The sequence below is a fragment of the Lemur catta genome, chromosome 11, assembly GCF_020740605.2.
Source record: "Lemur catta isolate mLemCat1 chromosome 11, mLemCat1.pri, whole genome shotgun sequence".
Classification (NCBI taxonomy): Eukaryota; Metazoa; Chordata; class Mammalia; order Primates; family Lemuridae; genus Lemur; species Lemur catta.
In genome coordinates, this window is record NC_059138.1 from 28042004 (window position 1) to 28114092 (window position 72089).

At 34.2% G+C, this 72089-nt stretch overlaps 1 long non-coding RNA gene across 4 annotated transcripts; it reads right to left on the minus strand.

Annotated features, from left to right (window-relative positions):
* Positions 1 to 5162: 5162 nt before the first annotated feature.
* On the minus strand, positions 5163 to 44445 carry LOC123647382. Of its 4 annotated transcripts, none has more exons than XR_006738213.1 (6): positions 44398 to 44445; positions 26335 to 26414; positions 23950 to 24078; positions 11418 to 11499; positions 6242 to 6370; positions 5163 to 5780 (listed from the first exon to the last, which is right to left on the minus strand). It is a non-coding gene; the product is annotated as an uncharacterized LOC123647382 (long non-coding RNA). The 4 variants fall into 4 exon arrangements; XR_006738214.1 differs by having other exon boundaries at positions 11418 to 11502; XR_006738215.1 differs by having other exon boundaries at positions 26319 to 26414.
* Between the last annotated feature and the right edge of the window lie 27644 nt (positions 44446 to 72089).

Sequence of the window (72089 nt, forward strand, 5' to 3'; positions counted from 1 at the left end):
TGTTTTCAGAGCCTCACCCCCACCGTCCCCTCGTTTCAGCAGAGATGAGCAGGAAGCTGGTCATAAACTTCTCCTCCCTGCAGAGGCAGGAAGTGGAGCTCTGATTCCCCTGCCCAGTTGTGTCAGAGGGGTTGACCAGGGAGCTAATCTTCCTTTCCACATCTGGTGGAATCACGCAGTGGTATTGCTCCATCAGGATAGTGTCAGCAGGATCCAGTAGGAAGATGAGCCTCCACTGCCACTCAGCATCAAAAGACTGAACAGGGTAGTGAGATCTGAGCTCATCAGTACCACACATCCTGGTTTAACAGGACTCAGTGGGAACCTGAACCTCCACACTCCAAGCAGCAAACCAATTGAATGTGGCTATGAAAGGGAGGCTGGTCAGTTCCCACACTCCCAGCCCAGACAGTGGGCCTACGTGGTGCTGCGCCTCCACTCTCACCTAGAATCAAATAGATGTGAGGTAAACTGGCTGTTACTTTTCTAGCCCAGCCCCCAGTGTCATTGGGACCCTAAAGGGAGGTGGACCTTTACCTCCACCCAGCATCAAGGACATGGGAGGCTTCACTCTCAAAAGTCAACAGTAAACACAACAACAAACAATCCAATTAGAAAATTGGCAAAAGACACCATGACACATTTCACCAAAGAGGAAATAAGATGGCAAATAAGTACATGAAAAGATGTTCAAAATCATCAGTCATATGAAATGAAAATACACACCTGTCAGAAGGGCTAAAATAAAAGTAGCAATAACATCAGATACTGGACAGATTAGCGATTGTCAGTAGTTAGGAAGGTGTGGAAAGGAGGGAGGTGGTTGTACTTATAAAAGGGTAGCAAGAGGGATTCTTGTGATGGAATCATTTGTATAATACCTTGTCTGTGTTTGGTGGTCATGTAAACCCAGAGGTGATAAATTTGCATCAACTAAATATGCCCATACACACATACACACATACTTCAGTGCATGTAAAACTTGCAAAATCTGAATAATGTTGAAGATATGTATCAATGTCAATTTTCTGGTTGTTACATTGTATTATACTATTAATATAATTATGTGAGATGATAACATTGTAGAACTGGTTTAAGGGTACATGGGATCTCTCCATTATTTCTTAAATTGCATGTGAATCTGCAATTATCTCAAAAATGTTTCTGTAAAGTGTGAAATATTAATATTTAAAGCCAAAGCAATTCAGTGAAGAACATTGCTTTGTTTTACTTAGCAGTAACATTCTGTATTTCTGTTAGAGACAGGATTTTCTTCTGAAATATTAAATCATAAGCCATGCCTGAAATTATCCCCTTGGTCCTACAATATGCTTTGAATTCTCTTTTATGAATTCAGAGTCACACTAGCTCACATCAGCCCACCACTGATGAGAGAAGAAATAACTTTTAATAAACACATGTTATTCTTATAATTTAGTAAAAGATCTATTTCCTATATAATCCTTGTGTAGAAGAGAAAAATCCTAAATATATTCATTTCTATAGAAATCTTATGCATATTTACAAAAAAACTCCACATACAGACACAGATAAACACACATACACAGAGTTTAGATTGGAAGCATTTTGACACAACATCACATATTTTAAAAATAAATGTGAGACTTTTACAAAATAGATATTTTAACATTCCATGAAAAAAACATATTCTGAGTAAACAATAAGAAGTGTTTTTCAAAGCATTGGGTAGTCTCCTATGGGCTGCAAATGTGAAAACAAACACTATTGTAAAAAATAAGAAATGACAGTTTATTTATGAAATGTAAAATATACTTTCTGAACACTCAACCTTTTGGGAACTTAAAGCATAGAGAAACATATGACAAAACATATTGTTATTTGCAATGAAAACATTTTTTATCCTTTTGTTTCATTCTCTATCAGGTTTGGGACAAGAAGTACTCAAATAATATTTTAAGGAGTGCGAGTTAAAATAGGGACAGGACAGCATTAGAGAAAATAGTGGCTCCTAAAGTGATGTATAATTGATCGAAAGGTCATATTTTAAAAGTCTCAATACTTAAGTTGAATGAATAATGATAATAACTACATGAAAAGCTTCAAAAATAAAGTAAAAGGTGAGATCAAGTCAGAGCCGGAGTAAAAAATTATGGATGGAGAAATGACCAAAAAAGAAAGTCTAAATTAAGAAAGTCTAAATTTTAAACATGAAACTACCATGGAAAAAAATACTTGGGTGTGTAGTTAGTTATTACATAAAAACTTCATTGTCCATAGCCCTGATGACAACAAGATAAAACCAAAAAGAAACTAGGCTGTGCCATGAAAGGAAGTAACTGTATTGTATTGAACAGCCCTAGCCTTTATGTGGAGTGACAGTAACATACACAATAGTGAATATAAGAGTTACAAACGCATTTTTTCGTATGTTTGTTGGCCATTCTTCTGTCTTCTTTTGAAAAATTTCTATTCATGGCCTTTGCCCACTTTTTGATAGGGTTGTTTGATTTTTTCTTGCTGATTTTTCTGAGTTCTAAATAGATTCTAGTTCTCAGCTCTTTATCAGATGCATAGCCTGTGAAAATTTTTTCCCATTCTGTAGGTTGTCTGTTTGCTCTTGTGACAGTTTCTCTGGCGGTGCAGAGCTTTTTAATTTAATTAGGTCCCATTTATTTTTACTGTTGCTGTGATTGCCTTTGAGGTCTTCTTCATAAATTCTTTGCCTACGCCAATGTCTATAAGAGTTTTTCCCACATTTTCTTCCAGAATTCTAATAGTTTCACACCTTAGGTTTAAGTCTGTTATCCATCGTGATTTGATTTTTGTGAGAGGTGGAAGGTGTGAGTCCTGTTTTGGTCCTCTACATATGGCTATCCAGTTTTCCCAGGACCGTTTATTGAATAAGGATTCTTTTCCCCAGTGTATGTTTTTGTCTGCTTTGTCAAAGATTAGATGGCTATATGAGGATGGTTTTATATCTGGATTCTCAGTTCTGTTCCACTGGTCTGTTTCCCTGTTCTTGTGCCAATACCAAGCTGATTTAATAACCACAGCCTTGTAGTATAGTTTGAAGTCCTGTAAATTAATACCTCCCATTTTGTTCTTGTTGCCTAAAATTGCTTTTGCTAAATGGGGTCTTCTCTGGTTCCATACAAAGCATAAAATTATTTTTTCTATATCTGTGAAAAATGATGTTGGTAATTTAATAGGGATTGCATTGAATATGTAGATCACTTTGGGTAGAATAGACATTTTAACAATGTTAATTCTTCCAATCCACGAACATGGTATGGTTTTCCACCTGTTTACATGCTCTGCAATTTCCTTCCTCAGTGTTTCATAGTTCTGCTTGTAGAGGTCTTTTACCTCTTTAGTTAAATATATTCCTAGGTACTTTATTTTCTTTGTTCTTATTGTGAAAGGTACTGAGTCTTTGATTTGGTTCTTAGTTTGACTGTTATTGGCATATATGAATGCCTCTGATTTGTTTGTATAAAATGCTCAACATCTCTAATCATCAGGGAAACACAAATCAAAACCACTATGAGATATCACTTAACTCCAGTGAGAATGGCCTTTATCAAAAAGTTCCAAAACAATAAATGTTGGCATGGATGTGGAGAGATAGAAACACTCATACACTGCTGGTGGGACTGCAAACTAGCACAACCTCTGTGGAAAGCAATATGGAAATAACCTTAAACAGATACAAGCAGACCTACCATTTGATCCAGCAATCCCATTATTGGGCATCTACCCAAAAGAACAAAAGACATTCTATAAAAAAGACATCTGCACTTGAATGTTTATAGCAGCACAATTCACAATTGCAAAGATGTGGAAACAACCCAAGTGTCCATCAATACATGAGTGGATTAATAACATGTGGTATATGTATACCATGGAGTACTACTCAGCTATAAGAGATTATGCTGATATAGCACCTCTTGTATTTTCCTGGATAGAGCTGGAACCCATTCTACTAAGTGAAGTATCCCAAGAATGGAAAAATAAGCACCACAGGTACTCACCGTCAAATTGGTTTCACTCATCATCACTTAAGAGTACATTTAGGAATAACATTAATCAGGTGTTGGGCAGATGGGGGGGGAGGGGATGGGTGTATACGTACATAATGAGTGGGATGCACACCGTCTAGGGGATGGACATGCTTGAAGCTTTGATTCTGGCGGGTGGTGGGGGAGACAAGTGCAATATACGTAATCTACACATTTGTATCCCCATAGTATGCTGAAATTAAAAACTAAAAGAGTTACAAATGAATTTTCTGAAGAGAGTTATTTGTCCTTTTCTAGTTTAAATGGAATTTGTAAAATAGCAATGATGGAATGATGGTGGTATGAGAGATATAAAGTTACCTTTCTCAACATCCTGTAAGTGAACAGGAGTATCTGGATCATATCAATGAAATCTTTAAATTGAGACATTGAAAATTTGTGTTTACTTGTTTGGGCACAAATTTTAAAATAAAAAATTATACTATAATACTGTTGTTTTGCTTTACCATTACCATTATGAAGAAACTGTGGGCTTAAGGAAGTCTGGTGGACAGGTCAAATTTATGAACGGAGTCAAGGACATTGAAAAATGTGACCAATAATATAAATAGAATGTCTTCCCACTATAAAAATGAAGGTTTGTAGAATTTGTAGATGTGGCAAAAATTCTATATCTCAAAATCCTAAAGAGAAAACAGACAAAAAGGCTGGTCATAGGTCAGCAGCACTGATAGTTTCTAGTCTGACTGTGAAAGGTGCTGAGGCACTGAAAGGATAAATTAGTTTTACTTACCTGAAAAAGGAAAAGAAAAAAAATACCTTTGAGACTGAAAAGTGATAGAAGAGAACATTGTGGCTGCCGTGTGGAAATTATTAATATCCATCCAGTACAGCCACGCTAGTCACTCTAAAGCTTCTGAAGAAAAAGCACAGATCATGAGGAGGACGTTGTTTATCATGTGGGTAATGAAATAGAGATGTTTCCTTTAGCACGTTAGGATAAATGCTTCTAATTTGAGTGAATTATTCAATCTCTGTATTCTATTTGTTTTGAAAAAAGAAAAGTTTCCTGCAAAACTATCTTAAGACCTTCAACAAAACAAAGTGTGCTCTAAACAATTAGATCCCCAGAGGGACTTACGTTTATTTGCACAGAATTCATTAGGGTCTCTAACAATGAAAACACTTATTTTACGTTATTTTTGGAGAACAATCATGAAGACTTTGTTCTCGAGATAAATATTTGGATCATGAGCTATCTTATCTATCCCACCTTCAGGAAGTTTTTATCTGGATATGGGTATAAAGCTCATGCATCAAAAAATAAAAAAAAATTAAAAACAATGACAAACATATATTATGTGTTTCATTTATTTATATAGGTGCATTGTCCTACAGAAGTGGTCCTCAAACTTGAGTATGCACCAGAATCACTTGGAAGGTTTGACAGAACACAGGTTATGGGCTACGAGGCCCACCCCAGAGTGTCTGAAAAGTCAGTCTAAGGTAGAGCCCAACAATTTCCATTTTTAATAATTTACCAGAGGTTGCTCATGTTGCCAACCTGAGGACTACAATTTGAGAAACACTGCCCTAGAAGACTTCATGCATGCTTTGCAGAGTGATTAACACAAGATTTATTTGTTACCTTACTGACATATAATTTTTATTCAGATGGCTAGTGGTAAATCCAATTTAGTTATTTTTGTTACCTCTTTTGTCCTCCTGCTCCTTTTCCTTTGCTGCCTTCTTTATCTTCTCCTTCTCTTTTTCTTTGGACTAAGAAAAAACAGTCTCATCAATCCCTCATTACAATCCTAATATTTTTCTTAAAAAAAAAAAAAAAAAACAACGTTTGTGTCCTAGTAGTTTAAACTGGTAAGCTCCTATCTGGTCCTGACCAATTCTCAATGGCATTTTCCAGGCTGCGTGTACAAACTTGTCTCAAACATAGTTGTCTCTTCTATAAACCAATCAATCTGTTTCCACTGACCACAGCAAACTTCATTATTGAAGCAAGGGAGGCCAAATTGGGCTACTATAATGAATGCCATACACAGATAACTCTGCAGTGTCAGCAATGTTTGCTCAGTATTTCCTATTGCAAAAGCAATTTAAATAGTGAAATGTCAGGGTAAAGATATAATAGGATATAGGGACATAAGAACAGATTTTCTTTTTACATTACTCAATGGAAAATTTTACCCACAGGAACTTTTCTTTAACTCCAATAAACTTACTTTTATTTTTGAGATACATGAATTGTTTTTGTTTAGTTGGTTATTTTTCCAGCAAAAATGTCTCATATCTTATATAAAAATGCAGTGTTTTGTGTTTCTTCTCTTCAAGTTATATCTTTGGTACTCAATCTGGAAAAGAGAGAGGAGCAGGAAGATTCATTATTTTTAAAATAGCTAAAACATGTTTTTTAAATGACAGAATGTACTGTATGATGTATTTGGCAACATATTTATATTAAGCATTAAAGTATAATCACAGCATTTGTACAGGAAGATGCTGATTATATATGTTTTCTATATCACTCACATAAGCATCTTTTTATGAGTAACAAATTAAAATCTTTAAACTCAAGTTTCTGCTGGTTACTGGATTATTTTCTTGAAAAATTAAATAGACCCCATTTTAACCTGCACATGCTGACCAAAGGGAAATTTAAAGTAATGATATTTTTGCTATAAATCTGAGCAGATTTTATCCACATATATATCATTTATGTGGATGTAATATCTACCTATGTATCTCTTTTTATTCCAATGCAAGATTATAATAAGGTCCTTTAAATAAAATGTATTCCAGATAGTCTTTATGGTTAATGTCGCCCACCTGCAAATGAATTAACATATACATATTGGGTATATACATACCATAAAGAATTCTATATTGGATTAGTTTATTTTAATTTTATTTTAGTGTATAGTAAGACATTTTTACTTTTTGTTTGCTAAAGCAATGTGTATAAATAAATGTGAAAACTCAGAATTATTTAAAAAGTAATTACAATCGAATATAGGTAAATTGCAGTTTTATTTGGAAAAAAATGATAACATAAGTTGCATATAACTTGGTTAAAATGAGCCATAGTGTTCAGCCCTTAATATTTTAAATACATCAATTAATAACAAAGGTCATTTTTAAAGTACTAGAAGCTTATAACAGCTTGAAGATAAATGTAAGAGCTAGCAATTCACAGAAATAAAATGATAAAATAAATTAATGTCCTCTAATGCAACCCATTCAATCTCTCTGCTAAGATGAGATCTCTCCCCAATCTAAAATTTTTAAACACTACCAGAGATGGCACATCTACCTTTTCTTTTAATGATTATTTCACTATTTTGTTTCATTCTCACAATGTTTGCAAACACATAAATGCTAAATTTTAATTTTTCTAAATTATAAACAATTCTTAACATTAATACCAAAGTGAGTGTGTAGATTCTAATAAAAGATTTCCTTATTTATTTCAGTATATGAAACAATCTATGGAAATTTTTTTGTGCCTCACACAACTTAATGATCAGAACAATTACTTTTTCTTGAACATTTGCGGGTCCATACTCACTTTCACTACTGTTCTTTAATTTAATGTTGGCTTTAAATCCAGTAAATTTTATTAATATTAAAAAAATATGGAGCCACCTATACAACCTTAGACTTGAATACCTGCTCCAGAAAGAATTCATTGTCTTAGATATGTGGCTATTTCTTGAACAAAAAAGCTATTAAACTTAACTTCATATCGCCAGATAGGAAGAGCACCAGCACAACTAATAATGTGCTAACATGCAACGGGCTTTGGGCTGCAGGGTTCTCTTTGCAGCAGACTCCATATGTTCTGGGGCTGAGGCAGGCACTGAGCAAGTTTCACAGGCTGCAATCAACGTGCCCAACCAGTGAAACCTAAAACTGTGCATCATAGCATATAGCGGTCTTTTATGATCAGATCAGGCTTACAAAACTCGATGAAAAATAGTTTATCCAAAAAGTGATAAATATCCTTCAACAAAATTGTAAAAATATTTCTCTTAATCGATTAATAGGTGTTTAATTAAATAACTACAGTGGAGCATAGCAGTACTTTTGAGACCTATTGAGATGCAATACCCTCCTTTTGTTAGCAAACATTTTGAAAAGATTTCTTTACCACCTTGGAGTGAAATCCATATATATTAAATTCATCAATACCAGTTTAAAGAATCAGTATGGTGTTCTAACATGAAAGTAAAAGGGAGACAGAAAGAATTTATAGAAAAATAATATCTTTCAGTTAGTAAATTATCCACATAATTTAAGTATAAATACATTCAAAGATATGACAAATAATTACTAAGAAATGAAAGCTACAAATGCTAATTTATTCAGTGCTAGCACAACACCAGACATGTAGGTGATTAATATGTATCCATTAAATATCTGTCTATTAATAAAATCTTAGATAATGCAACTGAGAAATTTACCACATAGCTGAGATGGTATATACCACCTAAGTGATATTTTAATATCATTAAAGAATACCTAAATCATTATAGAACACCAGAAAAGGAAGACACATGTATAGAGGGTACATGAACCAAGGGGGCTGGGAAGTAAATCTATAAACTGAATTAACAAAATGACTTGTATAAAGGGTTTCAACCATGCTTATGCCTATATCCATCCTTGCATCGTACTTTGCACAAAGTAGGGGGTACATTGACTTTATTTTTCAGATTAGGAAAATGAAGCCCAATAACTTTAAATGAAAGAACTTTAGAAGAAAGAACTAATAAATATTTATGGAATATTTAAATATTGTTGAAATTTCTGGAAGACATCTTAGTGATTGTTTAGTTCAATTGCCCATCGTTCAAGGACATGGATTCAAGTCTTGAGCCAGGATAAGTCTTCTAAATATCTCTAAGCCTTAATTTTTCATATGTAAAATTGGATAAGTATGCCAAATTCATAGCAAACTGATAATGATATGAGTTTAAACAAAAGCAGTTAGTGACCTGCCTATGATTTATATTTTATTACAGGTACTTATCTAGGTATCCCAACACTTTATAGTAACATTTTTGGGAAATTAATTCTGTATTATTCATTTTTAAATTCATTTATTCATTTTTAAATAAGTAATAAAAGCAAATGGTACAAAATGTTAAAGGAAATAAAAGGAACAGAGTGAGAGGTAAGCTTTCATCACACTCCTTTCCTCTAGACTCCACAGTAATCTTATTTAAGACCAGCCACATTGTCCAGCCTTTTGTAGTTCCCTCCAGCAAATATTAATATAAAGCAAACTCCTCATTTCCAACCTGGGTGTTTTCTCTGCTTTGGAAACTAGAGAGATGAGTAGGTTTTGGTCAAAATATTCATTTAAAAAAAAGACTTTAAGATTCACTGAAATCATTTGTGTTTTAGAAACATCGTTCTTTATTTCTTCATTTCTCAGCCATACACAACCTTCATTGTACCCCTCATCATAAGAACTATTAATGCTCTCCTTGCCCACACATTCACTCAGGAGCGAAGCATAATTTCTGATACGGTATGTTAAGCCCTGTTGGTCATGGTTTATTTCATCTGTTCTGATCTGAACTGGCTGCCCTGTGTTATTCTCCATTATTATTGTGGAAATTCCCTCCCTTTCCCTCATGTGTTTGGATCTCTTAATTTTCATTTTTTGGTTTACACTCTTGTTTGAGTGAAACATATACTCCAGCAGCTTCTAGAGAAACAGCATGTGGGAAGTAAATTTTTGACATTTTGTATTCTGAAGACATCTTCATCTTTCACTTCCACTTGGCTGGCAAGAAAATTTCAGCTGAAAATCAGTTTCCTTCAGAATTTTTAAAGCTTTGCTTTCAGTATCTTTAAAAGAATCCTCTAGTTTTCAGTGCTGCTGGTGAACTATATTGTCAAATCCTAAGTTTGAAAAATACTAAATATTTCCATAATGTGCTTTGAAATAGAGACAATATCTTTAAAAATGGCAGCAAGCAATTCTCAATACACAGCCCACCATGATCAATACAATAAATAAATAAACAAGAGGAAACCTCAAAATGCACCACCCTTACCAGGCACTCAGAGCTTTCTCTTGTGTCCTTGTTCCAACACTCACACATGAGCACATAAGTGTTAGGGAAATAGTATTAAAAACAAAATCTCCCTCTAGCTCAGAAAACTTCTCCCAAAGATAAACGAGGAAAAAAAAAAGAACTTTCTTTACTATTGAATAATAAAATTAGAATATGATGCACATCACTGGCAATCCACTAAGAGATTTTATGTAGTTACCCCTCCATATAGGCAATCAGATACAACCCATTACACATACATGTTCTCAGGCTAAACAATAACTGGTCCTCAAGTGAGAGCACACGGCAGCAGCATTTGTCACATATAGCTCATCCTAAATTCATTTGGTAATTGGGGTGACCATCTGTGTTCGACAATTGGTTTATTCAAAGGAAAAATAAACTTCTCATGTCTTTGTAACAGGAAGTAGTTTTGCAATTTGGAGCAGAGTCTCCACCCAAATTAGGCTCCCACTCTTTCACAGAAAGGGAAATAGGGAAGATACCATTCTTGATTGTTACAGTTATATAGAGATGCATAAAGGTAGCAACAGGCTTAGCTTTTTAAAAGATAATTTTCTTAATTTAACAAAATACATACACAATCAATAAGAAAAAAGAGACTATTCATAGACAAGTTACAAAATATAAGATAGTTTCTATGAGAAAAAAAAACAAATGATCAGCAAGGATCTGAATTTTCCACTTTATAATTAAAGAAATGTCAAATACAACAAAAATGAGATATCCTTTTTTTCAGCTGTCCAATTGTAAAATATATGTGCACAGAGTGTTTATTAACACTTTTTTATTGGAGACTGCTATGGTTTGAATGTGCCCTTCAAAGTTCACATGTTGGAAACATTTTCCCCAATGCAACGGTGTTAAGAGGCAAGACCTTTAAAAGATGATTAGGTTGTGAAGGCTCTGTCCTCATGAAGAGATTAAGGTCATTATAATGGGAGTGGATTAGTTATGGAGGGAGTGAGTGTGTTCTAAAAGCAAATTCGACCCTCTCTTGTTCTCTTGCTGTCTCATGCATGCTCTTGTGCCCTTCTGCCCTTTCACCACGGAATGACACCTCCAGAAGGCCCTCACTAGATGCAGCCCCTTGATCTTGGACATTCCGGCCTCTATAACCGTGAGCCAAATAAGTTTCTATTGTTTATGAATTACCCAGTCGTTGGTATTGTTATATTAATAGCAACTGCAAAACGGACTAAGAGCCTATTGGAAATAGACACTTCCATGTTTTTGTTTGTAGTATACATTTTGGACACTTTTCTGGAGGACAAGTTAGCATTAGCTCTTTAAATTTTCAAAGCATACATACCTTCTCAGGACTTCTCCTGATACAAGTTCACCCAGATTTTCCCAAGGGTCTTCTCATCTAGTTTGTCATCATTGCATCTAATCTACTGACAAAAAATGGAAACAGCAAAAATAAATATAAGCTTGACTATCTTAATTATAATCTACCATTAAAACTTAAGTGTAGGTAATCAGCAAAATAAATGAAGTAGATTGCTATGTACAACTCTTTAGATATATTATTATGAGGGATAAGCACCCTTGAGAATAGTAAATATGCAGCAGAATCCCACCTGTTTGCTTTTACTCTGTTAAGTATATAAAATAAAGTACAGGCATATGCTATATTTGGGGTAAATCAGGAGCCCAAAGTCTCAGGGAAATGAAGCAACTGAACCAAATATCCCAAGGACGCTGGTATCTCTATGAGACCACATTATCTTCAGCCTGCAAAACAGAGTCACTGCATGGGTCATTACTTTATCAGCAGATTCACCAGGCACAGAAGAAAATTCTCAGAAGAGAATTTTTGTTATTCATTATGTAAATTCTCTTTGGTTTTTTACCTTATGAAATTATTTTCTATCACTTTTATTTTAAAATAAATAATATAAAGCAGCATTTTAGGAACTTAAAAAAGTGGATTCTAAATACAAGTTCTATGGGATTTTTAATATTTTAATATCATAGATCATTTTAAAATATTACACTTTCCTGAACTAAATCCAATTAATAAAAAGTTGGATATAGAAGGTTAGGAATTGAAACATATGTTTTTACTGATAGAATGTAATTTAAAAATATTAATATTGTTTTTATCTTTTCTAATACATCATTAGCAATTGCCCAAATCCTGCAAAACAAGACTGTTTAGCAATTGTAAATTGAGCCTGTAAGTCTAAAGTCTACACAAGAAATGTTACTGAACAGACTATTCATTTCTTCTGTGCCCAGTGAATCCACAGAAAAAGTAATGACCTTTGCTAAGACTCTGTTTTGCAGACGGAAAGACAGTGTGGTCTAAAGGAGACACCAGTGTCCTCAGGATATTTAGTTCAGTTGCTTCATCTCCCTGAACTTCAATGTCAACACTATTCGAATGATAATAATAATACCTTCTGTTATTATAAGGATTGAATAAATCAGAATAAATGTTTGAGATAATGGATATGCTCATTACCCTGATCTGATCATTATACATTATAGCTATCAAAACATCACTATGTAACCCATGAATATGTACAATTATTATTTTGTCAATTAAAAAATAAAATTTTAATAAAATAAAATTTTTTAAAAAGGGTAAACTGGTATAAAGACGTCGCTATTGAACGAATGGTGGTTAATATAAGTTTTCTAATATTAGTTAATATTGTGCTTCCATAAGACAGGAAGAAAGTGTATGCATATCAGAACAGAAAGAGGAAATGATCCATATTTAATACTCAATGGCCCCTGTCCCCTTTACACTCACTGCACATCCCTGGAAAGATGGAGATGAGGGGACTGCAGTTGTTTATAAATACTGATAAAGGCTATTGCTTGCTACCCTGTGGCTTAAAGCTTTTACTTTATGAATAATGAAAGAAAACATTAATAATTGAATCTCTCTGGGCCCAAACTACTGTAATAATGATCGTCTTTCTGGACGTCATGAGTTTGAAATACATTCCATGGAAAGTGTACTCGGCAGCTACTTCAGGGAGAGCTGAGCCTCCACTGTCCACCGCCTGGCCCGCTGATGAATGCACAGAAGGTCCCTACTCTTTGGCACTGTCCTCAATCAGCCTTGTCCCAGTGTCATTCCAGACCATGGTTCTCTCCAGGGGCCTTCAGGCCAGAACATAGGCACAGTTTTTCTCCTTTCAGTTTTTAATTTTTTCTTCCCCTTTTGCTTTTGTTAAGAGCTCTGTGTATAAAGTGCTTTATTATTCATCTCCTAAGAGTAAAGGGAAAACTCAGTGAACCTTAGGTGAACCTCAGTAATGCAACATTAAGTAAGCTGAGACTTTACCTATCCAGAGATATACAACAATAAATAATATATTCAGTTCCAGCTTGCACAAAATACAGAAAAATAGACAGGCTTCAAAAAAAATTCCTCCCATTTGTAAGGGAATAATTTCTCACCACAATGCTTTCTATGAAATCACAGATTTTTTTACCACATTAAAAAAATAGACTATGCTTTTATAGCAGGATTAAATTTTAATTGATCCAGAAAACAATAATAGTAATTGTTAACATTTACCAGGACTTCACCATGTGTCAAACTCTGTTCTAAACACTTGATATGTATTCTCTTTCCAAATCTTCATGACATTATGACATAGGTCTTATTATTTCCCCATCTTACATGAAATGGAGGCACAGGGAAGATAATGTGTCCAAAATCACACAGCTGGAAAGTGTTTGGGCAAGAATTAAACTCAGGTGATCTGAGGTCAAACCCACTTTCCTGGCTGCTGTTCGGCTGTCCCTTGCTCATATTCATTTCTCATTATGTTTTGTTTGTTTTTACAAGGTGGTGTACCTATGACTCATAATTATAAGAATATGTATGTGAGTGTATCTATCCTGATCTCTTATAAAAATATAGCATTTCAGGTTAAAATTGCAAGGCATTAACATGTGTAAGATTAGAAAATTCTGAGAGAAGTATAGACACATATACACTTACGCAGGAGGTCTACTGGTCTTTTAAGGCCCAAGAACATCCTTTAAACATATTTGAAACATAAATTAAAGCTTTTCTCTAGATAAATCTATTTGTAGTTATATACAACACTAAATTATTCTAAGAGAAGGAATTAAGCCAACATGTCCATACTTTAAGTAGTTTGAAGTATATATCAAGGCTTGTTGTTCTGGAAATGATTTAAAATTGCCCACTAGCTCCTAAAAACCACCCATCAGATATTAAAATTACTCGTGAGATATTATACTTTTTATAGAAACAAACAAAATGTACACAGGACAGTGTCTTCAACTTTTTCATTTCTTGGAGGTAAGATGCCTGGTCTCCCTAGTGGTGTTACCACAGACCAAGTATTATGATGAGTAAGTATTACTCTGCCTCCAAAGGTATTTCTTGTTTTGTTATGATAGTTTCCAAAGTCGAGTGTTAAATTATACCAAATTCTAGGTTTCAGGAATTTCTGATGTAAAGTACGTTATGAAATAAAAACTTGGCCTCTGTTGCATTTGGACACCATTTACAACAAAGTGGGTAAGTCTTTAAATCTATTTTAGTATGCAAAAAAAAAATTAATAAAATTTAAATCTACTCCTCATCTTTTTTCTCATATTTTTTATCTTTATTCCTGTCTGGGGTACATTAACAGAACCATTGTGAGGTGTTACAGTACTAGAAATTTAGTGGTGTTCAAAATATGTGCAATAGTATTTTCCACAATATTTTGAAAGATTATAGAAACATTATATATATGCTAGAATTAATGATAATTAAAATACACAGAGATGCACGTGTATGTTTCTAGATGTACATCTGTATATTTATACAAAAGCCCCCAGAGAAAAATATTGAGTACTTCTTCACAACCTCCTCACCACCTCCCTTGCCCACTTGACCCCTTGGGAGAATTCTCTTTCTGTCAACTCACCTGCTGGTCATTCACTGAAAAATAAGGTAAATAGTTACAAGGGGAGATTAAAAACTTTTAAATTAATTTACCATGGGGAGAGTAGAAAGTGAATGGAAGAAGAGAACAAACCAGATATACAGAGAAGGGAAAGAGAGGTGAAGAAAGAAAGGAAAAAAACCTCCAGGGCACTACTTGTGGTCATTTGAAGGAGGAAGAAGAACTGGAAAGAGAGAGAGAGAGAGAAAGAAAGAAAAATTTAAGTACATTTTGAGAAAAATTTGCTTCTTTGATATTTTCTTAGGAGACTGTAAAAATGATCTGTATCACTTCCTTCCAAATGCCAGATTTGCATGTTTTTAATGTGACACAGAGTAAAGAAGGGACCATGAAGCATATTGGGTATATATGTGTGTGCATGTGTAGATGCATATGTGCATTGTATCTATGTAAGTGCACACAGAAGAGATTATACTGTGTCCTCCATAAATGAGAATCTCATGAGAATTCTCAAATTTATATCTGGTTCCCGAATGTGCTTATTTCTCATAAACTTAAAAAATAACGATCGCTTGCCAGACCGTCCCAGATGGAAGATAGGATCTCAGATAAAGGAGAAGGGAGAACTGATGCAGCTCAGATGTAGATCAAACAGACAGGTGCTGGAGCTTGCCGGGGACCTCACAGAGGAAAATTCCAAAGCAGAGAACAAAGAAGATAAAGGAAAAAACATATTGACAAGGATCAAACCCATAGAGGCTCAGAGCCCAGTGAAAGGGCAAGGGGGGGGAATCTCTCTCTCCCTTCCACTCTTCCATGAGCATTCAGGGACCAGCAGGCTACCAAGTTTCTTGTAGGCTTTTCCACTCCCATAAGCCCAGGCATGGTGGCAAACATGGAATAGTGTGGAGAACTTGTGTGATTCTGGAGCTTGGTCACTTCGTGTGGGGTCTCCTCTAAGGAGGGTGCCACAAGAGGCCAGAGAGCTGGCTTTCCTCCATTCAGATGCTTCTTCCCCCACCTCTTCCCCAACCACTGCAATGAGGAGTGCAGTGTGATCCCAGAATTTGGTCAGTGGCCACCTCTCCCCAGCAGGCACATGCTACAGGCTGAGATTTCCATGGAGAGTGGTCCCACACCTTTACCCTTGGGGTCCTGCTGTGGATCCGGGGTGCCCGATTTGGGAGCTCCCTGCCAGCCAGCATTATGAGGAGTCACACTCCAGCTGGACAGGCAAGCAGCCCAGACCCATGCCCCCCAGACTCGTGTGGGTTACTGGAGGCATGGGGAGGGGAGGCTGGGAGCTGGACTTGTGTGGCAAGGAAGCCCACAAGAACAGAACTGATGGGAGAATACTGGGGGTTCTGAGACACAGTGAGCTGGGAAAGCACCCTTCCCCCACCCCCCATCTCCTCAGGGAAAATCACCCTGTCGGATTAGGGTGGATCCTATGGTGAAGAAGAGCATAACCCCAGGAGCCATAGCAACCAGCCACAGAGTACTCAGGTTCGTAGGCTGACAGGGAGCTGTGGCCCTTCCCCCACCCATTACAACCAGGAGAGAAGTTAGAACCTAGAATTTGGCAAATGGCCCCCTCTCTTCACCAGGTGAGTTCTCTAGGCTGAGATCTCCACAGAGAATGAGGGCCACGCCTCTTCCCTTGAGGACTTATAGTGAACATGGGGTAGGGACCAATTTGGGAGCTCCCTACCTACTGGCATTTCATCAGTGGGTCAGATACACAGGCTGGGAGAGGTTTAAGAGTCAGACTGCGAATATCAGACAGCCTGGTCTCCACAAGCAGACTTTCTTGTTAGGTGGGGCCACCTCAGCCTTTCCCTGGTGACTTTCCCCAGAAGCTGGAAGCAGACCTTTGAACTGAACCAAAACAGCTATCTTATCAATTCTTGTTGACGCTGAGGGCAAGCTAACCCAACCCAGCCCTGCCCAGTGTCACTCCCCCTCCCACCTATGCTGTGGCAGAGGACTCACCCGGAAGTTCCAGGGCCCTACCCACCACCTGGGGCATTCGAGTGCTCCACTAGAGGGATAGAGCTGGTTACAGGTCTCAAAAACAACACGGCAGCTTGTTCCTTCCAGCAAGTACCACCTACTAACAGGGAGGTCAATTATTTGCACAGCCCTTTACAACATTTACTGACTCAGATATATAAGGTGTGGTTGATTCTTACCCACAAGCACCACCTACTGTCTCAGAGATTAAACTGGGCATGCCGACACAATTCACACTGCTAAGACCACAGGGCTGGGGAAAGAGAAAGGAATTCAAAGTCCTCCATCCTCTGTCATCAAAGTGAGATAGGGAATCTGAACACACACATAGCTCACAACTTGTACCACCTACAAACAACCAGCAACTGAGAAAACCACCACACTAAGGATATCTATAACCAAGGCATCTATCCAGAACCTAGGTCACTTTCAATGCATCCACAAACAAAGCCAAAGTTCCTTACCCAACATATGCTACAAACACACCTGTCTGAGTTAAGAAGGTAGAAGCCCCATCTAAATAAAAGAAAATCCAAAAATAAAAAGCAATAGCTGCTCCAGATGATAAGGAATCAGTAGAAGAATTCTGGAAGTATGAAAAATTAGAGTGAAAAGACACCCCCCCAAAAGGGAACACCAGCTCTATAGTAATAGACACCAACCTAATCCTAGCACTTTGGGAGGCCGAGGCAGGAGGATCACTTGAGGTAAGGAGTTTGAGACCAGCAAGATCAAGACCCTGTCTCTAGCAAAAGTAAAAAAATTATCTTGGTGTGGTGGTGCCAGTCTGTAGTCCCAGCTACTCAGGAGGCTGAGGCAGGAGGATCACTTGAGCCCAGGAGTCTGAGGTTGCAGTGAGCTATGCTGACGCCACTGCACTCTATCTAGGGTGACAGAGAAAGACTCTGTCTCAAAAAAGAAAAAAAGTTATGAGACAGATAAATAAGTATGAAAACTTCATCAAAGAACAAAGAAATCAACAAAACCAGAAACAGAGATGATCCAGATGTTTAAAGTTACCAGTCTGGGATTTTAAACAAATTATAGCTTCTATGTTAAATGATCTGAAATAAATAACAAACAAATACATAAACAGATAGGAAATTTCAGCAAAGAGATAGAATCCATAAGACAGAATCAAATGGGCACAGCTAAGAAAATGGTTACTTCAAATAGGTCAGTATCAATTACACAAACTAAAGCGCAAGTAGAAAAAAGGAATAAAACAATACAGGATCTAACAGCTTTAGGACAATATCAAACATTCTAACATACATATAATTGGAGTCCTTGAAGGACAAGATACAGAGATTAGGGCAAAAAAAATACAAAAAATGAAAAATTAATGGCTCAAAATTTCCAAAATGGTCAAAGATAGCAAATCAAGGGTTTAAGCCAGGTGCAGTGGCTCACAGCTGTAATCCCATCACCTTTGAAGGCCAAAATAGGAGGATATCTTGAGGCCAGGAGATCAGTCAGGGCAACAGAGCAAGATCTTGTCTCTACAAAATATAAAAAAATTAGCTGGGTGTGGTGATGTGCACCTGTAGTCTCAGATACTAAGAAGGCTGAGGTGGGAGGATCATTTGAGCCCTGTCATTCTCAGGCTGCGGTGAACTATGATCACACCACTGCACTCCAGTAGTGGAGTGGTCTGGACAACAGACAAAGACCCTGTCTCTAAAACATAAAAATGAAAAATAAAACAATCAAGGGTTCAAAAAGCCCAAAGAACTTAAGTAAGATGAATGCTAATAAATACACATACACAGATACATTATATTTTCAAATTGCTCAAACCAAAAAAAAAAAAAAAAAGAGAGAGAGAGAAAATCTTAAAGGTAGCCAGAGGATATAAAGGACACTGCTGTGGTTTGAATGTTTTTGTCCCTTCTAAAATTCACGTGTTGGCAACTTAATCCCCAGTGCAACAATGTTGGGAGGTGAGGCCCAATGGGACATGTTTAGGTCACATGGGCTCCACCCATATAAATGGATTAATACCCTTAAAAAAAGGGCTTACAGGAAGAGCTCTCCTCTACTCTTTTACCATAGGAAGACATAAAGTTTATTTCACCTTCTGTCATGTGAGGATGCAGCAAGAAGGCCCTCACCAGATACCAGATGCTGGTATATTGATCTTGGACTTCTCAGCCTCTACAATTGTGAGAAAATAAATTTCCATTTTTTGTGAATTACTCAGACTGTGGTATTTTGTTATTGTAGCACAAAACTAAGACAGACATGTTACATAGAGAAGAACAAAGATAAGAATTATAGCCGACTTCTCAGGAACTATGCCTATCACCAGTCAATAGAATAACATTTAAACTGCTGAATGAAAAGAAAAAAAAAGCTGTCAACACAGAATTCTCTAAGTGAAAACATCATTATAAAATGAAAGTACATAAAGACTTTTTCTGACAAAAGCTGTGAAAATTCATTGCCAGTAGACACAATATAAAAAATGTTAAAGGGAATTCTTCAGGCAGAAGGAATATGAATCCAGACAGAAACTTGAATCTACAAAGAAATTTTGAGCTCTGGAAATGGTAAAAATGAAACACAAATAATATATTTTTTAAGGTTTTATCTGTTTGTTTCCTGCTGTACACCCTATTGTTTTACTACATTTATTTATGTTATCTCTTATAACCTGGCATTTTTAGTTTATATTAGGTCATTAAATATGAAATGTCTGATTTTGAATCAAAAGTTTTATTTAGGTCAGGCGTGGTGGCTCACGTCTGTAATCCTAGCACTTTGGGAGGCCAAGGCAGGTGGATCGCTTGAGGTCAGGAGTTCAAGACCAGCCTGAGCAAGAGCGAGACCCCATCTCTACTAAAAAATAGAAAGAAATTATCTGGTCAACTAAAAATATATAGAAAAAATTAGCCGGGCATGGTGGCGTGTGCCTGTAGTCCCAGCTACTTGGGAGGCTGGGGCAGAAGGATCGCTTAAGCCCAGGAGTTTGAGGCTGCTAAGAGCTAGGCTGACGCCACGGCACTCACTCTAGGCTGGGCAACAGAGCGAGACTCTGTCTCAAAAAAAAAAAAAAAAAATTTTTATTTATTATATGTGAAACAAGAAGCAGTACAATTAACCAAAGTATGTGCCTAAACTATTGACATAGTTTTGCCATCTTCACAGTAGCTTGCTCATGCCAGCAGCGAAGAAGCCTAGAGAGCAAGTGGTGATGAAATCATGAAAGCTGTTTTCTACAGCTTGTTGAAAACTGAATATTTTTCCTTGCAAGAAGTGGTCCAAAGCCTGGAAGAAGTGGTAGTCGGTTGGTGCAAGGTCTGGTGAATATGGTGGGTGACAGAGAGTTTCCAAGTCCACCTTCTGTAGTTTGAGCAGTGTTGTTTTTTGCAACATGTAGTCTTGCAAGAGTATTGGCCTGTCTCTATTGACCAATCTCAGCTGCTTAATCACAAGCGTCCTCATCATTTCATACAACTGGTTGCAGTAGACATCCACTGTAAAGGATTGACTAGGTTTGATGAACCTGTAGTGGATAATACCAGGGCTAGGCCACCAAACAGACACCATTAACTTTATCTGATGAATGTTCAGCTTTGGACTATGTTTCGGCACTTCATCTTTATCCAACTATGGTGCAGAATGCTTGCGATTGTCACAAAGAATCCATTTTTCATCACATGTCATGATATAGTGTAGAAATGGTTCACCTTTATGTCGTGACAGCAAAAAAAGGCAATCTTCAAGACGATTTCTCTTCTGATACTCATTTAATTCATGTGGTACCCATCTATCTACCTTCTTTACCTTGCTTATTTGTTTCAAATGGTCCGATATTTTTGTAATAGTAACGTCAAACCTTGCAGCTAATTCATGAATAGGTTGGGATGGATTCGCTTCCCCTACAGCTTTTGTCTCATCATTATCCATCTCGGTCTCAAGTCACCCATGTGGCTCATTTTCAAGATTAAAATCACCAGAATGGAAATTCTCAAACCAGTGATGTACTGTGTGTTCATTAGCCACATCCTTCCCAAACACTTTGTTGATATTTCAAGCTGTCTGCACTGCATTAGTTCCACGGCGGAACTCACATTCAAAATTAACACGAATTTTTGACTTATCCACGGTTTCACAAAAATTGCTGTGAAAAAAAAATTGAAAGGTAATCACAAGCCAAACCATGCATTTGAAAGAATGAGGACGTACCTTCACAACAACAACAACAACAAAAAAAAAAAAAACAACAAGAAGTGTCAAAGTGAAATGTCAGCGATACCTGTCAAACTTAGTACTCAAGGTAATTGGACATTCCATACTTAATAAACTAATAGTTTATTTGCCTTATAGCAATGTTTTTGTTTTGTTTTTTAAAAGAAAACCATTAGTATCTTGATTGTACCACTTAGCCTCAGTCATGGGATAAGGAAAACTTCCTGTAAGTAGATGTAAATGATTAAATATTTCTAACTGAACTTTAGTGATTATAATTGAGAATTACCTATTTTTTGGTAAAGGCTACCAAATAATAAAGGCATAATTATTTTACATGTAAAAAATTATATTTACTTAAGAACATAACAAAAATGGTTCTAGCATAGCTGGCCAGTCTGCCCTGAATATTAGCTGGAATTCTAAGCTTATCTTACTGGCTTAAAAAATTTTGAACTATCCTTCTCCATATTGATTAATGAAATGGAAGATAAAAAGACAGAGAATGATGGAGACAAGAAGCTGTTTAAATTCTGAATAATCATGCATTTTATATATGTGGCTTTGGAATAGTCATTATAAAACAAATAAACATCTTTCTTTAGTCTTTAAAAAAAGAGTAATGGCAAAAATGAAGCACAAGGTGCAGTATTATAAATTTTATAATTGTTGAAGTTAAAAGACTTGTTTATTAACACTCAGCAGCATGAAGCAATCTTAACAGATGGGTAAAGAATCTCTGTCAACAGTATCATAACCTTGCCATTATTTGAAATGCAGCCAATAAAATGCACTCCTTTTCTGTGGCTAAAATTCTGTCAGTTTATTCCTGTTCTTTAAAGAAAGCTCTATAAATGACATTTTGGTATTGTATTTTGTATCAAATATGGTCATGGAGAAATAAACCTTTGATGAACTTCCATATGTATCTCATTAAGAATTCATAGAAGATTTTTATTGGCCAAATAAAAAGCAAAATGCCATTTTCCAGAATCAAAGCAAAAATTAGAGCAATAAAATGAATTCTCTCAAATCACAATAATTAGTATGTAGATTCACACTAAATACACAGCAAATTATTCATCCTCCCCCATAGTTAAACAAAATATTGGAGAAGCATCAGAAATGAGAGCCTAAGAAGTCTATTCATTTTATCATGCATCTGAAAATCTAGCCAAACATAGCATAGGAATTTTCTGCTTATTTTGTGACTATAAATGAAAAATATTTTAAAAAGAAGCAGAAGTGCTACACAAATAGTAGTATTTCAGTGTTTCAATATAAAGAATGAAAGATATCTGACAGCTGTATCTTATTTATTACCAATTATCTTGTTTGATCCAGTCACAAATACTAACAGGAAGACTACATCAGAAGTTATGCTGTGTGTTACACCTTGTTCTTTTTTCCCTGTTACTTGCTACTTCTTAAAGCTTGCATTAGGCTCAGACACTTTATCTACAAAGCCCAGATTCTATCACCAAGGCTGCCTAAAGGAATCTCTCAGTGAACGGCTTTGCTGCTTCAGGACCATCCTTGTAAGCACAGGACACTAGACAAAATGGGGAGCTCTTGTGTATGGTTTAGCTTCTGTAGTCCCCCATACATCCTCCTCCTCTGAGTCTTGTTGTCTCTTCAGGGTCCTGTCAATTGGCTCATCCAGCTTATTTAGCTCAACCTACAGTCACTCACGATGAGTTTAGACTTTTAGAGAAAACTGAGAGAGAAGTGATGTCATCTGATATTTTCTCTGGGGTTAGCAAATACTAATAAACTAGAAAAGGCTTGAAATGGGGAAAAGGTAGTATATTGAAAACAAATACAATTTAGTATACCCATATTATATCCTGCCATGCATGAATATCAAATACGTAATGGATAATCAGGGAAAGTAATATCTGAATAAGATTAATCATAGAAAGTGTTAGTCTATGCACCAGGAATCTAAAATACAAAGCAAAATGAAAACAAGGGCAGTCAGAATAATGATTCCACACCAGTTTTTTATTTTATTGGAAGGAAAGCAGTCTCAGAGAGGAAGAGGTTGAAGTCAGGTATGGGATCAAATCATCCATTTCCTTATAGGTAAAGTAGAGGAGAGTTCACCTCATCCAAAAAGCAAAAGAAAACATTATATGACTCACCCCAACAGAAGGAAAATAAAGCATTTTAGGAAGATTTGAAAATTGCAGAGATCCATCTAGAATTAAACGTATGAAGTGGAGGGTAAACACAAGGAAATATTTTGTGCTCTCTTGTTTCATCTTTATTCTGTATGAGAATACTGTTCTTAAAGTGTTATATGCTCTTCCCATATTGCCTTAAGAAGACTTTGTATTTTAACCTGTTACCATGGTCTTTCTTATAGTTATACTGAAGTTTTCCATATACAGTTTCCTACTTTATTGAATAAATCATCTATTTTAGAAATAGTAATTTTTCTTTCATAACTTAAATAATGGTCAAAAATTTTGTAAATTTTACAGTTAACAAAAGTGAAAGATACATTCATTCTTCCTTGTATATAAATTACATGTATCTCATTTTTTACATTATAAGTCAAATTTCCTCTATCACTTGTTATTTTCCCTAGATCCAAACCCACCATCTGTTCTGTGATATTATGGATGACTCGGAGTAGGCAAAACATACCTTCACTTTGCCAACTTGCTCCCTGTTAGACTCTGATAATTAGAAGTGTTCAGAAAGAGACAAAAAGGCTAGAAGAATAAAAAAGATACACACCCCTCCTTGTTTCATTTCCAATCCTCTTTTTGCTTCCCATTCTTGTGGTTGTTACTTTAGGAATGCTTCTTTGCTCTTGACGTGGCAGATACTTTCAACAGGAGCCTTTGATACCAGTTTGCAGATTCTCTAGGACCCATAGAGTAAGGTTCAAAACACTCCCTTGAAGTTGCCCAGCACCACCCAGCCAGTATCTCTGCTTTAGGTATGTGAATTTCATCTCTGAAGGGAACATCATTTGTGTGTCTAATTTTTAATAATTTCAAACTCTTCCATTTGTCACTAAGCCCTAAGGTTGCTAGATACTTCTTGTAGTTCCTACCTACGTGATACTTTAATGTTCTCTTTGCCATTTTTTATTTTTTCAATCTCCACTTAACTCTTTGTCAAATTGTTTCTGTTAAAATAACTAATGTGGTGTGTACCTCCTCATCAGATCTCACTGGCTGATAGGCATCGGTACCAAGGGTGGGCACCCAAAAAAAAAAAGAGAGACCTTCGAAGATGAAGGTTTGTAATCAGTTTGGTCATGGTCTTTGGTCAAGAACACGTTACTGAGCTCCTTACAAATAGTAAATGGGATGCTAGTAATCCACATAATATAGTGGCATCATAATTAATTAATCACATTATTTCCCGTGTTTTATGGTGGTAAAGGAAGTTCCTTGGAGGACCAAGTGACTGCTTCATTCAACTGTTAACTGCAGTCAGAATGCCCCCAAGGAGTGCACGGTATTACTTACCAAAAGAAAACAAGCTCAGCTCTTTAAACTCTCAGCTTAAACTAAGAGTCAGAACTGTAGAAATTCCAAGGCAATCCTAAAATAAACCCTTATTCCTTATAGCCACAGGGCTAGCCTTAATTAAAATCAGATACAAACTTTAATTAAATAAATAGGTTGCAAAATTATAACAGAAGTTGAATTTACAGCCTTGTCCACTCTTTCATGTAAAGGTTAGAACACTGGGAGAGTGTGTGACCTTTATAATTGAAAAGGGTTCATTGGTTGAATTGTCTGTACAAAGCGAAGACATCCCAAGCCTTCCTTACCAATGGAAGTAGCCTGATTTCTTGTTTCTGAAACCAGCCTTCCCTTGCTTAAAGATCTCATAATAACCTCATCTGGGGGCTCACAAATAAACACTTATTCTCAAGACTCTCTTGTTGCCATTCTGCCCACAACCAGAATCATATCACAGCAATGATTCAGGAAGGCAAATACAAAGTCTGACTAGCAAGGAAAATGCTTATATATCAAAACCATGCAAGACTCGCCTCTCGGCCGTTTGGCTAAGATCAAGTGCAAAACCATTGCAAGAGTTTTATGCATTTATATTGGCAGAAATCTAGGAATATGATTTAGCATTAGATCTATGTTTGATTAGAATAACTAAGCCCAAACCTAAATTCTATAGTTTATAATAAATGCTACAAATGCCTTATATCAATTATGGTATATACCAATAAATGGTACCAATGGCTTGTACACTGGGCTGAGTTTAAGTTATCTCATTTAATTTACTCCAATCCTCAGTAACACTGTAACTATTATTTTATAGATAAGGAAATTAACTCCTACAAGCTTGAGTTTATTGTCCAAGGTCCAAGTACTAGTGCTTATACTAGCACTAGCACTAGTACTATTGTCAAGTGGTTATTTAGTAGCATAGTTGGTGTTCAAACCTGACACATTTGTTTCTTCTTCCTTCAACCCTATTCTGAAATAAAACTTCATTATAAAATTCATTTCCCTCATCGAAGAAGTTTTAGTGTAAGGTGTCTCAAGAGAAATTCAACTAGTTAAATTTAGAATATTGAAAAAAGTGCAGTATATGAAAATCCTTTGGCAGCCAGTATTTATATTTGAAAAAATATAATTTTCTATTTGATTTAAGAAATTGGTTTATTTTCTTTTATGAGAAATCACGGTAAGTTAATAGTCTTGCCTGAGCCCAGACTCCTGTGTTCTTACATTCAAGATATAGAGTTTTTAGACTGTTTAACAAAGATAAAACAAAACTATTATTTTCTAGAATTTTATGTTCTTATAAAATGTGCTCTGTCATCTTTTGTAATTTTATATTTTGTATTCACACTCAATGCTTTTACCATACACCATCTCATCTTACAATAATTTTTTCCCAAAATGCCATGTTGTAGTAATTAGGTATCACTACCTAAAAACTCACTGCTGGCTTCATCCCTGGCCATTTCTAATGTGCTGTTGGGTATAGGTAGAATTGTGGAGACTCCACAGTGGACAGGCACATACATACATCATCAAGCCACAGGCAAAAATATTGTCCCTATTTCCTCCCTTCCTCTAAAAATACTCAGTATTTCATAGATAAGAAAATAGCAGAGGCACCTGATTGAGTACGCACTTTGGAGTCCGAGAGACTTGTAGCTATGTGGATTGGGGCGGGACCCATCACTGAAACACTCTGGGCTTCATTTTCCTCATCTGTGAAAAAAAGAACAGTAATGTTTGGCCACTGGAGTTACTGTGAGGACTTGATGGGATTAAAGCAAAGTCTTTAGTAACATGGTACTGGCAGATTTATGCACCCAGTATTAATAGGCTATACCTTAGAATTAAAACAACTAGTACTCCTTCTATTATATATTAATAGTAGCAAAATGACTTTGTGTGTCTGCAAGTTGTGTTTGTGTGTGTGTGTGTGTGTGTGTATGTGAGAGAGAGAGAGAGAGAGAATCTCAGAGAAGGAAAGGGCAAAGAACATGAAAAGGAAGAAAACTTGTGTATACAGATAGATGTTTTAGGATTAGAGGATTAACATGTTTTTTGCTAAAGCAAAATATTTAACTTTGGTTACAGAATGCTATAATGACATCAAGTCTATGATTACACAGGAAAAATAAAGCACAAATTTAAGGCAATGATTACATAATTGTGTTTCAAAACTCTTTCTATGAATAAATGGGGAATTAGTAATCTGAAATAGAAATTCAATTTATTAAATTATTATTTTCAAGTTTCTTCTGCCTATGTAATCAGAGATAAATAAAACATTTGAATCTTAGGAAATGCATAGATTACTCACATTTAATACATAGAAAACTGAGAGTCAATTCAGAAATATTGTGCAATTAAGTTTTTACAGAAAATATTGCTGCTTTAGTGTGTTTAAGGAAAGGCTCAGCAAACACAAATGGCAGAGGTTTGCATAACAGACTTAATATGAATTCACTTTTACCATAAACATTCAAATGTTCTTTATTTTAAATCATAAAATGCAGCTCATTCATCTATCCACACATTTGTGAAAGCTTTCTTGTTAAATGAAGAAAATCAATGTGATTACGAGGCTATTGGTGGAGGTTAGGAGTAGTCCTGGCACAGTTGCCTTGGCCTCTTTCCTGGAGGCCCTTTTGGGACGAGATGCCTTTTGCCTCCCGCACGTTTGCTGTCCAATCAACCACTGGCATCTGGTGCAGCAGATGGGCTCTGCTGTGTACCTGGAACAGTCACCCGCAAGTGCAACCAGTGCTTTCTGTACTTCGGCATGAATTTAGTTACATGTTCTCCTTTCAAAGCTCTTGTTCCAGGAAATATTTATTGATCCCCTGATATATGCAAGGTTGCGGAGATTACCAAGGTGAACATGGACACAAATCCTTTCTTCATGAGTTTTGCTCACCTTTACTTCCAAGTCTTGTTTCTGATATTTTCCTGATTATGTTACTTCAGGCCTGGCACAGATTGGATTACGTTATAATAGTACCCTCATTGTTACATTGAGCTCCTTTTTTTATGATATCTATCCCCTTTTATGTGCTTGTTATGTTTTGTCAGCTGTCCCAATCTCATGTCTTGTTTCACCTTCAGAACTTATACACAGCTTATTATAGAATGGTACCAAGGATACGGATTTCTTAATTATTCCAAACAAACTAAGGAAATGTTTTCAACACACATATGCCCCAAGTTCACCCAAGAATATCTGAATCTGCAGGTCCAGATGGTGTTCTGGTCTTATGTTTTCTGTCCATATTTGTTCATATTACTGACACTGATTACTTAATTACTGAGTCAACAGTGACCTCTGGGTTATGAGAATGCAGTATCCTTGAGAGATTGGTTCCAGGATCCCCATGGATACCAAAATGTATGGATGCTCAAGTCCCTTACATAAAATGACATACTTTTACATATAACCTATATACATTTTCCTATATTCTTTAAATCATCTCTAGATTACTTATAATACTTAATGCAATGCTTATATATCATATCATCATGTGGATTCAATGTCCTACTTAGCACACAACAATTTCAAGTTTTGGTTTTTGGAAGCTTGTGGAATTGTTTTTTCCCAAATACTTTTGATTAGCAGTTGGTTGAATCCTCAGAGGTGGATACAAAGGGCCAACTGAATATTCTTTTCTTGAACTCTAAGAATCAAATTTCCTGGTGTGATTTTGGTAATAACTTTGCTTCTTCTTCTTTTTTTTTTTTTTTTTTTTGAGACAGTCTTGCTCTTTTGCCCTGGCTAGGGTGCCATGGCACCAGCCTAGCTCACAGCAACCTCAATCTCCTGGGCTTAAGCAATCCTTCTGCCTCAGCCTCCTGAGTAGCTGGGACTACAGGCATGCGCCACCATGCCCGGCTAATTTTTTTATATACGTATTTTTAGCTGTCCATATAAGTTCTTTCTATTTTTAGTAGACGGGGTCTTGCTCTTGCTCATAGCTGGTCTCGAACTCCTGACCTAGAGCAATCCTCTCACCTTGGCCTCCCAGAGTGAGCCACTGCGCCCGGCCTGGATTCTCCCGTGTTTTGAAATCCTTATACAAAATACAGAGTCTGATCTTTTCTTGTTTCTATTTTCATGAGTATAGGTATTCTATTTTCAATGTATGTTTAAAAAAACATTGATTTCTGTCTGGATTAAATTGTGGACACTAATTACTTATGTGCAATGCTTTTTACATAAAACTATAATTTTGTATCATCGAAAAGCTATTGAAAAGTTAATAATGACCCATGAATCAATACCAAATAGTTATTCTAACCCTTCCTTTTCCTTGTTATATCTAAGTCAACTGTGATTAAGCTCAACGTTTTCTTTCAGTTTCTCCCTAAAGAACTCCATCACTTGCCGTGTTACTTCAACAACTTTCCATTTCTGCTGCTCTGCCAATAGCACCTTGTCCCTCAGGAAATGAGCTGTGCACAAAGGCATAATCTTTAAAGAACAAGGTAGATCTAAAATATCTCCATGACCACCACTCAATATTGCTCCAGAGCTCTGCAGAATACTAATGTTGACTCAGAGGAGTAACAAAAAAATAAACACAATTAGATATGTTTATGATATTGTCCCATTGTTTTTTCTGTAACAATGATTTGAAAACAAATGGTTCAGGTAATCTTGGATTTGGATGACCTCTATCATGATTTCCAGTTGTCAGTTACAAAATTGGTTGACAAAATTAACCAAAAGTTTTTAGTACAGCCTAATTGTCAATGGTTTTAGGACAGAATATATATTTTAATTTCTTGTATTTTAAATTGTTGCTTAGCAACGCTATTTTTAGGCTTGCAAATAAATGTAATGGTAGAAATTAATGTCAGTTTTAATATTATTTCTTAGGCTATTAAATACCATCTTATGCCAAGCTATTAAAATACAACTCAAAGTGGTAATTAATTTCTTTAGCAATTAAAAGAAAGGGCATTTTAGCAACATTTACTGATGCTATAGGTAGTTGATATTATTCTAGTATTAAATTCTAACCATATTTAAAATTGTGAGGGCAGCAGTGAGTCACTTTAGTAAATTAATGGCAAAGTGCTGATTTTTCTGTATGATTTTTATATATTTTTAATTGTGTCTATGAAAGAGACACAGACAGAGACAGACATTAGTTTCTAGCCCTTGATTATAAAGGATTTTCTAATTCTTGTTACAACCACCCTTAAGTCTGAGCTAATTGTGTGTCTGATATATGCATCATTTGGACAGTTTTGGAGAGTTCTGTATATCAAACCTCCTTCATTAAAATCAAAACATAAGTCAGTAATACAACTGACCTTGGTAGAAAGAAATCAAGATGAATTAAATATTCCGTTTTGGTTCCTAGGAAATAGTAAGCCAGATGCCAATAAACCCTTGATTAAAAGTATCACAACGTTTTAATATACATACTATTTGTTTTTTCTGTGGTTATTTTGAAATATTTCATATAAACTGTTGGATAGAGGTATATTTGAGAAGCTAGGTATATAAATATTATACACAACTGCTTAATCTCCTATAGTTCAATAAATTGTATTGTGTAAGGTTATCAGTTATACTAGATATATTAGAAAGAAATTATTTCCATCTCTCACAGACAAACTCTATTAAGTTAACATATAACATCAAAAGTCTGGGACATTTAATCAATGTTAAATGGCAAGCCAAAAAATGTATATATCCCTGGATCCAGGCTCAGTGAATGGAAACTGCAGCCTAAAACTAGCCTGACATCTGTTTTTCTAAATAAATTTTTATTAGAATAGAGCCATGCTATCTGGTTCTTTACAGCAAAAGTTTGTAAGCTTCTGCCCTTGATAAATCCTTGGATGTTTTTTATCCATATTGAAAGAACATGCCATTCACCTTTAGCTGTAACTGTAAAATTTTTGATAATTTTTCATAACAAAATTAATTTTAACTGCACAGTTAGCACTGAAATGTCTTAACTAGAAATCCACTTTTGAATGTGACTAATTTCTTCATAGGAAGTATTCAAAGTGTATGTCAAAGTATTCAGTAATTAGCATGTGGAACTTTAGAAATAATTTTTATAGAGTAATTGAGTGATATTCAAGGAATGTCATTTTCAGAAAGATTTTCTAGGGTCTAGTGCCTTAATATAAATGAAGCTTGTGAGTCTGACAATCCCAACAGCCTGATATTCACAAAGCAGAAAGTAGGCCTATATCATTGTTTGTTCTAGATCTCTCCACTTAATAGAAACCTCTGTCCCTTGATTCTGGTGGCCACGCAGTCTAACAGTGAGGACATTCCTCACTATTTCAGCTCGCTCTTAGTGTTTTCTCTTCAGAATTTGTTAATGATATAAAGATAGTGGCAAATAATTAGGTAAATATTCTGAAATTATTTTATCCAGGTATGTTTCTTTAAACAGAATGTGAGCTTCTTGAGTAAGATTCTGTGTACCTAACTTTTTTTATGTTTAGTGAACATCTTCAATAATCCTAGTTTATTCCTGAGGACAGTACTAGGCACACAAGGGCTGATCAATAAATAAATGTAGATAGATAGATAGATAGATGATAGATGGATAGATACAGAATTAAAATATTAACACCTGGATGGAAAGGTATGCTCATCTTCAAAGATAAAAATTATTTAAATCAGTATTTACTGTCCTATACACCATACTTGGCTTTCAACAAAAAAAATTTTTTTTGAGACAGTCTCAATCTGTTGCCCAGGTGAGTACCCTGGCATCAGCCTAGCTCACAGCAACCTCAAACTCCTGGGCTCAAATGATCCTCCTGTCTCAGTCTTCTGAGTAGCTGGGACTATAGGAACCCGCCACCACACCCGGCTAATTTTTTCTGTTTTTAGTAGTGACGGGGTCTCGCTCTTGCTCAGGCTGGTTTCAAAGTCCTGAGCTCAAGCTATCCTCTGGCCTCAGCCTCCCAGAGTACTAAGATTACAGGCATGAGCCACCGTGCCCGGCCTCAATAAAAACTTATAAGACATACAAAAAGGCAAGAAAACAACAGTCTGAAAGAAAACAAAGAAATTATTAGAACTTGATTTGGATATGACACAGACATATGAATTATGCACAAGAAATTTAATATTACTATGATTAGTATGTTAAATGTTCTAATGGAAAAAATACATACCACATCAGATCAGATAGGTAATTTCAGGGGAAAGATGAAAACTGTGAGAAAGAAATTAATGAAAATGCTAGAAATTAGAAACTTAATAACAAGAATGAAGAATGCTGAGAAAAGTAGTGGTAAATAGAGAAAAAAAAGGAGTGCAAAAAAGTAATAGCACTTCCAAGATCTGGGGAAAATATGAAATGGTATAATATAATCAAAATTATAATTGAGAAAGAAAATAAAGGGAGAAATTAGAAGAAGAAATTTTTGAAAAAATAATGGCCGACATTAATTTTTCAAAATTAGTGATATACAACAAACCAAAAATCCAGTAAGGTCAGAGAACATCAAACAGGATAAAAGTAATAAATAATTTACCAAGGTCAGAATATTCAAGATCAATACACAAAAAGTTCTATCCCTACATAACAGAAATAAACACACTGAAATTTTAGATTAAACACCAATATTATTTATAATATCACCTTCCAAAAAATAAAATATTTAGGTATAAATCTAACAAAATGTATGCATGATATGTATATATGATATGTATGTAGTACTGAATACAACAAAACTCTGTTGAAAGAAATCAAAGAAGACCTCCACAAATAGAGAGGTATACCATGTCAACCCCCCCAATTTGATCTATAAATGCAACACAATCCCAATCAAAATTACTTAAAATTATGTAAAGGAAATCTAAGAGTTGACCAGGTGACACATCTGTCCTCTATATATAATGGCAGCTCTATGTCAACCTGAAAACCAGGTTCAATTACTCTTGCCAGGATAATAAGTCTACTTTTTACCTGGTGATTATTTATAGAAAGGAAACAGAAATGTCTGGGCAGCAGCTTTAGTTGAAAGTTTATTGACTCTTATTTCGGCTGGTGGAAGTATTCCCTTTTATGGGAACAGAATCAGTAAATCAACAGAGACCAAAGTTAAGGAAAAAATCCCCCATGGGGGTCACTGAGAGTGATGATAATTAGAGCCATTTCTGTTTCCACCTGTTGCTATATCTTATATAATGGGCTCACAGACTGTATAATGGTTATTGATTTAGAGTGGTTTCATGACAGATGACAACTCATCCTCATGGGTACCACTGCAAACTGGCACCTGGACTGCAACTTCATCAGGCTGTTCTTCCATTGCTTTATCACACTATACTGCTAATTTCTGGCCGATTCAGTATGTGAAAGAACCAGCACATTCCATTACCATACACCAATTTCTGCAACTCCTGTGCTGTAAGGTAGGTTTCTTTGTGTGGCATATAATATATTGTGCTGTGTTGCTGTATCAAACATTTTGTGAGTTCATGTATAGTGGTCTAGCCGAAGCCCTATGTGCAAAAAAAAGAGCCAAACACATACTATGAAGAGGTGGTTACTGTCAAAGCAAATTACTGCTCCTTCTAGAGCAGAAAGAAAATATGTTTGCTACTAAGTGGTTTGTTGCTCTCCTTGATAATACTATCAGAGACTCATCAGAGACTCATCATTGATTTCTATTGATGCCAGTTTAGATATTTAGCAGCAACAGTAGTTACATTAGTCTTGGTGAATAGGAGCCCATACTTTTGAGCCCAGGCATAGGCTCTTGCCCTGCCACCATGACTACCATATTCAAGGACCTACTGTAACCTATGCAATTTTATAAGAGGTAATTTTTTATTCTCTTTAGAGCACTGGTTAAGGAGATCTGGAATTAATAGAACTGGCTTCATTTTAAGTGCTGGTCCTGATCTGGCTTATGTTATACTGGTGTGTGTGTGTGTGTGTGTGTATAATAGGAATAGGGTCAAATGCCAGGATCTATGGCTTATTACAACAAAAAAATGCCAATATACAAGATATATGAGAACACTAGTCAAATTAATGTATTTATTGCAGGCTTTACTCGAGCCTATTTTAATGCATTGATCTTATAACCAGTTATATTATTTCTTATAAGATACATATAATTTTAGTAGCTTTCAGTTAATTTTTTAAAATATACAAAATATGCAATTATAGCAATAGTAAAATTTGTAAATTATCCTGTGTTCAATAGGTAGGCCTCTTCTTTTTTCAAGCCTATATTGCATTATTCATAGCTTTTAAAATAATGTTAAATGATAATGATGTCACTGAAAGTCTTTTAATTGAAAATTAAAATTTTTCACTATTTAAATGTGAAAGTCTTATTAATTGGTCCTTTGTTTTAGCTTGATTTGAAATAATTTTATTAATACAGAAATTGTAAAAACACATTAAAGAGAGTTTTCATAATCCATTATCAACTTCCCTAATATCTTTAGTTCTGTGAGTTTCCCCAGTATATCCCAGTAAATCTTCCTCTCCTTTTTTTTTTTCTGATTTAGGCAAACATAAAGCAATTTTTGCAGGCAAGAAAAATGACATCAATACAGTAGTATTAACTCATCTATGACATTATTCAATATTGTGCATTTGCCCCATATATGTCTGTTTCTCCTCAGACAGGATCTTCTCTATGAATCCCTATTAAATTTAGTTGTCCTATATTTTTAGTCTCTTCCAACATCTGACAGTTCTTGACTCTACTTTTACTTTAAGAACTGTGTTAGTATGCTCAGGCTGTTGTAAAAAAATCATAGATTAGATGGCATAAACAATAGACATTTACCTCTCACAGTTCTGTAAGCTGGGAAGTCCAAGATCAAGATGCCAGGCAATTTGGTTCCCAGGGAGGGCTTTCTTACATGGTAGAGAGAGAAAGCTGTGATCTGTTTCCTCCACTTATAAGGACACTAATTCCATCACTGATATCATGCCCTCATGACCTCATCTAAACCCACTTATCTCACAAAGGCCCCACATCCAAATATATCACATTGGTGTGGAAGCTTCTGATATATGAACTTGGGAAGGACACATATTTTCAGTCTATAACAAGGACTTTGGTACCTTTGAAGATCACTGGCCAGTTATTGTGTCAAATTTTTTTTCTAATTTTTATGAAGTTATATGGTTTTGGCAAAAATAGTGATGTTGGGCCTTTTCCCATTGTTCCATTTAGAAGCTTGAAATGTGACTACCAAATGTTTCTGTTTTTCAACAACCCTTACAGCTGTCAAGTGTATTATGAGGCCCATTAACCATGGCTCCAAGTAGATATGGTTGGATCCCGACCAGACCAAACACTCATTCAGAATATGGATTTACATAGCTGGCAAGTGAGACAAATGCTTCAAACTCTATTAGGGTCCAGAATTTTTATTTTGGCCCCCCTGCTTATTTATCAGCTGATCAAGGAATCTATTTTACTGGAGATCCAGTAAAACAAGAGGGATAAAAAGAGACTGAAGAGATAGCTTGCATGACTGAGTGAACATTTGTTAAAATTTAATATGTACAGAAATAAATAGCAGTCACCATTGGAAACCCTGTTAAAATATAATGGGTTTTAAGGAAGACAGCGAATAGAAGTAGGAGGTAACACAAGAATTTACACAATTTACATAAATGTTGCTCCTACTTCCCCAAAGTTTTCCTTTTCTCTGTCAAATACTATAGCATATAGCTGAGAGCTAGTCTGCATTATGTTTTCTAGAGAAACAGTCCACTTATAAACACAATACCATGACAATACGTCTAAATATCTTTACCTGAACCCTAAGGAAAGGATAGGGCAGATCATTCCTTCTCTTCATCTCTCTAAACTGGGATTATTGTTCACTGACTCTTTCCTACCTAGGGGATAAGACAATCCTGTATGTTTGTAGTTACCTACCTTAGTTCATTTGACAGGGAATAATAGACCAAGAAGAGGCCTTGCCACACTCATACAATTTCTAGCTCTATGGATCAGTTCTCTTGCCAAGCCTAACTACTTCACTCCAATGGGTGGTTCTAAGGGAAAATTAATGACAAGGTAAGAAGAAGAAGAAGAAGTTCCTAACAGAATGAGAGCTGATAAATTAAGAAATCCTAGAAGGAAAAGCTAACATCACCTCGGTGAGTTATGAGAGGTTGTCCATTTCCTGTTATAGGTGAATTCTAAACACGTGGAATACAATCCCACCAATTACATTCAAAATTTCACCAAGCAATACTTGCTAGGAAAAATACTTTCTTTTTTTGTATAATCTTTAGAGACTTCTGCATAAGACGGAAAGTACAACAATGTAGAGCTTTGGACCTACACTCATTTTTAAATAAAAAAAATTCTCATTCTTTACATTAAATTTTTGCATCACATTTTGTTTGAATAAAATTGTTCTAATTTTTAAAAAGTTATTTTATAAAACTGTAATAGCAGACAGTGGAATTCAATAAGTTGGCAACTAAAACTGAATTCCATTGAAAAGAATCCTAAATCTTAAAATTCTGTGGCATATATCAGGGCTTATTTTGTGTGTGTGTGTGTGTACATGTGTGTTGTTCAAATGAACAAAATTCAGTACTTCTAGACAGAAAAATATGCAAGAAACGGATTCCAGTTGTAAATAACCTAAATCTATATGACCTTAGAAGAGAAAAGCAACAAAATCAGTTAAATATAGACAGCAATGAGTTTGCTGTTTAATGATAACAGGAAATGAGCCAAATCTTTGATATTATTTAGAGTTGTGAAAAGCATTTTGGATGAAATTATTATGAATGAGCGTTAAAGTTGTATCTTCTTCAGTTTAATGTGACAGAGGAAGAAAAAATACGAGATATATGCATCATTTCCAAAGCAAGTCAAAGTTGTTCTCTTTTCACAAAATAAAAAAGCAAGAAAAATAAAATGATAATGTTTCCTGGGCAGGGAATGATAGTTTCTGAGTTTCTAAAAGACCACAAAAAGGTAAGTATTCTTCAGCTATACATGGAGAAATAGCCTAAAATTCTCTCAGATATGCTGGAAAAGAAGCCATTGAGAAATAAAGTAAAATGTACTGAAAAAAATAATTTCTACCTTGGAGAGAAAAACAAATGATACTGCTTTTGCAAAGCAGAGGATCCTAAAATTTAATAGATAGCAAGTTAATATAGTAATTTAAGAGACAATTAAATATTTGAAAAACGTGCCCAGTCTATTAAGAGTGAAAATTCTAGCAGAAGAAATTTAAATAAACTAAAATCTCAAGGGAAAGACCATCTTTATTTCACATCAGAATTAACAGTTGGAATCAATGTCAGATACCACAAAACAAGTTACTCTTCAGAAATACACTGAATGACAAGTGGGCAAGTTAAGTCCCAAAGGAAATTAATGAGCAAAATTTGTTTGAAGAAGTAATTATCTAAAGTAAGAAACCCAGGAGGCTCTTCAAACACTGACATGAAAAATTTCCCTTGTAAAGCTCTGTTAACAGTAGGACAAATAAAGTTTTCTGCATTCTGTCCTTTAAAAAAAGTAATTATTTCTCTATAGACACATATTTTATATTTGTGGGAGAAACTAGGAGGACTCTAATCTCTTTAATATTATACTAAGAAATTTAAAAATATGGCCCAAATCAACTGTCTAGTCTCATTGCCCACCATATTTTTATATGATTGCTTTATAATGGACTAAACGATCACCCTCTGTATCCTAAAAAACACCTTTTCTATCTTGGTCTCCTTATGAATGTTATTGTTTTGTGTTAGAAACAGCTCTATATATCCAAATTCTATCCACCATTTTTAAAAAGTAAAGTCTCAGCTGAAGTCCTTTTCCATTAATATTCCCCAAATTATTTTTGCTCACAACTAAATTCCTAATATTTATTCTTTTATCCCTTTGTGTGCCCATTCTATACCTTTCATTATAATATGTAAATTATTATTATAGTTATATTTTTCTCCATCATTTGAGCTTCTTTCTATATGGTTTCTATAATAAACTCTTAACTATAATAAACTGAGAACTTCTGTGGTACAAAACACATGACAAGGCCTCTTATAGTACTTAATACACAGTAGATGTTAGGCACGTGTTCTTATTTAAATAGAATTGCATTGAAAAATGGTGCAATGTTGTAAAATTTTTTTGTATTGGTATTTTACTTTCCCTGACCAAAGACCCTAAGAATATCATGGAGAATGGGTAAGGCTTTCCTATGCAATGGAAGAGTTAGAGAGAAACCCAGAGAATGGGAAGACACAACACAAAGACTGTGTGGTAATGAGTGTATGACACAGTTGAACAATTAAAAGAAGTAGACAGTGACTGAAACAAATTTCAAAGGGTAACATAGCTAAGCCTAGAGAAAAGTGTTGGTACACCTCCATGCCAGACTCTAAGATATGTTAATATTTTGATTTTTATCCTGTGTATAGATGTAAGTCATCCAAATATTTAAAGCAGGAAACATACATAGATATGTGCTTTTAAAAATATACCTCTAACTTTACTACAGAATGCAAATTGCAGGAGTTTCCAACGTGTCTGAGGGAAACTAACTGATGTTCTACTGCTCTAGGTTAAGTGAAGGATGATTGCAGCTTAGAACAAAGTGGTGGCAGTGCAGATGAAGAGAAGTTGAAATATTTGAGAGATATATGAAAGTTAAAGTTGATAGGACATGCTAAAAGGCTTGGTTATGGGGAGAGGGGGAAAGAGGGAGAGATAAATTAAGGATGTCTTATAGGTTTTCAGCTTAGAATTCACTGGGAAAAAAGTACAAGTGAATGACTAGTATTGGTGGAGAATATCATATATTTAATCTTAAACATGCCAATTTTCAAGTGCCTATAACGCCTCCTAATTGTTTTGTTGGGCAGGCAGTTGACACAAACTCAGAGGAGAGGTCTGGGCTTCAATTAACATTCATCAGCAGAGTTTAGACCATGGAAGTACATAATGTCATAAAAGGAGTCACTAGAGAGAGGGTATCAGAGCTTTGAAGAAACCACCTATTCCATGTCCATGGAAAGGAGGAGAAATCAGGAAAGGGCACTGAGAAGAAGCAATCAGAGAATCTGAAGAAAAATAGTAAGAGAAAGCACAGTCACACAAAACAATGAGAGGTTTTTAGGAATAAAGAAGAAAAATAAGAACTGAAAATACTCATAATATTTAACAAAATGGAACCACTGCTTTGAGATGTAATGTGATGATGAGTGTGTGTCAAGTGAACAAATTTATCCTCTGGTTTAAAAAAAAATGGTCTTAGAAGTTGGGCTATGAATAGAAGACCAAAAGTAAGTCCACTGGTAGAGAAAGATATGGCATTTTTAAAGTCATGTTTAAGTAGTCATAGAATTAATCCAGTTAAAAATAAACTAGTGCATACAGAGAAGAAAGAAGGGATAGCTGATGGATAATGTTCAGAAAAAAAATGGGAGGGAACTCCCACTTTACAAAAGTTTAAAGCACAGATGCATACTTTGCTTTAGCTAGGGCAGGCACACCTTCATTAATGAAACCAATCTAAAAGGACAGTTGATGTTAAACGTACGTGAAAGTTGGGGTTGGATTATAAAGGTGGCAGTGAGAATTTGATAGAGTTATATCTAATATCTTTAAATTTTATCCATGAGCTGCACATGAAAGAAGAGGTAGGGTTTGGGATATTTAAAGATATTGAAAAAGATTTGAAACAGTTTTGAAAAGAATGACAGTTTGAAATGACAGAACAATATAATAAAATTGGTCATGACTGAACCAACAAAGTGTATGCTTGGGATGTCTTACATAAAGTAGTTAAAAACAATATTCCATTTCTGATGTAGCAATCTTGAGCAGAATAGATGAAACAATAATGTACCTTGCTCTCAACAGTTGATATAAATAGTATGAAAAGACATTTTTCTAAAGCAGAAAAATATTTGGGAAAATTTCTTTATGCAAACATGCTCCCATATACATACACAGTTTGCAAACACTCCTTGCCCTTTCTTCAAAGAATCAGCAGCATTTATTACCTGAGGAAGACTTTAAAACTAAAGAAATTTTTTTCTCTAGGGCATCCAAGTTTTTGATTTTCAGGAGTCCAAACTTTTGAATATAAAAAAGCTAAGAACCTAAAGGACTGGAGGAATACACACTATGCTTGAAAGAATTCTTATATTATTTAGGCAGTGTTGGAAATATCTTGAAAGAAAGATACCCAAAAACACAGTGTCTTAAGCAAGGTAAAAATGTATTCCACTCTCATATAAGAATCTAAGGTTAGTGATGAGCACACAAGTGCACAGAAGGAAGTAAAACTCAGTGGAAAGCAACAGGGGAGGCGGCTGTTGAGGGGGGGAGAATGGAAGGGGAATAAACCAACTTAATGAGTACTATGAATGCTATCTGGGCACACCTACAGCCAGGACTCAGCATTGCAATAACGATCCATGTAACCTAAAACATTTGTACCCCCTTAATATATTGAAATTTAAAAAAAAGATAGAGAATCTAAGGTTAGTCCAGGCACTGTGGCTCACACCTGTAATCCTAACATTCTAGGAGGCCAAGGTGGGAGAATTGCTTGAGGTCAGGAGTTTGAAACCAGCCTGAGTAAGAGTGAGACCCTGTCTCTACTAAAAATAGAAAAATTAGCCAGGTGTCATGGCATGTGCTTGCTGTAGTCCCAGCTGCTCAGGAAGCTAAGCCAGAAGGATGACTTGAGCCCAGAAGTTTGAGGCTGCAGTGAGCTACGATGACGCCACTGCACTCTAGCCTGGGCACAGAGAGAGACTGTCAAAAAAAAAAAAAGAATCTAAGGTTGTATTCTAGTCTCTAGTTTAGTACAAAGGCTTGGCCATGGTCAGTCTTCACTCTTTCTCATATTCTTCTATCATTGCTTTAATTTGGGGATAGAAAATCACTCATTATTTTCACCTCTGAGAGGCTCCAAGCTATGATTTTGTCCCACAATCTGAATGGCAGTGTAGGTAGCAAAAGCCTCCCTTAGCAAAGCTGTGTTCCCTCCCTTCTCTGCTTTTGAGGTAGGTAACTGTGGCTTGATTTCCTCTCACTTAAGGTCTTTGGTGAAAGTAGAGAGAAGAAATTGACACAAACCAATATTATTAATTTTTAAAACACTTCTCTATGTTTGGTTAAGTTCAGTCGGATTGTGGCCTGGCTTCCAAAATATTGCAAGCAGCAGTTTTATCTTGCTATGGAATAACAAGATTCATCAATCTTGTGATTATATGTTTCCTTGGTGCTTTCTGTCAACAGTTAAACCAAAAAAAATTAGTTTTTTTTTATATTAGTGACCTACTTTTACTAGAAAATTATATGTTAGGTAGGTAAAGATTTAGCTGTAGAGAATGCAGAAAACTTTAAACAGGACAGTTGTCCTACCTATATAAAATTGCCAAGAATTTTCCAAGGAAAGATGTATGTGCTTGTTGATCCTGGGTGCTCATGACCCTCCCAAACTTGTTTCCCTTTCATACTTAAGACACATCTTTAGGGTCAAGACATTTGTTTCCACTCTTGGCATGATATCTACATTTCATGAAAAAAAAAAAACCTGGAATATGATAGAAAAATTATCTGAAACTTAGTAACAAAGAAAAAAATTGGATGGCAAGCCTTTGCAATGTCATAGGGAGGCCAAGTCCACACAAGCATTGGAGAATGTACTTATCAACTTCACTGTTAATAATTAATAGTCTCAGACTTAGTGAAGTTGCTTGCTAATTTGTTAATGTTATGGCCCTATTAGCCATTTTTCTGTTTTATATCCAATGCAATAATCTTATTTTGACATTTCCTATTAAATTGTCTATGAAATCCTAGATTTTCAGATGGTCTTTTAACCTGTCATAACATAGTGCTTGTACTCTCATTAATTAATATGTTAAATAAAATATTTCATATGTATTCATTTTCTATTTGCTTTAGTACTATAATATTTTATCTTTCTGAAAATTATTCTTTAACAAGGGCAAGCCATTTGTTTTAATGGCACTAATTGAAAGTTGCTAATATCACATCTGTTCATATATCTTTGGGCATAACTTGGTAACGTGGCCATACCTAACCCCAAAGAAGACTAAGAAATATGGTTGTTTTTTTTCCCTGATGGCAAGGTGCCCAATTAAAATTCAGAGAATTTCAATAAATGAAGGGGGAAGATGGACATTGAAGCTCACCTATCAGTTTATAATTTCTCAGCCATAACTGATTTTCTCACCCTAGAAGAGTTTCCTGGGCTATTTAATAAAGATAGGGGAAAAAAAGGAAACAGAACATTAGATGTTGGGACTTACTCCCTTATAAGAGGCTCTACCACACCCCAGAGTTGGGTCTCATGTAAAAAGGGAAATGACAGAAACTCTTGATTGGGGATAATCTGAGAGTAGAAGTCACCTGTGCCTTGCTTTTTGGGTGGAATCTTGCAGTGTTAGCCTCTGTTTCACATTGTGTGGTCATTGCAGAGCTGAAAGGACTATATGAGGTATCTGGGCTCATAGACCTGAGATAGGTCTCCCAGTCATTTCTCAAACTTGTCATGGAACAGGGAGCATGGAAATATGTCCTGTGAGACCAAAAAGTATTAAGATATATATCTGGGAAAGATGCTTATCATAAGGAAAAAAAAAGCATTAGCAGTATGTTCAAACTAACAAATTAATGAAAGAGATCCTCATATCTAGGGGATGCTTAGGTAGCTTGCTGTTGACAATCTGTTTCCACTCTTTGGAACTCTGTGAGTCCCTGGGTTCAGGTTTAGCCACTGGAGTTGACAAGTTCATATTTCTTAAAGGTGGAGGTAGAATTAGTCTAAGGAAGAAATCAAATTCACTTATAGGAAAAAAAGAAGTATTTTATAAACTGAGTAATTGCACTTAGTGCACTTTGCATGTCCTTAGACTATTTAGTTTGCATTTGCTTGCATGACTAATACTTTCAGACTTTTCAGGTACTCACACTCCACACTGAACCAGCTACTGTAGTTGGGGAACCACCAGTAGAAGAGCTGTGGTCTTAGAAGAGTCATAGTTTTCACATCTTTTGTTCAGCATAAAAGAAATGAGGCCAGAGCCAGGACATTAGCTAAAGCGGGTATGTAGGCAAATGTCAGCAAATACTCCATTCTTTTCTGCAGCCCTTCAAGTAAATAAACATGGTGTTAAATATATGGGATTAAAGAGTTTACCTAATTTGAGAAACCAGTGAGGATAAGGTAGGGAAGAGTAAACTATTTCCCTCTGATTTTTACTTTACCTAAATAGGATTCAATTAGAATAAATGTAACTTGATTTGACTGACAAAACATAGGGTCCATTTTATTAATCTATAGTCCTAACCACTGCCTATTTTCATTCAAATAGGCTAGATAAGGAGCCAACAATCTTTTATCCTCAAGGACCAGACAGTAAATATTTTAGGCTTTGCAGGCTATATCATCACAAGTATAAGTACTCAACTCTTAGGCTTGCACACATCTTTGGACATAACTAAAGCTGTGTGTGTTCATTTGAAATAAATTATATACCATATTTTATTTGAAATACAAATCATAAAGACCTATTCACTTGTTAGTTATCATAATGAAGGAAAAATTAACAACCTGTATTGGGACTGACCTCTGATTTAATCATGGCCATTCCTTTGCATACATAGGGTACTTTTTATAAATTTGCACAAATAATCATTTACTGGAAATGTTCACTTACAAATGTAGACATACCAGATACTATTAGGATAGCCTTAAAGTTTTAACAAAGATTAATATTCCCCAAAATAACTAAATTGGAAGAGAATAAAGAAGCTGAATAAAATTAGCTCTTTCTTGTTTTAGCTACATGATTGTTTTAAAGACAGTTTGAATTTTACATCTTTTTACTGCCAATTTCATTTGGAATCAGCTTTTCATTCACAGTTATATTGATAGGAAGCATAATATTTCATGTTATATCTTCACTTATAAGCAATGATATGACTCAAATTGCAAAGGTCTGGCCATCATGAGATAAATAATTGATTTTTAAGTTGCTATATTCTACAATATAGCCTTTTAGCATATATTTCTCATTTCTTTTCCTGCATATGAATGAAAATTTCACTATGATTTGCTTAGGTATTAGATTAAAATATTAGTATAACAGTGCTAATTCTTATATTCCTCCCCTTCCAAATTTTCAGTATTATTGGCATTAAAAAATCATTATTAAGCTTCTATAGGCCAGTTTTTCTAGGTGAAGAGCACCTATATACATACACTACATACTAATTTTAGAACTGTCATTGATATTTAATGAGTAGCCTCCTTGTTTTTATTCTTAGTATTACAAATAGAAAATAATCTTAGAAATGTTTTTCTTCTCAGATTCCCCTTATATTGTTTGATAATATTGTTTGTTTTAAAGTCAAAGAAAAACTGATTTCTGGGGTAAATTTGCAATATATATATTGTTAGGGTAAGGGCTTAAACTCCCCATATAAAACTGTTTAGTGGGAAGTTTTGTATTACAGAGTTTTGGCCAAGGCCTCAAAACCAAAGACAGTTGTGCTTGGTGACTTCACATTCTGGAGAGAGCTGCAGACAGATGCCTGTAGAATTTGCTAAAAAGTTAAAACTTGCTCATAGACCTCAGATTTACATCTGTCTTTTCTCTACAAAAGAGAAGACCAAATAACTCTTTAAGAGAGTTAACAGCCTAGAATACAGTGTTCCAACCTCACTATTCATCCAGCAACCACTGGAGGAGGAGGGGCTTCTGGGTGTTCCTCAGACAATGGATAGGGTTCCATAAATGCTTGCAATCCTGAGATTGTGGTGGGAATGTTCATGGCGGAGTTGGCATGTGTCTTCTGGACTGGGGGATTATGTATCCTGGTGTCTAATCCTTACATAGGAACCTGAGAAAGAAACAAAACAAAATAAAACAAAACAAAACAACACCACACAAAAAAAAAAAGAACAGAAAAAATAGTTCTGACATCTAGAAACTGGTCTGATATTCCCAGCCAGGACTCAGTGTTATACAAAAGCATCTAACCTCACAGCCAGGGGCCATGCTCTTCTGTTGGATGTAAACACTCTCAGATGAAACAAGTTCACTTGGCAACCCTGATAAAGTTAAGGTGAAAATAGAATCACTGGGCATTCCATAAAATAACAACCATTTTCATCTCTTACCTAAGTGACTGTAACTACTTTAGCAAGTACAACTTTATTCCCATTTTAAGTTGCTCTCCCTATAGATACGATTTGTTGATATATTCAATCATAGAATTACTACCACTTTCTGACAGCACCTATTCCAGAGGGAGTACCCACTTCTTTAAACTCTTATCAAAATTACCCACCAAAGCTTAAATCCTATAGCATATTCTAACACCCTCCTATTGCAATATCTCATGATTCTCCATGGTGAATTTCTCTCGCTGCAATGAGTGATATACCCAATTTATTCAACTGTAAGCATTATTACTGGTGGTCTTTGACTGATGGTATTGACACCACTAAGAATAAGTGCTAGCTAGGTCATTCCCTGCAAGCAAAGAATAAGAGCAGGGGGCTGCAATGGGAGGGAGTTGCACACTTCCACTGAAATTAGGGTTAGAGTGAGAGGGCAAACATCCCATAGGCCAAGGGAGCATTTAAGTACCTGGAAAATATCTGAAGAAGTGAAGAAACTCAGCAGAGTAGTAACAGAAGGCAGATGAGGGGAAGGTAAGGTATAAGCAGAGTGTGAAGGTCTCCAGTGGAGGATTCAGAGCCTGTCTCCTTGTTCTTCTTATTCTCTACTGCTCTGAAAGTTTGGTGGGCCCAGGGGTGGAGAATTAAATAGATGAGAGATTGAAACTTTGATATTAAATTGGACTGGACTTTTTAGTACCTGAAACCTGAGACTATTTTTAAACATATGAAAAGTTGTAGTATCTACTTTAAGTATTGGTAAAGTGGAGGAAAGAGAGAATATATAAAAGTAGTTCTGAAGGAAACATGGTATTGACCTAATATATAAGTTGCTAGTAGTATTTATTTCTCTTTGAATCTGCATGATTAGAGTTACCTTGACAAATACATTTATTCCTCCTAATATTTGGGCTTATATTTAATATCCTAAAAGTAAGTTTTTAGTGACTACTATTAATTGGAACTATGTTTTTAAATTCTTCTTGCTAAACCATATGAAATTCTCCCTCAAATCAAATGATTTAATACATATAGCTGCATATACATCTTGCTACCCTATTCTTCACTTAAATTTGCAGTAAGAATAAGTTAGTTATGTGGAAACCTACACATCATCATCTTTCATTAAAAATATAAATTACACGTCAATTAGAAGGTTATTTCTGCATTGTCTATTCTTTTGATACAATATTATTGTATATTTAAGGGAGATGATCAGAATAAGTTATATGAATTTGTTAATAGACCTCAAAATTACTTAAAATTTGAATATTTAATGAGTGTCACATCGTCAAAGTGGCATGTAAGAATTTATCTTAAGTGACAAGTGCTTTTGTGTCTCATTGATAACTCATTTTGTTCTCAGCATTTCAACTATATTGCAGATCCCTCCACTTCTAAATTAATATATACTTAAAATACATTTTTCTAAGCTATCTGTAGATAATAAATTGAGATCTCCATTAATATATGAATCCTATAAAATGTCTGTGATCATAAGGAAGTGTTGTACTATTCAAATAAGTGGCCAAGTAGAGATGAAAGATTTAATCCAGAGAGAAACAATGGGAAGTTTCACTTCATGTATCAAAGTATGGGATGAATTAAAATGAACATCTAAAGAAAAATAAGCCAGCTTTTCCTTGTAACCTTGACTTGACTTGTAATAAAGTATAATATGGTCTATTAATTATTCATTAATACATATGATCATATGACACATTTAGAATTTGCATGTATAAGTTTGTCACTTTGAAGGAAAAAAATCCTTGTTCTCATTTAGTATAATTCTTACTTCTTTACTTTAAAATAGGCTTTCAATTTTGTCAAAAATTATACTTTAATGTAACACTTAAAATGTTACACTTGCATATTTTCTATGTACATGATTGAAACTATTAAAATCAAATAGCCTCAATTATAAATACTCTGTATATTAACAATTAAATAGGTTATTTTATTAAAGTAGGTAGTCATAAGCATAAGTTAGCTACATTTATCTAATATTCTCTGCTTCTTTAACACTTTAATTTAGCAAGATGTTATTGTTCCTAATTATATTATAAGATGTCAAAAGCATTGCATCTATATAGAATCTAAGATTTAGATAAAAAGGTTTTATCTGTAACCAGCCTTTAAAATGTATTTGGGGGATAAAAATGATAATGTTGAGGTAAAGTATCAATGAAATATCAAAGTTGAAAATCCCAATACCTTTTCATACTTTTGTTTTTATCTAAACGAATCTAAATTAGATCCCTCATGCCAGAATTAAATTTCCTTCTGCAGAGATTATCTCTATCCAGTTTTACTTACATACTATGATGACAGAGTTAATAAATGAAGAGCATACACATACATTTAGTGTATTATTAAATTTAAATGCATATGTTTTCAGAACTTCTTAGTAATAATACAATAATCATTTAGAATTTTCTCTGGAATTTGCAGAAGGTAAAGCATCGGATGGCTCAACAAATGATTTCTCTTCAACATAAGATGTTTATTAAATATTCATGGCATAATATATATTTATCTTTCATATTTTCAAATGAAAATCTTAAATTTGTAAATTTTTCACAGATATCCTGGCTTAATGTTGTCCTTAAAAATCTTGAGCAGATAAATTAGTTTTCTACTGTTACCAGAACAAATTATCACAGATTTGGTGGCTTAAAACCACACAGATTTATTTTCTCACAATTCTTAAGTCAGAAGTCTGACATGGGTCTTACCAGACTAATAGTAAGTGTCAGTGGTGCTGCATTCCTTCCGGAGGTTGCAGGGAAGAATCTGTGCCCCTGCCTTTTCTAACTCCTAGAGGATTCTAGGGCTCACATTCTTTGATTATGGGTTCCTTGCTCCACCTTCAAAGTCAGCAATGTAGCATCTCTCTGACCCTGGGTCTGTCATCAGAGCTCTTTCTCTGACCACAGGTAGGAAAGATTTTTCCTTTTAATGACTCCTGTGATTACACTGGGCCCACCTGGATAATCCAGGCTAGTTTCCCTATCTCAAGGTCTTTAATCTTAATCCCATCTGCAAAGTCCCACAGGTTTCAGAAATCAAGAGGTGAAGGTTTTAGGAGGAGAGGGGTAATAGTCTTCCTACCACAGGAGGAAAATAATAGACATCCTCCTTCACACATACAATTAGAAAGTAGGGCTCTTGACATATTATCTAAGAATATGGGTGTGAGTTTAAACTCAAATTGTAAGCTTTTATATGCTAAAAATAATTTTTAAATCGTCCTAAAAGTCACACATGCTTTTCCTGTGTCATGTGGAAACAAAACATGGGAAAAAGGGAAATATAAAATCCATGACATTTCAAGTCATTAAGGCCTGGTCAGAAATTCGAAGTGCTAACCTGTGTATCACATAATTTGTGGAAGACTCTGCCTCAGCAGATCTCAGTGTTGCAGTAATAATATCTGAATTATTAAAAAAGGTAATCAGGTTGAAGCATTACCTACCAAAGTTCTTAACACTGATAAATTGGTTTTGTTTTGAAATGCATTCTAAAACTATATGCATCAATGTATCTGTGTTTGTGTGTATGTGTGTGTGTTGTTTATATGGTCTTAAATTATAAGTCTTCACAGATTTTTTTTTTTTTTTCTGTCTTGGCTTGCTTTTCTTAGATGCCTGTTCTCTGAGGAGAAAACAGATTCTCATTTTTAAAGTATTTAGAATAGTGATTCTCAAACATTTGGTCTCAGGCGCCTTTTTACATTCTTAAGAATTATTGGAAACCCCAATGGGCTTTTTGTAATAGCAATTATGTCTACAAATATTTACCATATTACTAACTAAAAGAGATAATGTTTAAAGTATTTTTAATTTATTTAAAATAACAATAAAATCATCCTTAGTATTAACATTTTATGAGCAATATAATTTTCAAAGCAGAAAATATAGCAAATAGAATACAATTATAATATTTTTTTTTCAAATCTAATGAATGAGAGAGTCACCTAGTTTCTTAGGATTATTTTGAAAATAATTTTTACATCACAGATCCTTGAAAAAAGTGTAAAGTGAACTGGTGGGGTGGCATTTATAAAGTATTATATTCGCCTCCCTAAAATGCAGCACACGGGGAGGGATGTGTTGGTGAGGTGCTGCAACAGAGTGCAATTTTCTGAGATTCCTAGGCCACATTGGTTAGTACTGCACAAAGAGGAGAAATGTATAGAAGGACTCAATATAGAGGGACAAACCAGAAGGACAAAAGACATTTTCTGTAGTTGAAAAGTGAGAGCTTCTTTTAGGGGTCTATAATTCTTAGAGAAAAATACAGGTTTTAATAAGGGTTTCTGATCTCTACATACTTGGTATCCCAAAATCTAGGAAAAAATGTCATGCTACAAATCAAAATTCAGATTGGAGCAGCAATTCTCCATAATTAACTAATATTTCCTATTTGTAATATGAGAAAATGAGAATTCATAAGTCTCATAAAAATCCTTTTATATATCCATTTTTCCCAACTCAATATATTCTCTGTCTTCATCTCAACAGTCATATTCTTATTTTGCTTTAAGTAAGGTTAACAACCTGGTTTATGAGAGATTATTTTAGTCTTTAATATTAGAGTCTACAAATTGGATTTGAAATCATGAAACACAACTTGAGGTCATGGTTCTGCAATCTAATAGATTATCTTGGAAAAGTACAGATCCTCCTTTCATTATCTGTAAATTACAAATATTAACATATATCCTATAAGTTTATACGAAGAACCAAATAAAGTAATACATACATTTGTTAACCTAAGGCACTCAACAAAAATGCTAAATATAGCATTAATATAATGAGTTCCTTATTATAATTTTTATCCTGATTACTTTTAATGTGGTCTTTCATTAAGTATTTGCTTAAAATAATCCACTTAGGTCTTTGAAGACTCACTCATCTTTATTACTAATTTTGAAATAATGAAAGCATCGTTCTATAAGATAAAAAAATCTAAAATAAAAATAGAATTTTAGGAGTTCCGTTTTTGATGAAGAAATATATCAGAATAATTCTTTGTATATAATGATTGAAGGTTTAAATTTAATCATATATACCATTTTCTAAGATCCAATGCTTTTACAAAAGTATTGATAATTAAAATGGTACCCTGAAATTTATGTAATTATAAAACAACTCACATCTAATTCTAAACTGTAGTAATTAAGCCTAGAGTGAGATTTATTCTGTGGTTAAGGAAGGCAATGGTATTTACAATTAGAATAAATTAAAGCAAATGAAGAGGAAAATTTTATTCTGTGTAACATTTAGTTCATTATAGTCTTAATTGACTATGGCAATCCATGTTCATCAATAGGGGATATGGATAAAATACAACATCGTTGAACATTATTTCCCTTATACTTGATTTAGAGAGAGAATATGAAAGTATTTCTGTTTCTTTGGCTGAATTTACCTCTTTCAGATTTCTGTCCCTTTTAAGAAATTATATGTGCTTAACTCTATATTATGTGTTTATTAAAATTGCAATAATTAATTCAATTTTTAGAAAGAACTACATTTATATATTTGGATTCCAATTCTGAATGCAAGATTACTACCTACTATTAGGTATTAACATACAGTCAAGTAGAATAATGGTCTCTCAAAGATGTCCATGTCCTAATCCCCAAAACCTGTGAATATATTACCTTACATGGCAAAAGACATGATTTATCAATTTTTAGATGTGATTGTGGATGTGATTAAGTCAAGGATGTTGAGATGGGGAGAGAATGATGGAACATTTCCAACTCTTTCCATCTTCTGTGCATCTTATATAAGGCATAAAAGTTATTAGCAACTCGCTGTACTTTGAGCTAAATATAAACAGTCATCTTTTAAAATAACCTTTCCCAGAACAAAGATTCCTCAACTAGTAAGTATATTTTTCTTCAACTCATTCTAATGGTAAATTTTGTGTAGAAAATAACTGCTGTCCATAGTAGTGGAATTGCTACAAAATAAACTAAAAACAAATTAATCTAAAATATTTAGTGTTAACTCTAGCTTGCAACTTAAAAACACATTATTTTAGAACATCTTTATTTTGTCTAATTTTCTTTTGTTTTCAGTATACACTGCAACTAACTTCTGAAAGTATGATTAAGAATCATACTTTATCATTATAGAAGAAATGTTAGTTAAAAACAATAATTTAAATCTTAATCAGTTTGTGTATTTCATTTAAAACTCATTACATGATTTCATCCTTTAAAAATCAAACAGATATTTATTAAAATGAGTTTAAAGATTGCTAGTGTTTTAAAATCTGAATGAGAGTTGAATTGACAAGCCAATCTTAATTTTGTCAAACAATGTATACTACTTGAAAGAACCTAATCTTTTTGTTTAGGGAAGAATTTTTTTCACAATAAAATTACATTTTTGTCACCTCTTCTTTTTATTTTTTTATTTTTTTGAGACAGAGTGTCACTTTGTTGCCCTGGCTAGAGTGAGTGCCGTGGTGTCAACCTAGCTCATAGCAACCTCAAACTCTTGGGCTTAAGCGATCCTACTGCCTCAGCCTCCCGAGAGCTGGGACTACAGGCATGCGCCACCATGCCCAGCTAATTTTTTCTATATATATTTTTAGTTGGCCAGCTAATTTCTTTCTATTTTTAGTAGAGACGGGGTCTTGCTCTTGCTCAGGCTGGTCTCGAACTCCTGACCTCGAGCGATCCACCCGCCTCGGCCTCCCAGAGTGCTAGGATTACAGGCGTGAGCCACCGCGCCTGGCCTTGTCACCTCTTCTTGAAACTTTTCAGGTTCCAACTTTGCGAAAATAAATGCTTCCTCTCCTAGGAATACATATCATCTTCTACAATATTTTAAATAAGCTATTCCACTGAATTATGACTATTTTGTTACCTAAATTGCATCTCACACACAGTTACTGGTGCCATGTGGGTGAGCATATTTATATGCTTTTTTCTTATTTATATATCTAATGCTTCAGCTATTCCTGAAGTATAGTCAATGGTCCATATATGTTGTTCAATTAATTGTATTATTAACTCAATAGGGCATATGAGTAATGGCATAGCTAAAAGATCATTTTTGAAGGAATCTATTTAAAGTTAGGATGTATGTTCTTTTTGATAGTTATACACACATGAAATTGCTCATTTTTGAAAAGAAATTCAGGTTAAATATTTAAAGTAAACTGCCATTTGCTGACTGTTCTTTTATCTAATCCCTCTGCACTTAAGAAATATTTCTACCAAACTAAATTACGTTAGTTACCATTTTATCCAAAGTGTTTTGCCTCTTCTCATCTTTGTACCCTCATTTTCCACATTTCTCTCATTTTCACTACTACATTTTATGTAAAAAATGGAAGTAAAATGTTTGCATTATTATTATAGCATTATAGATGGTCAACCATTTCTCTTTAATTGATCTAAAGGGATCAATTAAATTCTACACTCCTTTTTCTTCACTCAAGGTAAATTGTCACAATAATAGTCTTCAGTGTATGCTTACTACATAATGATGGATTTAATCTTCACAATAACCTTATAAATAAAACATTGTAAGGAAGCAGTGGAAAGAATTGAAGTTTCCTTGCAAGCACTCAATTTTTTTGTGAAACTTGAGTAAAAAGAGTCAACAAAGATTGTCATTTTATAGTCCTGGAGATAGATTTTCTTAAATTGAATAATTCAGAAATGAAGAAATGCAAGATGCAGAATAGGATAATGAACATCAAGGGAACATAAGATCTGAAATCTCTTTCCAATTCTTATTCAAGGAAACAATTGGTAAGAGTTTTCACCCTTAAAAGCTAACTCTTACCTTAATCTCAGATTGGATTTTTAATGCACTTCTCCAAATTGTGAAGAATCATGTTTTACTTTGTTTAGTTTCTTTTTTTGTGAGTGTATGTCTGTACATAATAAAGAGGGAGAAAGGGACCTAAGGATAGGAATTATAAATGATAATGGAGGTTTAAAACACTTAGTCTTGAATTCTTTATTTTTTGTGTTATGATTAAATTTTAGCTAAAAAAATGCAGAGTCTCACAGACTATTTCAAGAAATTTCTAGTCCCACAGTCCACCCCAGGAATAGAAATTATATATTTGTAGGTTTATAGTAGTATATATACAGTATAGACTACTAGACTTATACTGCTATAGTATTATATTTTATTATATATATGTATAAATATTGATTATATATATATAAAACTGTTATATGTACACACACATGTATAGACTCTTGAACATACTGAGTTAAAGAAATACAATATATTGGACCCATTTAATGTGTCTTATATTATGTCTTTAAATTTTGTAAAGAATCCCATTTAGAAATAATTTTCCTGTTATGTGACTCACTTCCCAGATTTTTCCAGATACATACTTGCTTTTGCCAGCCCTCTTTTATTTTAACCAATTTGAATACATTTAAATGCATCAAAATTCTACCTTCCTCTGAAGATAATTGGCAGGTATTGGTTTTTCTTCTTTTAATAACTGTCAAAGAATACACTAAGAGGATATGAGGATCTGTTAATAGAATGCCAATCCTAATGAGTCAGTAGGTCTAAATATCACCCTAACAATAAAATACTCTTTCTTTAACAAAATTAATTGTACAACACCAGGATATAAACACCATAGATTCAAGTTCTTTTTTTAACTATTATTGGTGGTAGTAATACAACTTTCTCATATACTTCATTGCACAACGCTTTCTACAGAAAGGAATAGATCATTACAATAGCAACAGAAGAGGGAGACCTTGAACATAGAAACCTGATATCCACCCTGATCCTTTCATCCTTCCACTGGAAGCTGCTGTTTATGCCCAATCCAAGAAAGTCCAACATAACCAAATTGTGAATGATAAAAAACGAATCAGCATCCATTCAAACATACTGTAAAATAAAATATGTAAAATGGTGGCATGACTATCCTAATAAAGAACCTCAGCAGAATAAAAAATGGCGACATGTAGCAAATATGAGTGTATAGCAATTGAAATATGAAGGAAGAAATTAGAATATAATCCTACATATGTTAAAGCACTTGCAGCTATAAAGGAAGATCACAAAGTAGAAGTAACTACAACAGAAAACCTCAATGAAAAGATGAACAGCAAACAGTTAGTTAAGTGATAGTCATAGAATACTGAGGTATGTATTAGAAATGGTGATATGCAAGAAAGAGATTAAACAATTTCAGAAACAAAAGGCAAAGAGAGAGTAAAAACCATATAGGGCACAATAAAGAACATAAAGATACAAATGAGAAAAATGTTAAAAATTGAATAGAAACAATAAAAGGAACAAAGACAGAATTCCACAATATGTGTAAATATCCAAGTAACTGATTTTTTTCCCACATAAGTCTATTCTTCTATTTATTCAATGTATTATTTGGTCTATTTTATTGTTAAAACATAATATCTTGCCTACATATGTTCTTTTAACATATTTTCCTATATTTCATATTGCTGTTATATCCCCTTATTTCTTTTTTTTATTTCAAAATATCAAGGGGGTACAAATGTTTTGGGTTACATGGATCACTTTTGTATTGCTTGAGTCATGGCTATAGGTGTGCCCATCACCCAAATAGTACCCATGAGGTAGGTTTTTGAGCCTCCCCTTCTCCCCACTCCCCCATGCTTGATTTCCACTGAGTTTTATTTCTCTCTGTGCACATGTATATTCATCAATTAGTTCCAATTTAATAATAAGTATATGTGGTGTTTGTTTTTCCATTCTTGGGATACTTCACTTAAAGAATGCCATCCAGTTCCATCCAAATGTTTGCAAAAGGCATTAATTCATCTTTTTATGGCTGAGTAGTACTCCATGATATACATATACCACATTTTATTAACCCACTCATAAATTGATGAGCACTTCAGTTGATTCCACATCTTTGCAATTGTGAATTGTGCTACAATAAACATTTGAGAGGGTGTATTTTTGATAAAAAAAAAAAAAAGATTTCTTTTCCTTTGGGTAGATACCCAATAGTAGGATTACTGGTCAAATGATAGGTCTACTTTTAGTTTTTTGAGGAATCTTCATACTGTTTTCTATAGAGGTTGCACTGGAGCTGCTCGTCAGCCAAAGTTCTTCCCCCATACCTAAGACCCACTGAGGCTGTCACCCAAGGCTTTCCAGGTGGTGACTATGGCATCTGTGGCTCCTCTGCTCAGGTCCCACGCAGGGAAGGAGGCATTCTCAGCCTCCAGTCAGTCACAGGGCACAACACGGGAGAACTTCTGCTCTCCCTCCCCAATCCAGCAGGTGTGCTGCTGGAAGGCTGAGTCCTGAGCAGACATGGCTCCATGCACCAGAACAATCAGGATGGCATTGGTTGTAGAAACCTAGGATTGGCAGCCACCATATCTCTGCTGCACCTGCTGTCTGGTGCAATGTCTTTGCACATACTCTGAGCAACCCCCCTATCAGCCCAGAGGTCTACAGTGGAGAAGGTAGATCCCTCATAGCTCGAGCTGCCTGCAACTTTTATTCCTTTCCTAAAAAGCAGTGCCCCTTGGGTTGCTTCTATTCTGCTGTCTTCCTCTTCCCAACAGTGTGAATTGTACTGGGACCACCAGCTTAATCTCTGAGTTGGTGGGTGGTGCTTTTAAGAATTGGCCACACCTTGTTTGATTGAGTCAGTAAATGCTGTAATGAGCTATACAGTTCTCCCTGTCAGTGGTTAATGCTTGCAGGACAGAGCCAACTGCAGAGAAGTTCTTTTGTGCCTGTAATAGGCTCTAAGGGGGAAACTCTTGAATGCCCCAGGCAGTGGGAGGGGCCCTGCAGCTCCCAGGGAATTTGCTTCTTCTCCACCAAAGCAGAGGTGGGTGGAAGAGGGAGATTGGGTGGGGTTAGGTTGGGCAAGCCTGATGCCTCTGAAAAGTCTTGGCAGGTCTCAAAGGTCATTTCCCAGGCCTCTGGGAAAAGCTGTTATTAAAACTGTTTTGACAAAAATCACACTCTGTATTTTAGGTATTCTAATCTATGCCAGAAATCATAATTGATAATTAGTGAGAAAAGATAGTAAGAGGAAGGTTATGGGAAGGAGAGACAAAAGGAGCAAAAGAATAAAATAAAATAAATAAAAGAGTTCTTAGAACAATGGTTCCTAATTTGTAGACTTCATATGCCTGGGGAGCCATGACCTTATTCCAACTGGCCTGTTAAAACAATAATTATCAAGCATTGTCTGTGAACTGCTATAACATTTTACATACATATATGGTTTCTTAAGTATATAAATACTTTGATTAATAATATGCAAATTATTTTAAAAATATTGCTATGCTTCAGTTTGATCTTTTACATAACATATTAATATTTTATCAATGTACAAATGCTAAAAGTAAAACTACATTTTTATGATTTTCCAGTATGTTTCCTCATACTCAGATATATTGGAAACTACTGCTTCATATCACTGATATCAATAAATGCAGCATGCTTGTAGGGTTTATTTTTCCAGATAAAATCTATGCATCACATTCAATGTTAGATTGGGGATTACAAATAACAAATTATATGTCAATTCTTAAATATCTACATATAATCTTACACTGTGTTGTCCCAGAAAAAAATATTTTAAAAGAAAATGAAAGCCAAAATACCTTCCTCTTTCTACAAACTGTGCATTTTTACAACTCAATCATTTTGTTTACTCAAATGTTAGGCAGTGTTTACACTGGGAGGAAAAAATTAATTAACGTTTACACCTAAGAGGAAGAACAGACATTTAGTGGGCACTAATAAAACTAGAAAATAAAAACGAGAAAGGAATTTTACAATATTATTGATAAAGCCAGATTATACCTCTTTATCTCCTATTGTTAATTTTTTGTTTTATACCCAAATAGTGAAGGTAAAGTCAGTTTTTTTCTCTGCCCCAGTGTGCTAGTATTTCTACAACATTTTTACCATCACCATAAAGTCTGAAGTTGTGGGGCTATAGCCTCTCAGAGAATTAAATGTGGTGTCTTGTGCAGTCTGGATTTTCATATTGTAAAATTGTCAAATGCTTCTGAAGGTGATTATAATGCACATAGTTGTAGTTATTTTAATCATAGTTCAATGGCTTTTAACAAGCGTGGCCCTAAAAACGCTATATATGTAATTAAATTATTTAAAAAATAAAAGTATTAACATTTCTCAGAGAATGAGCTTATTCTTGAAGTAAAAAGAAAATACTGAGAACCTTTCTGCACTGGGGATCTTGACATCCGCTCAGCAAGTAACCAGACCTGTATCTCCAAAGGTAAGTCAAGTTCTAAAGAGTAATTCATCTCCTTCCGTCTGGATTGAGTTTTCCATTGCTTTCTCTTCTTGCAAAAGTCAACTAAGTAATTGTTGTTAGCAAAACCTAAAAGATCAGATATATTTTGCCATTTCCTTTTTGAAAAGTAATTTTAGAAATTAATTCCAAGCTATGATCCATGAATTCTCCATGACTTTTTTTTTGCTAGGAAGTGAATTAATAACACTTATGTCATTTAAATTTATATGATATATTAATATTAATATTTCTATTATTAATATTCAGAACAAAAACAAATTAATCCACCTAACATTGCCACAACATTTGTCAGACTACAAGCCTGCAGAGTTCACTGATTATATTTTCTCTTATAAAAATGTCACACATATAATTAAAACAAGAGCACTCCATTGATGCATTCCATCATCAAGTGATATTGCTACACTTGAAATTGTGTTCTGGATGTCTACACAGTGTCAAGTTATATATTAATAAATTGCCTCTACTTGCCATCTTCACTGTTAAACTAGTTATTGACACAGAGGGAGGACATTGAATGATTCGACACTGAGTAAATGAAGATTTTATTTGTTACCTTAAAATGGCTCTACTACCCCGGACTTAATTAGGGGTTTTGACTGGATGACAAAATTGTCAAATTCATTACCAAATCTGCCAAGGAAATACACAATTTATACTTCTTTTCTTGTTTTCTTTCATGTGAGAATTCAATTTTATAACAATATGAGGTCCCTTCAGGCAAAGCATTTGAAGACAGTAATTGGGCCTCTCTAAGTGCATTTAACCTTGGTCTCCCAGTTTATTTACTACTCTAGGTATATTGGAAATCCAGAAGAGGGAACAACCTGAAATATTTAAATGTTAGAATGAGTATATTTATAAAATAGGAAAAAAAGAATAAAATATTCCCTATGAAGAGAGATTTATCAGGATGTATGAGTTCACAATTATAAATGAGAAACAATTTAATATTGTCTCAAATGTGTCAGCATGGAGACCCACAAGTTTTAAATGGTACATTTCTAATATCCTGAGGAACATATTAGAAATTTCTTTCACTTATCCATGAACAAATTTGCAAGCAGATTTTGTTTGCAAACAAAATGTTTTACCTCACTGAAGATACAAAGAAACAAAGGAAAAAATAAAAAGTCCCAGGCAAAATATTTCAGTGTCTAGTAAGAACAAAACAAAAATAAATTATTCAATTCAAGAATGTCAAATAAAAGACATACTACATTTATATATCACAGATTTTTGCAAATAGAAAACTAGAAGTAGTAGTTTGGGAAGACTAGAGTTCAGGGCATGTATGTGCATTGGGGAGAGAGGAAGTGGCAGAATAAGTAGAGAGATGAGAAATAGGTTCTGGAGTTAACACTTTTTATATTGACATTTGAAAAACTAAGAAATAAATGATTCATAAAGGGTTTCTAAGCTACTTGGTATCAGGTTTCTGGCTTTCCTAACCAATTTCTCTTTACATTTTCCTGCATGTGAATTTAAGGTTTTAAATAACACATTGCTTTGTTGTACTATTTAATAATCATTAATAATGTTATTATTTGGTGGATTTTATTTCAATAACTATTGATAAGTAGATTAATATAATTTGGGATGAAATTAAACACAGAAATGAAACTAATATGTTATTATTTTCTTTCTGCTAAAATACACAGAAAAGAATTCGGCTTTCAAGTAGGATTTAGAAAGTTATAAAAGAACATCACTTACATGCTAACATCAAGATAGTCTACAAAATCATAATTTTTCTTTTGCCCATCAGAGATGTGAGGTCACAAGTCAACCAGATGAACTGAATTCCAAAGTACAGTAAACCTCTCCAAGGAGGGAGTAGGCGCATGAACCATTTCAACTTTGGCGTAGCACAAGAAGAGGTCAGAGCCATGGAAGTTGGTAAGAAGAAAGTAGGTAAAACCAAAATATCTTCTTTAAGAATGAGTGTGGGCAAATGTGACTGTTTAGAATCCTTGAGGGCTCCAGACACCTAAGAAGTTCGAATGCACTTGGCAGATCCACAGATGACCTAATTATTGGACATATCAGAGATGACTTTTAGAATACCTTTGATTTCTATTTTAAACAGATGGAAAGATGATGAATTTTATTAGAGAATTTAAATCTCAAAAAAAATCTGGAATATCAATTGCAAATATTGAAATTAAGATGTCAATAGGAGGATTTAACAGCAAAGTGGGCACAGCAACAAGAAATTTAGAGAATTAGGAAGCAGATCAATACAAAATACCCAGAGAGAATCATGGAAAGTCAAGAAGATGAAACATTCAGAAAAAATCATAAAATATATTTGATATATGTGATAAAAATCGTGTGTGTGTATGTGTGCATGCCTCAGAGAGCTTAGAGAAAGGATGGAAAAGTTTGAGCAACTATTGGGCTAGAAATTTCAAAACTGAAATAAGACATGAACCACAGATTAACTAGATTTATTTTGCTTCGAGCTCAGGCAGAATACATGCATTCTCTTCCTTTTGCACTTCATAGTAAAACTAAGGCATGTAGACAACAGAGAAGATATGTAAGCAGCCAAAGAGAGGGCCTTTTTCCTTAAGGGAATACCAACAAGGCTGTGACTAACTTTATATAAAAAAGATACAGAAGCCTCAGGAAAATGGAATAATATCTCTGAAATATTGAAAGAAAACAACTGTCAACATACATTTCTACTTGTTTCAAAATATTCTAGTTGAAGATCAAATACAGGAATTTTCAGACTACCAACAATGAAAGGATTCATCATTTTTTTTTTTTTCCTGAACTAAATTAAGTACCAACAGGAAGTTTTCAGGTTAAAATAAAATTATTACAGATAAAATATGGTAATGTAGGAAGGAAAGAAGGAAGGGCAATAGGAAAGTTCTAAGTGTAAATAAATATAAATAAACATTGACTATATAAAAGCAATAATATTAAATCTAGTATAAGTTAAATATATGAAAACTAATATGCAAGAAAATAATAACAAAATTTGCAAAGATAGGGAAATGGATTAGAGGGCTCTGAAGCAGCACTTTCTAATAGAATTGTTAGCATTATGTAAATATTCTATTGTGCCCTGTCCAGGAGGGTAGACACCAGCCATCTGTGCCTATTAAGCACTATGTTGCTAACACAACTGAGAAACTGAATTTTTTATTTTATTTAATTAAATTCCATTTACATTTAAATGACCACATGTGTGTAGTGGCTACCATATTGAACACTGATATTTAAATCTAAAGATATTTGCATTGTCTTGGAAGAGGTAAAAGTACTAATTCATACTAGATTGTTAAAAAAAATCAAGGGTACAAGTTTTGCTTTTTAGGATAACCAATAAAAGAATATTAAAATAACTAACAACTGATAAACCAATAGAAGGTAAACAAATTAAAAAATTGTTTATTCCAAAAAATACAAGAAATGATAGAAAAGGGAACAGGAAACTTGATAATACACAAAATAATTTGCAGTGTGGTAGTTATAAATCTTAATAGTTACATTAAATTTAAATTCATCAAATAGTACCATTAGGATATCAAATTGCAGTGTCTCTTATCTAGCGTAGTACTAAAATGGCTTATTTATACTTAATTTGTAATTAATGTAATTTTTATGAGCTTTGTTTAACTTAGAAATCTCAGCCTTGGGACTGTGATAACATCAACAATCACAGTAATTATTTTTTCCATTATATTCCAATACTAGATCTTCTGCCATATTTTTATATATTTTTTCATTTGCATTTCACTTTCCTTAATATATACATATATGTGCATATATACATATATGTATGTGTTCTTTCATAAATATGAGACAGTATTTTTGTAACAAGCTTTTTGCCTTCTTGCATTTTTTTTTTTTTTTTTCAGAGATGAGATCTCACCCTGTTGCCCAAGCTGGAGTGCAGTAGCCTGATCACAGCTCACTGCAGCCTCAAACCCCTGGGCTCAAGTGATTCTCCCACCTCAGCCTCCCGAGTTGCTGGGATTATAAGCATCAGCCACCATGCCCAGCAACCTCCCTGCATATTGCTTTACCAATATTTTATGCACAATATTTGTAGAATGAATAAGTGAATTACCATGATGCAATTGGATCAATGTTTACAAAGATCTAATAAAGTAAAATATAGTTAACATTTACATAATTCAGAAATATTAGTTTGGCTTTGAAAAGTCACATGCAATTCTGTTGCTGTTATTTAGAGACATTTTGGTGTTATTCATTCACTTTTCAATTTAATGGAGACAGATAATATTGGTTTCTGTTGTTTTTAAGAGTACATAAAAACACATTATACTTTACTATATTTTTTTCTGAAGGATAATTTCTGGTATTATTATAGTACTTTACAGACTTCATAGAGCCTATAATATATTGTCTTACATATTTATCACACTAGCTTTATAAGAAATGAAAGTAGATATAAATCTCTCCATTAGATAGTGACCTAATTAGGCCCAAGATCCTGATCACCTCTTTTTTAATATATTTGTTCTTTCCTTTTCTCTAATCAAATTCAGAACTGGAAAAGAGAAATTAAAAAGTAATCAGAAGTAGAAAAGAGTTCTACTAGAATGTCAGATACGATACTCTAGTGATTGTTCAATTAGAATATTTGCTTTAGCTGAAAATTTATATTAAAAAGCTGAATGATGTCTCTCTGTGAAAGAAAATTTCAAAGTTCAAAGAGTGCATTTTACTAATTCAAATTTGCTGTATTTTTTAAAGTAAAGTTGTCAAGCTTTATATCTTACTAAGTCTGCAATGAATCCATTGGAATAATTCTCTGACTTTGAGTAGTTTTAGCATTTAGTTCATCCTTCCTCTTAAATGTCCTATCATAAGGCATTTGTGAATAACATTTCTATATAACAAAATTCAATAAACAAAAATGCCAAGTGAAATGTAATGGTCTTTGGTCAGCTACCAAAAAGATAACTTTTAATTTATTCACATTCCAATAAAGCACAAAGGTGTTTTAAGAACACAACTATAAACAAGGTTTTGGTTTTAAAATTAACGTTTGTGTATACATAAGAAATCCATGTTTCCTATCCTATGAAAATAAAGTATAATAAAAATATACACACTTCTTAGATTCTTTTTGGTCATTCAAGGTAGGAGAGAAGGAAGGAAGGGAGGGAGGGAGGGAGGGAAGAAGGAAATAAATTATGGCTGCCTCTATGAAATGAGAATGCTTCTAAATACAGTGTTAATCCTGATAGTTGGATTAATTGTTCATGCCTGCCAAATCCCCAAACCCAGGCCCAAACTTATTTTGAGAGCCAACACATTGTTCCTTGAATTTTTTAATAGAGACTTTGCCAATATAGCAGAGCAAAGCAAATCACACCCATAGGGTGCCCAGAGAGGGGAGAAAAATGGGGATTTGCCCCTTTATGTCCCAAATGGAGCTGTGTTTTACAGTTGCATTCCTTCTGATGCTCTACATTAAGGACAATTATTTTTGCCATTATTACTTTTAAAATTATTTTTAATCACACATCTGTTCATTTTGTTCTTTCACAGAAATGAGCCCAAGATTTTAAAAATTTTACTTCTAAAGTTCTGAAGTAGTTAAAAGCTAATTAATTTTACGGGAACATAGCAGTGATTCTGTGGATTACATTTTCTGTTACATATTAAAGCCAGATAGTTAATAGGTCAAGCCTCTTAAAGTTCTAAAAAGGCCAATTTTTGTTAAAGGCAAGACTATATAATTACCATTTAAATGCTGCAGAAATATTGGAAAGGATTCTTCCACCATCATCAAATTTATATCACCATTAAAGATGCTAACTTTTCATTTCATCTTCACATTTGCAAAATAATTAGGTTTTGCCTTGAGGAGTCAACAATTCAAAAATCTTTAAGAATGGTACAAATTTCTGTTGATGTAATAGTCCCCTGTGCACTTGTCTGTTGGAAAGAAGTATGTAATATTGTGAAGAACTTAAAAATAGAAAACAATTTGCAACAGGGAAGATTTAGAATTAATTTTAACCTAGTGAATCTAAGTTTTGAATACATATTAGCTAGATGATGCTATGCAGGCAAAGATTCAAATTATCACTGATTTATTATATTCATCTTTAATTTTAAGGGAGAAGTAACTGCTTGATTATTTTGTGATTATGCTTAATCATTACAGCAACCTAAATTTCCACAATATTATCACTTTGTGGTGCATTTAATTTCATGTTGATCCCTCCCTGTTTCCATTACTCAGGCAGATTTAAACACACACAAACACACACCGCTACACACACACATACACAGCTTTGAAAAAATTAGTTGACTTGATACCTATCACTCAACCAACTTAATGGCCAAGTCTAATTTCAAATCCATGTCTCCATGTCTTTTAATTTCTTTTTCCTTCCATCAGGCCATAATTTTCCTCATAATAATTGCTTCTTCCTAAAATCTTGCAAGAAAACTTAATTTCTATTCTTTTGATTCAAAAATTCACAAACCATATCCCATTTGTCTGGCATGTATAAACTAAAGTCATATATCTTCTGAGACTAAACTGGCTTTCTCAAGAACATAAACCCAAGTCCAATGTCTTCTCTTCAATTTGTGTTTTTTTCTACCATACTATACAATACTCCTTTAATAGTAATGAATAAATGAATTGGTAGATAAAACAAAAAAATTATAAGGCAAAGATACATTTTCCCTTTAACAATTATTTGAGAAGTTGCCCAAATTTCTGGAATTTGTATGACACAAGAAATAGCAATCAGAAAAGAAAAGGAAAAAAAAAAAGAAAAAAGAAAGAAGGACAAGTTACAGTAGCAAAAACTCAGAATAATCAAAACCATGGTGAAAATATGTATCATATAATTATACTCTAATATCTGTGAGTAGAAAATTAATAATAAGGTAAAGTCTCAAAATATTTTTGATACTTATATGACACATATAAAACATTTAAATAAATTTCAAGGATTTTTTCCTTTAGCTATTAGACTATTACAATTATAAAAAATGATATCTTTCTGTTTAGAAAACAGACTGTAAAAACATGCTCTTTTTAAACAATAAAATAATTTAAATCCTTTTATCAAATGATACCAAGAATTAATATTTTGAAAATGTGTTAGGTTAGGTTGGGCCTTCTGAGGAGATGATAAAATGGGATCAAATGTACTAGGTATTTATTGGGAAACTAAATGTGAAAGATAAAAAGAAGGGAGGCCCAGAAGGCAGAGAAATCCTTAAAACTCCACTGCAAATCATCTCTCTGCAAAGATACAAAGGACACGGAAGGAGGACTGGCTGGATAGATCTGTCTTCAATGCAAAAGTTTCAACCAGGCTGATGGATAGGTCTTGAGCCAAACATGCTCTTTAAAGGTTTCCCACATCTCTCAGAAACGTGTGGGAGAAACTCTGTGCTTCACTGGAAAACTACACTTATTCATACTTCACGCTTTCATTTGATCCCATTCTATGAGAGCTTATAATTGGAAGCTGGAGATCATTGATAGCAATACAAATTAATTCTTGTTTATGCATACAAATACTTTTTTTTTTTTTGTAGTGGAAGAAGAGCCCTCTGAGACTGTGATGGGTAAAAAAACAGTTTTGCCTCCATTTGCACATTACTTTCAATATCAATTTGTCCATTCTTTGAATTCTCCTTTGAAGCAGTTATAACATCAATCTGATTCCCTCATTATGAACTAAATAAGAAATTTTAACACGTTTATTTTATATCTATATGAGAGTCATAATTTTCCTCTTTTGAAATTTATTTCTTTAACTTTATTTTTTTAACTTTATTTTTTTAATTAACACAAAATAACTGCATATTTATGGAGAACATAGTGATGTTTCCATACATATATAGTGATCAGATCAGGGTAATTAGCATATTCATCATCTCAAATATTTATTATTTCTTTGTGTTGGAGACATTCAATATCCTCCTTCTAGCTATTTGAAGCTATCTAATATATTATTGTTAACTATAGTCATCCTGCAATGCTATAGAACTTATTCCTCCTCTCTAGCTATAAATTTGTATCCTTTAACAAATCTCTTCCTATCTCTCTTCCCCATACCCTTCCCATCCTCTAGTATCATCTGTTCTACTTTTCACTTCTATGAGATCAATTGTTTTTTAGCTTCCACACATGAGTGAGATCATGTGGTACTTAACTTTCTGTTCCTGGCTTATTTCACTTAATATAATGTTCTCCAGTTCCATCCATGTTATCATGAATGACAAGGATTTTCTTTATTCATTCATCTGTTGTTGGACACTTAGGTTGATTCCATACCTTGGCTATTGTGAATAGTGTCACAATAAACATGGGGGTGCAGATGTCTCTTCAATATATAGATTTCCTTTCCTTTGGATAAATGCCCAGTAGTGGGATTGCTGGATCATATGGCAGTTCTATTTGTAGTTTTTTGAGGAATCTCCATACTGTTCCCCATAGTGACTATACTAGTTAACATTCCCATCAATGGTGTATAAGAATTCTCTTTTCTCCTAATGTATCCATGTTGTTAAGGATGCATGACTATACTCTAAGTCATCTTCAGAGTACTTATAATACCTAATACAATGTAAATACTATGTTAATAGTTGTTATACTGTATTATTTAGGGAATAATGACAATAAAATAGTTTGTACATGTTTAGTACAGGTGCAAATTTTTTTTAATTTTTTTAGTCCAGGTAGTGGAATCCATGGACACTGAGGGCTGACCACTTTAAATCATTACTAGATAACTTATAATACCAATATAGTGTAAATGCTATGCAAATAGTTCTTATACTGAATTTTTTTCTCTGTACTATTTTTTATGGTTGTATTGTTATTTTTACTGTTGTTTTTTAATATTATTGATCCACAGTTGGCTGAATCCAGGGATGCACAACCTGCAGATGTGGAGGGCTGACTATTGTTAGCTATAGGTACTACATTGTACAGCAGATCTCTAAAACTTATTCATCTTGTATAACTAAAACATTATACCCATTGAGCAATAGTTCCCTATTTCCCCTTTCCCCCAGCCCCCGGCAGCCATAATTCTATTCTCTGTTCCTATGAATTTGAATACTTTAGATACTTAATATAAGTAGAATCAGACAGTATTTGTCCTTCTGTGACTGGTTTATCCACTTAGCAAAATGTCCTCTAGGTTCATCCCTGTTGTTGTAAATGGCAGGATTTCCTTCTTTTTTAAGGCTGAATAGAAGTCCATTATATGAATATAGCACATCTTCTTTATACATTCATCTGTTGATGCACATTTGTGTTGTTTCTATATCTTGGCTATTGTGAATAACACTGCAATGAACATGGGGTTACAGATATCGTATAGAGATACTGATTTTCAGTTATTTTGGATATATACCCAGAAGTCAGGCTGTAGGATCATGTGGTAGCTCTATTTTTAATTTTTTGAGGAACCTCCCATACTCTTTGCCATAGTGGCTGTCCACTCTACATTACCGCCAACAATATAAGGTTTCCAAGGTGTGTAGAGAGTTTCTTGAGCTTGGTTTCCTAGCCTCAAGATAGTAAATAATAGAAGCTTTTAAAAGCCCAGTCTGAGATTCCTTACAAAAACTTTTGGCAAAAAAAACTTAAGACCTACATGGTAAATCAACATTCTTACACCCATGTAAATTATCACGTCAAATCTGTTGAGAACGGTCTTGTTTTGTGACCAAAAATAATTTCCCTCTCCGATTATTTTGATCACCAGGGGGAGACTATAGGAGAAATTTTGTTCTTCCCTGAAAAACTATGCACTCTCTACAGCACACCTGTCTTCAGTTATCCAATCTTGATTCTACAGAAAGTAATTTATAATCTGTATATTGTAGATAACTGATAGTAATGCAGAATAATTCTTGTTTATAGTCATGCATATAAATTCTGTCAGATGAACAAAAACTGTGCATGTTCATTTTACTATTCTTGATTTATAAATGTGTGTGTTCATGTGATTCACCTTTGAATGTGTTATAACATCTGCCTGGTTCTATCATAAGTTAAAATCTGTAACATGTTTGTTTTTTATCTGTATAAAAGTAATAATTTTATCCTTTTCTGAAAACTACCTTTTAGCAAATGCATTAGTACCCCTGCTGTGCTTAGACACTAAACAAGGTCAGCACATACAATGCTTGGCTTCGGCATGAGCACAAATAAGAACAAGAGTGGTGGCAGCAGACGCCATCAGTCAATTACACTCCTAGCAGCAAGAGATCTGAGTAGCACATTTTCATGGCCACCAAGTTATATAAATATATTTAAGTAAATGAAATTGTTCCATTATAAAATGCTTAAAATGTATCATATTTCAAAAACCAAGTTTGAATCCCAATAACCTGTTATTAACCTAAAATAAAAGTGAAGTATTATGGGAGAATTAACAAGTATCATGTATAAAATGTCTTTTGAGGTGTTACTAAATGTATGCTATTTAAACTAAATAAATAAATTTTATTTCTTCCTTCTAAAAGATATTTATTTTGGAAAGTAAGCTATGCAAATGTAAAAATAATACATATTTTCTGTCTATATACAGCTTTAAAAAAAAATTAACTATATTGCTCTCAGAAAATACAGAGAGATTACAATTATTTCCAGAATTGTAGCGCTTCCATTGATTATATCACTGAGGTCTGTAACAATATTTTTATGGTTAATTATTAGCATGACATTCAATTTTATTGACTATTCTTTGCCTATTGCTACAGACTACAACCAACTTCTTGCAGCTAAAATACAAAATTAATATTTTCTTTACCTATAAAGAGACTGACTTTTTAAAAAATATTATATTAATAGTATTTTTAAATTTTTTATTTCAATTATTATAGATATATAATAGTTGCATATATTTATGGGGTACATGTTATGCTTTGATATAGGCATACAATGTTTAATAACCAAATCAGGGTAATTGGGGTATCCATCATCTCAAGCATTTATCATCTCTTTGTGTTGGGAACATTCCAGTTCCATTCTTTCAGTTATTTTTAAATATACAATAATTTATTTTGACTATAGTCACTCTGTTGTGCTATCAAATATTAGATCTTGTTCATTTTATCTAACTATATATTTTCACCCATTAATTATCTCCACTTTATTCCCCCCTCCCTGCTACCCTTTCCACCCTCTGGTAACCACTGTTCTACTCTCCAGCTCATAGTACATGTTTTTACAGAAAAAGTATGGGGGAAGGTATTGATTCTTCTGAGACTCAATTCTGATTTACAGATCAAAATATGCATCTAAAAAAGACATATTTCATCAATAAAACATCAACATTATAAAAGAACTATCTTATCTTTAAGAGTTTGAAAAAGTAATGATATAGAAATATGTAAAAATTATGCAGAGCTAGACAATCATTTTGGCTTTTGTTCTAATACTAAATTCAACCTGATCAATATATTACTCAGATAAGCAGAGAGAGAGAAGTAATCTACAATGGGAATTCCATGTAAGCCTATGATGGCATGGCTTCTATCAGAAACTTTCTTCCAGTGAGAATAAATGTGAAAACTGGGTAAAGTAACAAAGAAAAAAAATTGAAACAGCTTCTTGTGGACATTAGTAATTTTATCATATCTATGCTGAAAACAATTACCCTCAACACTTACCATATAATATATATTAAAATCAATTACATATGGATTATAGAACAACATATACAAAATTTAAAATATATAAAACTTCTGGGAGACTACATAGTTGAATATCATCATGAATTTGTGGTATCGAAAGATTTCTTAGCACATGAAAAGCAATAATCATAAAAGAAACAACCCATAAATTTAATTTTCATTGAAATTAAGACTTTGGTTTATTATAATCACTATTAGAAGAGTAAAGACAAGCTATGAATGGAAGGAGAAATTTGCTTTAACTATTAGCATATCTGACTAAGGACTCATATCCTATATACGTAAAAGATTCTTATAAATCAATAGGGAAAGAACAAACAATGCAATTTTTTAAAATGTTCGAAAGACTTGAATGGGCACTTTATAAAAGAGGATGCACCATGGATAACAAACATTTGAAAATGTGTGAATCTTCAGTGCTCTTTAGCAAAATGCAAATTAAAAGCACATATGATCTTCAATTGCAAATTCAGATGAACACCTATATTTAAATCTCCATATCGACAAAACCAAGTGTTTTCAAGGATGTGCAACTATCAAGTACTGCTGGCAGGCGTGCAAATTTGTGCAACTTTGGAAAACTTTTCTTCAATGTCTACTATATACCAAAAGAACTTATTTGGTCTTAGCGGTACTTTCATTTAAGTCAATGAATTGAAATATGATACATTTTTAAGCAGTATTTACAGTGCAAATATTCAACATCTATAGAATGAACAAATTGCCACATTTGCATATAATGGAATACTGTACTCCAATGAGAAGGAATTATTGCTATAGTCAAAAACATGGATGAATCTCTCAGACATGTAAAGCAAAAGAAAATACAACAGATTTTGTATGATTCTAATTTATGTAATTTTAAAACTGGCAAAAGTAATCTAGGGTGGTAGAAGTCAGGATAGTGGCTACAACTGGGAAAGTAATGACCAGAGGAGAGGCATGAAAGAAATTTTTAGGGTGCTGTATTTTCTACTTCTTGTTCTCTAAGCTTCTTAGATCTGTTGTTTAGTGTCTTTCATTAATTTTGGAAAATTCTTCGCCATTATAACCTCAAATATTTCTTCTATTCCTTTCTCTTTTCTTCTCCTCTATGGTACACCTTTCTAATTGCCTCCACAATTCTTAAATATTCTTATTTTTTTCATTATTTTTTTTCTGAGCTTCCCAGTCTGGGAAGTTTCAATTCATATATCTTTCAATTGATATATCTTCAAGCTCACACAACCTCAATTCTCTGATGAATCTAGAAAAGTTGTGGATCTTTAGTTTTTTCAGCTTTTTTCTTGTTGTAAGATGAGAGTGATGACTTCCAAAGTTTTTAGATGTTAGACCAGAACCAACTGTATACAAGAATTATAGTTGTCTTATGTTCTCACCTTCATTTGGTATTAGTTTTTTTAAAAAATATTCATACTTTAATATAACCCAACAGGTAAGTTTTTTTATTTCTTTCTTCTCCCACTGACCACTTTCTGGATTTACTTCAACCCTTCAATATCATTTTTCACCTGCCTCCCTCTTGAATGATTGCCTATGACAGATGCATGTTCTTCTCTAAGCCTTTATACCTTCTTCTCTAACAGGAAAGCTGGCGTGCATTAGCAGCATGTACAGTCAATATCACCTTAGACAAAGAATCCATAACACAGGTAATTATGTTGTCATACTTCCTGAGTAACAGTTGCTCCTGTAATAATCCACTAATTAGCCACTGTTCTGGGTCGTACTCACAAGAGAGAGTTACCTACAAATAACAGAGAGACTCAATCCACTCAGATTCAAGCAAACATAAGTTCTGTGACCTAAGGCTAGTAAATTCTCAGAGCTTCAATTTTCTCAACTAAAAAATGAAAATCATGATATAATTCTCAAAGTATCTGGGGGAAGATAATGTATACTATGCAACTGATCAAGCATTCAGTGTTCAATATTGCCATTTTTTAACTACTAAATAAGTGGCAGCTATTTTGTTATTATAGCTAACTTTTCTCAGTGCTTGTACATACTGCCTTTAATTGACAATGGGTACAAGACTTCAAGGTCATACTCAGAGTTTTCTAACATATCTACCCTTGAGTTCACTAATTTTCCCATAGTCCCAGGCCAGCAACAGTTTTCTCTCTCTCACAGAGCCAAATTTAGGCTCTCTCTTAAAAGATAACACTTCCTTATTTCCCTCTCCACAATAAAATTGTCTTCCACTTTTGTACATGGTTAAGGCAAGACTTTTCAGTCCTCTCTTATGCTACTAAAAACACATACAAGTTTGTGATTTCCATTTGGGCTCCATGCTGAACAGGGAACATCTCTCTCCCTCACTTGCCATGGTCTTTCTTAGAGACACTTCCAGTAGCATGCATCAGCATTCAATGGACTCTCTTTAATGTTACCTTTGTGGTGACTAAGTGTCAGGAAGATATACCCTGTTTGGATCCTTCTATACTTTTCTCTCTAACAGAAAGGCCAAAACCCAGCAACTTCACAAACAAGAAGCATATCCCTTTCCCAACACTATGACCATGACAATTTCCAGCCATTCAAATGAGGCTAGAGCAACCCTTGAATTTCACTTTAGCCAATGAGCATTAATTGTAATAAATACTGCATGATCACCCATTTGGCACTGCTATGCTTTGAATGTTTGTTTCCCCTCCAAAATTCATGTTAAAACTTAATACTCAATGCAACAGTGTTAAGAAGTGGGGCCTCTAGAAAGTTATTAGGTCATGAGTGTTCCATCCTCATAACTGGACTAAAGCCTTTATAAAAAGGTTGAGGAAACTAGTTAGGCCCTTTTGCCCTTCCCTCTCTTTTACCATGTAGATTATAGCATTTGTCCCCCCCACAGAGGACACAGCATTAATATTAATTCTTGGTATCATTTGATAAAAGGATTTAAATTATTTTACTGTTTAAAAAGGACATGTTTTTCCAGTTTGTTTTCTAATCAGAAAGATATCATTTTTTTATAATTGTAATATTCTAATAGCTAAAGGAAAATATCCTTGAAATTTAATTATTGAATATGGAACACCTCAAGTGAAGAAGTGCAGCAAGGAAGGTAACCAAGGGTCACAACTCAAGGCCAGCAAGTCCACAGAAAGTCCTGTCCTTTCCATCTGAGAGGAAATCCTCTGGGAAACACGACTGGTAAGAACGGAATTGAAGCAGACTGCAATCAACATATGGAAGTACAGATGGGGAGAAGAATGAAAAACTCTCCAGGACCTAAA